We start from the raw sequence: 72089 nt of genomic DNA on the forward strand, positions 1-72089 counted from the left end.
AGAGTTAGAATTGTCCAAAAATGACAAGTTTAACAAAAATCGAGAATAGCCCAACTCAACCCGAAATAATATATATGTTAGGAATTGATTTTCCTTATCTTTGATTCAATAGATTAGTAAGGTTTATATACACAAAATATGGGCCTAAAATATACAAAGGCTATACAATGGCCCAAAGTTAATTACCCAAATACACATAAGGCCTAACACCCCCCCCCCCCCCCCCCCCCTCTCAAGTTGGAGCATGCAAGTCACAAATGCCCAACTTGTCTAGCAAATATCGGAATTGCTTCTTTCCCAATGCTTTAGTAAAGAAATCCGCAACTTGCTCATTCGTCTTGACATGAGAGGTACGTAGAATACCTTCTTGAATAGCGTCACAAACATAGTGACAATCAACCTCAATATGCTTAGTACGCTCGTGAAACACCGGATTTTGAGAAATATACAACGCCGATTGACTGTCACAAAATAGATTCATTGCCTTAGGATGCAGTACACCTAAGCTCCCCAACAAAGCCTTAAGCCATTTTAACTCCGTTGTAATCACCGTCATAGAACGATACTCCGCCTCCGCGGAAGACCTAGACACCGTATGTTGTTTTCTGGATTTCCAGGAGATCGGAGAACCACCAAGAAACACTAACCAACCCGTCAAGGAGTGTCTAGTAAGAGGACAACTAGCCCAGTCAGAATCACACCAACCTGTTAATTGCAGGTTGCAATCAGCACGCAAGAGAATGCCTTGGCCAGGACACCCTTTCAAATACCGAACACAACGTAGAGCGGCGTCCCAATGATGCTGCCGCGGATGTTGCATAAACTGTGCTAGAATATAAACTGTGTAAGCCAAGTCGGGTCTAGTAAAAGACAAATATATTAACCTGCCCACGAGTCTGCGGTATATCTCTGGATCCTGTAACAACTCACTCGAAGAAGTAGCAAGAGTATGGTTTTGTACAATAGGAAAGCCCGCCGGACGAGCCCCTAATAATCCAGTCTCTGTAATAATATCAAGGGCATATTTCCTTTGACAGAGAAAAATCCCTTCATTACTATGAGCAACCTCAATACCCAAAAAATACTTCAGCAAACCCAGATCCTTCATATGAAAACAGTCACGCAAATACTTCTTGAAATCAGAGATCGCAGAAGAATCATTGCTAGAAATTATCAAATCATCCACATAGACCAGAATGCTAAGATGGATACTATCACAGAGACAGTGTAAATAAAGAATAATCCGAGTATGACTGAGAAAATCCATACCTCTTCAGAGCACCTGCGAGCTAAGCAAACCAACATCTAGGAGCTTGTCGTAAACCATATAATGACTTCTGCAATCGACAAACAAGACCCGGATTTGTAGTATGAAATCCAGGAAGAGGTTTCATATACACTTCTTCATCAAGGTCACCATGTAGGAAGGCATTATGAACGTCCATCTGATCAAGCTCCCAATTCTTTGCAGCCGCGACTGCTAGAAAAGCGCGAACAGTCACCATCTTAGCCACTGGTGCAAAAGTCTCATTATAGTCAATTCCCTCAACCTGATGATTCCCAAAAATCACAAGACGAGCCTTCAAGCGCTCCACAGTACCATCCGAGTTGTGTTTTATGTTATAAACCCATTTGCACCCAAGTGCATTCTTATCGGGAGGTAATTCTGCCATGACCCATGTGGCATTGTCCTCCAACGCAGATATTTCTTTTTGCATCGCTTCTCTCCATCCGGCATGAGTCATGGCCTCCCTGAAATTACGAGGTTCCACCCCTGCATCTAAAGCTGCAAGAAATACACGGTGTCGCATAGAAAAATTGATACAATTCACAAAATGGGCTATAGGATAAGAAGTACCTGAGGAGCATGAAGGAGTAGATGAACTCGTAGATGGACTCGAAAGAGAGATAGTGTGTGCTACATAGTCGCGGTGCCAACCAGGTGGATGTCGGTCACGGTCACCACGAGCAAGAGTGGTAGAGGAGCTGCTGCCGTGATCAGCCTGTGAAGCAATCGGCACAGCAGAAGCAGGATGCGAGAAGGCAGCAGGAGCAGATGCAGCGTGATCCGCAGGTGGACTGCGGGCTGCTGGAGTAGATGTGGGAGGACTGCGATCCGAACTGCCATGGTCAATCGCAGCCTCTCCTACCTCGAGTACAGTCTCAAGATCATCCAAGAAATCCGTGTCAAGTCCAACATTATTGTCATTTAAATCAGCAACTTGCGAATTAGAATCAATCAAATCAGACGCGGGAGCAAAAGGAAATTCATTCTCAAAAAATTTGACATCCCGTGACACAAATATCTCCCCCGACTTTAAATCATACACCTTCCAACCTTTTTGACCATGAGGGTACCCAAGAAAAACAAATTTCCGACTTCTAGGTGCGAACTTATCCCCTTTAGACTTCTGATTATGCGCAAAGCAAAGACAACCAAAAACACGCATGACATCAAAATCTTGTGGTATCCCAAATAAAATTTCATAGGGTGTTTAATTAGCCAACAAGCGAGAAGGGGTACGATTAATCAAGTACACCGGCCCAAGAATACACTCACCCCAAAACCCAATAGGAAGATTGCCCTGAAAACGTAAGGCTCGGCCAACATTTAGTATATGTTGATGTTTACGCTCAACCCGCTCATTTTGTTGTGGGGTACCAACACAAGAACTTTGAAAAAGAATACCCTTTTCAGTAAAATAGGGAATCATGTGTTTAAATTCCGTGCCATTGTCACTTCTCACATATTTCACAGTCACATCAAATTGATTCTTAATCGTAGCAAAAAACGAGCAAAAAGAGGAGTATACATCAAATTGATTCTTAATCATGTGTTAAATTAGGCTGGACTTATTGTGAATGCCAGCATATTAACGGGGAGACATAAGTGCACACACTTCATAAGCCAAGGAGATATATACCATCCCAAAACCATATGGCAATGGCAAGAAGGTCTCCAATTCCTTATAAAGTGTGCACACCATCTTTTAATTTGTCGATGTGGGATAAACCATCCCAACACCCCCCTCACATGCGAACTCCGTCAAGTTCGCATGTGGGAGTAATCAATTAGGATAGGAACGCCATTTTTTCCGGACCTACCATTTTTAAATTTTTGATCGAACCATCGGCTCTGATACCATGTTATGAATTGATTTTCCTTATCTTTGATTTAATAGATTAGTAAGGTTTATATACACAAAATATGGGTCTAAAATGTACAAAGGCTATACAATGGCCCAAAGTTAATTACCCAAATACACATAAGGCCTAACAATATATATATATATATATATATATATATATATATATATATATATATATATATATATATATATATATATGTATATATGTATATATGTATATATGTATATATATATGTATATATGTATATATATATATTAGTTATTTACATATATTCAAAAACTAAAATTAACTTAATATATAATATTATATCTAAAACACATCTTAAGACTTGACTGAACACCTCTATTTCAATTAAAAGGATAAGATTCATTTGAAAATTACGAAAATTAAATTTTGTTTTTGGTGATTGCTTTTTTTTTTTTAATAAAATTGCATTAAGTGATAGTCATAATAAGTAATCTAGAGAAATTAATATGAATTCACGTGGTGGTTAATTAATTATTCCCATTTATGACCATGGACCATAAAGATTGAAACTCATCTCAAGTTGAGCCAACAAAAAAAGTTGACGAAGTTTCTTGGGTTCCCACTTTCCAGGGGCCAGGATCATCTTTTGCCTTTAATTAATTTTCTGAGGCGTGTACGTAAATATATTAATAAATTTATTTTATTTTTAAATGCACGTAATTTATGATCGAATTTAATCATAATTAATTTCATTTTTGGATTATATAGTAAGCAGAGTGAGGGAGATGACTAGGTGAAATTTAAAACCAAGACCGTACATAAGGAAGATGATTAAGGATAATAGCTGGATTTGAGTGAAAAGTCAGATTTGAATTCTAGAAAAAAATGACTCCGAGTACGTTAATATATTTTGACTCCAAATCGAGTCGCAGGTGGATCTCAGGAAAAATCAAACGAATCACAATTGATCCAATTTAAAAAAAATAATCAAAATTCATTCGAACATCTAAAATTTTGAATGCACAAATCTATTTATAATGAGTAGTCATAATCATTTACATATACTCAATAAATATTTTTATTTTAATGGCATTTGGCAAATAGCTAGTTCTCCGAAAGTCGATATTGTTATTAAAGTTATGTCATATTAAAATATATTATTATTTTAAAATGATGTCGTAATCTGACTCCGCAAAAGATCCAAAAATCTAAATCTAAGTAAAGTCGAATTTAATAATATTCCGATCTGAGCCAAAGATGGAGAAAAAAAACTCCAACTTTTATTCAGAGCACACAAAATTAAAGCATTAATAACTAGATCGACCCATTTTCATTCCTAAAAATATTAAGATTAATAATATCAACTTTAATAACTTCAAAGTTGCACCTAAACTTGCTAGAAACTGCAACATATATCTTATCTAGGTAAGATATCTTTAATTAGTATTAAGTAATAGTGCTAATACTATTAAAAGCCGTATGAAAATAAAAGAGACAAAGTAAACAACTTTACCTATTAAATTATTGGAAAAATGGCACATCTAATATTGAAAATGTATTGGCATTGAATGATTTATTATGAAAGTGAAACTATGTATGGTCTATTAGATATTGCTAAAAGAAAGAATTAGAGATTTTAGAATTGAATTAGTGCATTGAATAGTTTGCCAAAACTAAATGGGACAACTTAAAAGAATTGGAGGAAGTAGTTTTTAACCCATTTTTATCACATTTTTAATTGCTTATAAACATGATTCAATTTTGAGCTAGGATGGGTACAGGTATAGGATCCTACCCAATTTCTTTGGATCAGAGTCAAATTTTGAATTTATGGGCAGTTCTATATGCACGACTGCTTAGGGTCCCAAAAATTAGGAAACTCAAATTTATTTGCAGTTTTTACTTAATTTTTTACTTTTAATAGATTTTTTTGATTATGAGATGAATTTTGTGTAATTATTGTTGTTTTATGAACGAATATTCAAGCATAAATTATTTCATTTTTATAACATAATTATACATTTTAATATTAAATATTTTTACTATTAATGCAATTTTCTTTAATAATTCATAAAGGACATAAAGGCTCATTTCAAAGAAATTGCAAAAACGCCCCATTACTTTGTTCGCCCTGTTGAGTTCAATCAATGACTATGACTATTATTAATTGAATTTGAATTATTCGCTTTTGATAAATTAATTAAATTAATTGAATTGATTGAATTTATTTTTTCCTAAATTGTTACATTTTTTGTCTTATTGGTTGTATTTATATTGCTAATAGTTGGCATTCGATCTCAATCAGTCAATTTTTGATGTCTTACTTTTATAAAGATATAATTTTTTAAAATTATTTTAGACTAAAATATTTAATAAGAGCATGATATGTTATTTTTAAATAAATTACTTTCTCTATTCTTTTTTGTTAGTTCTAATTCCAACTTTCTGCATTTTTAAAAATTGTTCACACTTTGAATTTTTACTATTTTATGATAATTTTTAGATAATTAATTCCATATATATTTTGGTTACAAGAATAATTTTGCTAAGTATATATACTTTACATGATAACCAGTAATATTAACATCAATAAATTATTAAATCTATTAACTATTTAATTAATACACACTTACATTAAAAAATTTTAAAAATAATTCTACAAACATTAATTTCTCTAAATTCAACGTAGAAATCAGTTTAAAAATAAAGGAATTTTTTAAAAGATGTCATTCTTTACATCTCTTTAAGTACATTGTTATTATAAATGAGAACAAGCACGTAATTTATGACTGATTAGCTACCTTTGACTTTGAGTAATCAATTTGCTGCATTAAATCATGAACATAGTTTTCATAGCAGCATATATTTAAGGATTATAACATAATTTATTTGGGATTATAACATAATATATTTAAAGCTATAACAATATATATATTTGAGGTTATAACATAATATATATTAGGTTATAACAACATATATTTGTGATTATAACATATTATATTTGGGGTTATAACATAATATATAGTTCGGTATATAATTAATAGTCTGTGTTTGAGGGTATAGAATTTTTATAACACCAAATATATTATATTATAACCCCCAATATATGTTGTTATAACTCCATATATATTATAGTATTACTTCAAATATACATTGTTAGAATTCTAAATATATTATGTTATAACCACAAATATATGTTATTATAACCCCATATATATTATGTTATAACCTCAAATATATATATTGTTATAACTTCAAATATATTATGTTATAATCCAAAATAAATTATGTTATAAATCTCAAATATATGCCGGCATAACACCAAATATATTATGTTATAAACCCAAATAAATGTTATTATAACCCCAAATATATTATGTAACTTTTCACATTACACTTATACGCGCGCATTAGTTTTTTCTTTTAAACTAACATAATGAGCTGGGCTTTTGAAAACCGTCTTTAGAAAAGACGGTCTCAAGTAAGAATTTTTTTTTTTTATTTTGGAACGGGAGTATTAACTATTAGGTTGTTCAACTTCCAACGGAACTACCATCTGGAAGTCTTAGAGAAGAACAATTCGTAGATGCATTCTTGCAGTTACAAGAAATATTAGCACATCAAGAAATATCAACATCATGTACTTTTATAGAGTTCATTTTTTCTCATCCCCATAATTCTTCACGTTTTAATTCCTACCTTCACGTTTGATTTTAAAACAAGAAATATATATATATATATATATATATATATATATATATATATATATATATATATATATATATATATATATATATATATATATATATATATATATATATATATATTGTGTGTAGAATTAAATAAGAAGGATTTTAAAACAAGAAGAATGAAAAGGATTTTTGTTTGATTTTGTTTTGTTACTATATATACAAAAAATGATATTATGTTATAAATTAAGAACATTCTAAAAATATATGCCATAGTTACTATTCTGTGTAACATAGTTACTTTTACGATTATGTGTTTTGGCTCAATCGTGACCATAGATGTAGGAAGGAAGGAAGCATCAACTTGGATAAGGTTACCCGGAGGAGAAGCAAGCTAGGAAGGGAATCCACTTAGGTTTGAAACCCCTTGACCCTGGTGGGATTGGGAGAAGAAGAAATTAAGAGCACTGGATATGGTAAGGCTGAAGCAGATATCTATTGTTGGGTTGGGCTTAAAAAAGACTTTGTTATTTTGTTTAATCCACAGAGTCTAGAGAGCAAAGCTGAACCAAGTTGGCCACGTAATGAGGTTGAATGAGGTACTGGAACTGAGATTAGAGGTTAACCAAGTAGAGAGATCGAGGGAGAAGAAGTTATCTGGTAAACCAATGTAGAATAGGAGACAAAATTCTTTAGCTACAAAGCATTCCCTAAGACAATGGATAGAAGATTTCGCTAGGGAAGGGCAGAAAGAACAGTCAGAAAGCTGGGTAATAGAACGATGATAAAGGGTACTTCTCGTAGAAAGAGCATCTCAAGCTAATTGACAAAGAAAGATGGATATACTTTGAGGACATATGGTATCCCATACGAGATTCCAATTAAAGGATGGAGGAGGGAGATTTTTGGATTGGTGGAGGAGTATAAGTCTCGGGAGTTGAAAAACTTCCCTTTTGAGAAGTTGCAAACCATCAGATCAGAGCCTGATTTGGATAAAGGAATATAAGAGATATGGTTGATGAGCCAGGAAGGTAGCAGGTAGGAAATGCAAGACAAGTTCCACATGTTATTAGCTAAACGGTCTTTAAGGGAGAGGGGATGGTCTTCAGGGCGTAAAGGGCCAACAAGAATGGATATTAGGGAGCCAATTTGAGACCAATTATCAAACCAGAGGGAGAGGTTAGAGGACAAACTTATATTACAAGTAGCTGATTTTTCGAAGAGGCCCAAACTTTCCCCAGATTTTTCTATATATAGGACCCTCGATTAAAGGGTTGAAAGGAGGAGTCTCTTTTTTGGTATTTGGCCCGGAAGAAAGATGAAGCTAATGACCCTCCAGAATGTGACTTCCAGCAAAGCTTGAGAAGAGCAATTTGATTGGAAATAACATTTTGTCTATTACTTAGACCTCCCAGGTTTTTAGGGGCAAAAATGTACTTCCAAGTAACAAGGTGGGTTTTCTGGGGGAAGAGACGGGGGAGCCACAGAAAAAGTTTCTAATGATTTGGTCAATCCTTGAGCTTAGGGCTTTAGGGAAACTTATGCAAGATGAAGTGTATGGGGGAATGGTGTTAAGTACAAAGTTTATGAGCACAAGGCGAACAGCTTTGGAAAGAAGTTTTGATTTCCAGGATGCCAGGCGTTAAGAGATTTCACAGGTTATGACATTTAGAGAGGAGAGAGAAGGGCACTTATCAAGGAGAGGAAAGCCTAAATGAGAGCCAAGACAATCATAAAAGGGGATAAAGAGGAGGGAAAATATAGCATTCTAGGTTGCGGGAGGGGAATTTCTAGAGAAACAAAGGGTACATTTGTCGAGGTTAGCAACCAACCAGATTCTGAGCTGAAATCAAGGAGGACATCTTTAACAGCAGAGATGGTTTCAGTGTCCGCTAGTCCAAAGAGGAGAAGATCATCAGCGAACATAAGGTGGGAAATAGAGACTTTGTTTCCTTTCAGGGAGAAGGGTTTCCAAAGTCCTCTATCAACAACGGCCTCAATTTTCTCAGACAAGATTTCCATGCATATAATGAAGAGGTAGGAGAAATGGGATCGCCTTGTCGAATCTCTCTAGAGGGGAAGAAAGGGGAAGAAGGAGACCCATTAATTAGAATGGAAATGGAGGAGGAGGAAACACAACCCATGATAAGTTTACAGGATGACTCATCAAACCCATGGTGGAGGAGAGATTGTCTAATGAAGCTCCACTCGATACTGTTGTAGGCTTTTTTGAGATCAATCTTGAGAGCAAAAACGCTTTTCCGACCCTTTTTGACACGCATTGAATGAAGGATTTCAGAAGCAATTATATAATTATCCTCTGTCCCCCTTCCTGGAAGGAAGCTATTTTGTTAAGGACATATGAGAGAATTTAGCGCAAGACGAATCCTAGGCACCAAAATCTTTGAGATAATCTTGTACACTGAGTTACAAAGACTAATAGGATGAAATTGGCTAGGATTAGATGGGAGATTTGTTTTGGGGATAAGAGCAAGAAAGGTATAGTTGATTTCTGGGTTGATTTCCCCCTGAAGCAAGGTTTTTTGGACAAAAGAAACCAGGGAGGACTCAATGGGTAACCAATGTCTTTGATAGCAAAAGGCAATGGCACCCATCCGGGCCAGGGGATTATAAAGTTGGGAGGGAGAAAGCGGCTTTCTTGATTTTTGTAACACCCTCAGAATAGGTCGAACTTTTGAAAAAACCTTTAATGAAAAACATGAGCCAAAACCTACTCATGGGAGTATTACCGCCACATCTATTTCTAATAAAATAAATGTAAGGTTTAACGACTAAGAAATAACTTAATAACTTTAAATCCAACAAAGGGTCTTACAACATAAGAAAAGATTGAAACGCAATCTATGTTCATATAAAATTTAAACAACTTAAGGTAAATTTAAACTGAAATACGACTCTAATAAAAGCTATGTTTCTAGGTGATCCTCACTCCACAATTCTCACGCAATCAATAACCTGCAACATAAGAATGCAAGAAAAACAAGGGAAAAACTCCCAAAATCAGGAAATTGAGTAATTCCAACTACATCCCATAAAACGATTAAGTTTGAAAATGATTTAAGAAAATACAATATAATCAAATTGAAATAATTTTAGAAAATAATATATAGCTGAATTTAAAAAAAAACAATTTGTGAAAACAATATATATAATATCACATAAACCAATTTATTAATTTGATACTTAATAATGACAAACACATAATCAATTTTTAATTTGAAGGAACGAGAACGCCAGTAGCCCAAGGCTTTACCCTTATACCTACTTCATCAAGAGGTCGTCACCCAAAATAATTCAAGGCCAGCAGAATAGTCTCAGGGAACCCTAGTGTGCACACCCCTTCTACTTGGATTACAACAAATAGAAGGAAGACCAAACATCGTATCAAGTATCAGAAATAATAATACATGTCGGCAGCTATACTAACCAAACAGGAAAACCAGTTCATCACCCTTATACTTGGTTCACAACAAATATAAGAGCTTCATTTGCCTCGTGTTACACTTTATGTGATTTAATATATTTTAATAATTAGTCACGTGCACACAAACATATAATCAAACATACATTATACATTTTATTATATGATCATAGGTTTTCCCAAGAAAAATATATCTCAAGAATATTCAATTGCAATATTAATATCATAATATTTTTCTCCCAAATTCAATCGCAATTAAAATCATTATTAAAATAATAATATAACTTTCATCAAAATAATAATATTATAAGTATTTCTCTTTCAAATTAAACCGTATCTAATTGCGTTATTAAAATAATAATATAAATTTTATCAAAATAGTAATTATAAATTCAAGTTTGACAAAAATAATAGTAGATATAATTTAAGAATATATAAAACATAATATCATACAAAATAATGTCATATAAAATCATGCATTCTATTTAAACACATTAATTATCACTTAGCACATAATATTAACGGGATAGTCCTAATTAGATAGACATTGAGAATTACCTTGTCACGCGATCCTAGACAAACGTACGCTCCTAATATTCTTTGTCTACGAATTTGTTGTCTACATGATAAAATAATATATCTCAAATTAATACCCCGATCAACCCAATCGAAATAAATAAATTAAAAGACTCTCGATTTATATTTTATAATTTATTTAAAATGAAAAATTTTAAAGAATAGTAGTAATAGTTTTAAAAGAAAAGGATAAAGTTTAAATAATAAAAGGATTATAATATACACACACACACACACACACACACACACACACACACACACACACACACACACACACACACATATATATACATATACATATATATATACATATACATATATATATACATATATATATATACATATATATATATATATACATATATATATATATATACATATATATATATATATATATATATATACATATATATATATACATATATATATATATATATACATACATACATATATATATATATATATATATATATATATATATATATATATATATATATATATATATATATATAAAGGTGCTTTAGAAAACTTGGGAAATTTGGTACTGGTTACCAATACCCATGAAAAGAAATAGGGGAAAGAAGAGAGAGGAGGAGAAAGGGAGAGAGAGAGAAAGAGGGAGAAGGAAGAAGGTGCCGGCCGGCGGTGGCTCCGGTGGCTGCCGTCGCACGTCGGTGGTATCCCGGTGACCGCCGTATCGCCGGAAAATTAAGGTCATAAATACTTTTCTTTTTTTTTTCATTTTTCAAATAAAAGATGGGTGTTTTTCAATTAATAGCATAAATTTTTTTTGGGTTTTGAATAAAAAAAATTTCTAACAAATAGATGAAATTCATACCTTTAGTATCAAAATCTTGCCTTTTTTTGATTAAATTTTAAGCAATTGGAAGATGGAGGAAGTAGTTTGTAGGAGAAAAAAGAAGTGTGAGTAATAATGTGAATAAATTAAGGGTAATTGGTTTAATTTATAGTGGGTAAATGAGGTTAGTTATAAGATTTAGAGGGAGAAGTGGAAAGTTATTTGTTAATAGGGAGTTATTTTTTTTTTTAATTTCTGAAATTTGTTTTTATAGATTTATTATTACTATTGTATTTATCATTATTATTTTTCTTTTTTTTTTTGAAAAAAGCGGATGTTACAATTTTAGCAAGAGAATGGATGTGAGATATGAAGAGTGATGGGTTAAAGGAACTAGAAGTATGAAGTGGAGATGTAGAGAATTGAGAGGTAAAGAGGGAATAGAAGTACGAGCAAAAGATGGAAGAGATGTTAACGGGATCAAAAGTAGGGATGCCCTAGGCGTCTAGAATTGATTCAATCCTATTTCTTTTCCTTCTAAGGAGCACTGATTTGTAGAAGAAGGTTGTGTTACGATCACCACCTTGAGTCCAGGAGTCCCTAGCTCTAGTACGCCAAAACTCTTCCTCTTTGAGAAGGATGGAGTCTAGATCAGCTTATATAGATTTATAAAGACTCCATAGGTTACTGGAGTTAGGATGAGATTCCAAGGCCTTTTCAATATCAACAATCCTATTCCTAAGGGAATATTTCTCTTTGAAGATATTACCAAAGGAGTTATCTTATCAGCCCAAGATTCAATACGTTGCGTGAGGAATCGGAGGTTCGAAAGGAAAGAATCTGAGTTAGAGGACCAAACCTCACTAACAAGGGACCTAAAAGAAGGTTTAAGGTATCACATAGGTTCGAATTTAAAGCTCTTATTTGGAGGTTTAGGCCAAGGTGGGTTGAGATGGAGAAGGATAGGGGAGTGGTCAGAGTTGAGTTTAGGCAAGTTAAGAGTTTTGGCGTTAGGAAAAACTCTAAGAGAGAAGGGGAGGCTAGGGCTCGATCAAGACGTTGAAAGATCGGTGTATGTTTCCTCATGTTGGACCAAGTAAATCTAAGGCCATTACATCCCAAGACCGTCAAGTTGCAATCATCCCAAAAGTCCAAAAAAGCTCCCATTTTCCTAAAAGATGGCGTGATTCCACCAAGTTGCAATCTAAGGCCATTACATCCCAAGAACATAGATTTGTTTTATTTTAGTGAAATTAAGGGTGTACAGTCATTTTTATCCTTCTCATTTTCAACACCCTTCTCATTGGGTCCTGAGATTTGATAGGTCTGGAGCGAAACATTTAATATGGGCCCTCTAATTATTATATATACTACTATAGACTCTCTAACTATTAAATATTAAAGCGTTGTTTTTGTAATTTTTTAAAAGGCAGAGGCTTCTCTTGCCCCTTATAGGGTCGGCTCTTTCTTTAACTTTCGTCTTTTCTTTATTTTTTAAATAAGTAAATGGTTGATTCAATAATAAAATAATTAATTTCTTCCTTTATTTTAATTAGCTTGAATTTATATCTGTATGATTCATCTTTATAAGATCATAGTAATAGTTCCTAATTGCAACTTTTCTATATTTAACTGTAACTTGAGAATTCCTTTTTTTTTAGTAAACTTGAGAATTTCTTATTTAATTAAGTAAGATTTCTTGATTTAGCCTTTATTCGATCAATTAAGTACTATGACACATAAGATTTTGTTATTCAACGAAATGCTACCACATAAGCTTCTTTATTTATAGCTTGACATGTATAATTATACTCATACAACATAATGCATTTTCAGTGGGATATATTTATTAATAATATTTAATTTAAATGTCATTACTTTAAAATTTTAATGGTATATATAGTGAATTTTAGTGACATGATTAAATCCTTTAATAGCATATAAAAAAAACATATTAAAGTTTTTTGCAACATTAAATCTAGTAACATTTCTCATTAATGTCACTATAGACTATAGTGACAAGTATATGTCACTAAAGACTAAAAAAAGTATTACTAAATAACTTTATAATAAAATTTAAAGTATTTCACTAAAAATTAATTTTATTGTAATGACAATTTGTATGATAGTACTATTTTTAGGAAATATATAGTAGTTAATATAAATTGATGTTACATCTTGTCAAATTGGACTAAATGTATAGTTTTTAATGTTCATTTATAAAAAAAAAAATTTATGATGTTTATTTGTAAATATTAAAACTGAAACATGTGCTTTATAACCATAAAAAAAGCAAAAGGTAAATTGAACATAAAAAATATAATCTTGAATAGTCTCACTTATTTTCTATATATTGTGAATAATTTTTATTATGAATTATTTTTAAATATTTTAACCTTTGGTATATTTTTTGATGACAGTATTTTTGTCACATTTTAACCTACTACTGTAAGTGCTTATCACCAAAGAAGCCAGAGTAGAAGTACGAATAAGCATAAGGAAAAAGTGAGTATGATGACTAGTAGGTAGCTACAACAGTCGGTTAAAATATGATAAGGGATAAATTTTGCAAAACCATACAAAAGTTACATTATTTAGAATAATTAATATAGAGATTATTCACAAATGAACAATAAGTCAGATTATTAATATAATTTTAAAAAATGAAAGTATTGAAAAAATATTAAGGTGGTTGTTAACAACCCTTTAAAGTCTAAGCATCAATACAACTAATTCATTATTTGATGTCAAGTAGGTACGAGGTGGCCCTCTCCATTTAAGTTCACCACTATATACAACAATTCACATCACCCTCTTCTAACTATATATACATAAAGAAAAAAAAAAGAAAACTAAAAAAGGATATATATATATATATATATATATATATATATATATATATATATATCATAATAAGAAAAAATAAAGCTAATTAATAATGGCATGCTCTTTTGTATTCAAAAAACATTTTGTTTTATGTATATTTATTTTTCTTATCTTTTTTATGAAAGGAAAAGGAGATTCCCCAAAAAATAATAATAAGCATTTTGTGTTAGTGCATGGAGTAAACCATGGAGCATGGATTTGGTATAAAGTTAAGACCTTACTCCAGGCGGCCAACCACCGTGTGACGGTGTTAGACTTGGCCGCTTCAGGGATTAATCTTACAAGAATTGAGGATCTACGAACCTTGCGTGATTATTCTGAACCGTTGATTCATTTTATGGCATCTCTTGATGATGATGATCAAAAGGTCATTCTTGTAGGACATAGCTATGGAGGGTTAAATATAGCTCTTGCTATGGAAATGTTTCCTCAGAAGGTTAAAATGGCTATTTTTCTTTCGGCTATAATGCCTGATACAACTAATATTGCTTCCTTTACTCTTGATAAGGTAAATTTTATGCTTATGAATAATTCAATATATAAACTATCAAAATAATATATAGGATTATAGGGCTGAATAAAGTTTGGACTAAACTATAAATCAAATCGGACCAAACTGTAATTTAAGTATTTAGTCTAGTCTACGATCTACATGGTCTAGTCCGATTTATTTTTAAAAAAAATTTACGATTTTCAATCCAATCTAGGTTTTAAAATTATCAGACCAGACAGAATCGGAAAAGCGTAATTTATTTCGGTATGGTGAAAATCTTAAACAATAGACCATTAATAAGCTGGTAAGCCCAACTCTAATTTCTCATTCATTCTTCAAGACTAAATCAAGTTCTGATTTTTCTCATAATACAGTCTTACTTCATTCTTTCAGATACCTCACTTCATTCTTTAAGGGGGCCTCTCACTTCTCATTTTCAAGAGATGAATTATGTTAGTATGAAACATTATCTTTTAATGTGGTTATGATGAGTTATGAATTTTGGAGACTTAATTAAAAATTCAAAATATATATTACTCATAGTTAAAAAATGCATTTAAAAGAAAAAATTGTAGACCAGATCAGACTGGATAGTTGTAGAACGATCCAGTCTGATTTGGTGTTTTAATTGATCTGATCTGTTCTGAAAAATTTTTAGACCAAAATTTCTGGTCTGGTCTGAATTTTATGTCAAACCAGACCAGATCGAACCGTATACAGTCCTATTAAATTATATAAAAAGTTAAATATAGTTAGTATAATAAAAAAAACATTTTGTTCCAATATACTCTGTTACCTCAAGTCTATGTTAAGTCATGACCCATAATTTTTCTTAATTATCTGCATAGATTTAGCTTAGATTATTATCTTATCCATATATTTTTTACTTTCATGTAAAATATTACTTTTTTAACTACTTTTAAGTTTTAACTCAATTTACTTGACTTTACTCTATTTTGGGGTTATTTTCTTTGAACATAGGAAGTACCCTTGATAGGTGTGTGGACGCCAAATTCAAATTCCGCTTTTCTCGTACTATCACATCAATTACGCTAACTTCATTTGTATTAATTTTTAATTATTGAGACTTGTACGACACTCTTTTTAATATAAACATCAAATTCAGCTTTATTTATAAAGTGTCTTGTGAACGATTTACAAGTCTCTCTACTTCAACATTCTTGCAATGGGTTTTGTTTATCAAGGTTGTACATGCAAGACTCATCATTTTTGCACTTCGCCAATGTGACTTGTGAGAAAAAACTCACTGCAAGTTTAACATTGTTTGACCCTTGACCCTAGAGGTGTTCATTCAGGTAATCGGGTCAGTTTCGGACGGGTGTCATTCGGTTCAGTTATATTTCGGATCGGTTATTTTTCGGATGCGTGTTACGACGGGTCACACTCGGGTCGGGTCGGTTAGTCACGGTTCGGTTGACGATCGGTTATTTGAGCTATCGGGTTAGCATCGGTTCGGTGTTGGTTGAAGTTCGTGTCAAGCAGTCAATCGGTCTCGGACTGTCATCAGTTAATAATTAGTTCGATTTTACTGGGTACAGATCAGGTTTAGATATTATTTCCAGTAGAATTCGACTACGTATTACTAATTAATTACTATAGATCGAGTCAATATCAGATTAAGTTGTTAGAAATTTTTTGATTGATGATAAGATTCCCCTTAATTAGAGCAAAATCAGTTAGCGGTTTTATATCGGTTATAAAAATCAGTTGCAGTTCGGGTTCGATTTTAAGAATTTCGGTCATAAGATCGGGCGCAACTTCGGTTCGGATAATGTAGGTTCGATAAACCTAAAAAAAACATATTTTCGGGTCGATTAACTTTCGGTCTCTGTTCAGATTTTCGGGTCGGGTCACATTTGAACAGCTCTACTTGACACCCTAACAATAATAATATACATTTTATGTTATTGTACAGTTTAAACTTTAAAGACATGTTTAAAATATATGTTCGACAATTTATGTAAGAAAAATTGTGATTAATAATTTAAATTTTTGTCCATTGTTTTAAAATAAACTCAACTATTAATTAAGTCATATTCATACCATTGTGGGGACTTCCTTTTAATAATCCAAACTATGTTTTTAACTAAAAATTAAGAGTTTTTTGACGAAAAAAAAACAAAAATATGCAGTTTTAAACAAAAATTATCCTTATAGTATAGATTATTTTGAGAACTAAAAACGTAAAATTTATAATTAGATGTAAATGGACAAAAGTTTAACTTTTTGATATTAATTTTCCATTTATATAAATATATGGTATAGGAGACTTGTTTTTCATGAGCAAGGTAAACACTAAACATATAATAGAAATATTTCAGTAATGTAATATTACATTGTTATAAAAGGATTTGTTAGATTATCCTATGTATATATACATAGTATGTTTTAAGATATCAATTATCAGCTTAAACTTTTGGTACAATTAGTATTATAATACGATATTAAAAGTCAATCCAATAAAAAGTCATTTATTTATTTTGTGTTTGTTTTTTTTTTTTTTTTAAGTTCATATCTCATTTATTTTGTTAGTAAATGTGGCTAGAAAAGAAAATAAAGTTTTACTGACACAATTTCTTATTGATGATCGAAGTTCCTTGAAAGCCTAGACGAAAATTTTTTTTTGGACTCAAAGTTTGTGAGCTCAGGTGATCCAAATAACAATGACACAATACTGGTGCTTGGTCCCAAGTTCTTAGCGAAGACTTACAACTTGTCTCCCAGGGAGGTATACATAGCATTTTATCATAGCCCTAGCTAATTTCTTAGGAAAAACTAGTAATATTTTTAATTTTATTTATTTTTTATTAGTTAATTTTATTTGCAAGTCATACATATATCAAAAATTGTAACATTTTTTGAACTCATTACCCTCACAAGTTACAGACGTTAGAAAGACATATGAGTCCACTCATGATTTTACTCTAATCCCTATTCTATTTCAAAACAGATTTCTTTTTTTTTTTGTTTTTTTATATCGAGAACCATTAAATTGAAAACATGGAAACAAAGATAAAGAATAGGATTCATATTAAAAGATACTCTCAATGCTATGACCTAATAATATGTTACGCCCTGACAAACTAACAATTCATCACATAATCATCACGAAGGCCCACTCGTGTAGATAGATCAACAGGGCACTCACGAGCTCAGGCCACAAACATACGGGTGATGAGCGTTGACTTGCATACATGCTTGATGAAATTTACTCTTTTTAAAAATCATATGATATTAAAAAGATTACCCACCAAGTATTATATGCAAGTCCACAACTCACGACTTTAGTGACATGAGATCTTTCTCATATGTGAAGTGTTTCAGATACTTCCAGTCACATATAAGCCACATTATATCCAATAACCACATTCGGCTCTGATACCACGTTAAACTTTTAATTGCGTTGATTCCTTGATAATATATACCCCTATTTTTTATTTTTGCTGATTTAATTGGTTTTTAATGATCATTTATACTTCCTTGACATTGATTTTATGATGCTTTTGATTAATATAATTTGGTGAAATTTATAATGCAAGGATCTCGAGCTTGCTATGACATTAATAAGGCCAGCAAAGTTCTTCCTTGATGATCTGCGAAAGCCAGAGAAGAAGTTTACAGAAGAACGGTATGGATCAATCCCACGTGCTTATATTATTACCTCACAAGATCAACTTATTTCCAAAGATTTTCAAAAGTGGATTATCAACAATTATAAAGTTGAAGTGGTGAAGGAGTTAAAAAAAGCCGATCATTATTCAATGTTTAGCGTCCCTAAACAACTCTCTAATACTCTTTTGGAGATTGCCCATAAATAATTAATGCTCTTAAATCTTTTTAAAGTTTCTTACCTTTTATGTAAAATAAATAATATAAATAAAATAAAACTGTATTCGCTCTTTGTATGTAAATCCTACATACACGGTACAACATATATTTCAGTTGGATATAATAATATAATTATATAATAATTTAATGAGTAATAAAAGTATTTAAAGAATCATTTTTGTGTTAAAGTGAATTTCATAACTATGGAGATTTATTTATTAAGTTTATTGGTGAAATCTTTCAACAAACAATCAAAACATATACTAGAATAAATTCGAATACAAGATTTACCTAAGTAACTTATTTTTTTTTTTATAGATTTGGATGAGATTACTTTGTTAATTGCTGAAGGACAGCAATCGCTTCCTTGAGCTTTTTATTCATAAATTGAATTAAATTATTAAGGGAAATTCTATATAGTAGCATTGAACTTTTATGAAACTCCAGTGGTAGCACTTTTATAAGATTTTCCAACTTGGTAGCATCCAATTTATACCTTATCTAACTGTCATAGCATTTTTCATTAAATTCTTATCAATTTTTAATTTAATTCTTATCAATTTTTAATTTAATTCACCATTTTAACATTTCTACCCTTATTAAGTGTTGTTCTTGTCTTTATAATTTCCCTAAAAAAAATTTGAGAGCGTTACTGAATTAAATGGTGAACTAAATGTAAAATAGCGAATTAAACATTTTGAGAACATAAGAATGGTTTAGGGCAAATTAAAAAGATAAGAACCAACATAAAATAAGGGTAAAAACGTCAAAATGATGAATTAAACGAAAATTGACAAGAATTTAATGGAAAATGCTTCAACAGTTAGATTAGTCATAAACTGGATGCTACCTTATGGAAAAATCTTATAAAAGTGCTACCACTAGTGTTTGTAAAAGTTTGATACTACTATGTGAAATTTTCTAATTATTAAATGATATATTACTTTATATTCGATTATATTATTTTTATAGTTGAATCTTTATTATTGGAATATTTTTTTCACACATTATTTACCCAATACTTTATATCGCAAACTAACTATTGATATTTCTTTATTCTTGATTTCTAGTTTTGAATATCTAATCAGACACATACTTCTAGCCTAAATCCATTATCTTTTCTTCAACGAATTTATCTAGTCAAGAATACACAACTACATTCAAAATTCAAATTAAACAGTAATTTCATTCAATAAACTATTTCATACGTAATTCATAAATTCTAATCATAAATTCAAATTTCATATTCATATAAATTTATAATCAAATTACCCATTTATACTTGAACTCATAATCCTAATCGACACTCAAATTCATAGACTAAAATTAGTTCACCATTGGCTATTAATTCAATATGTATGTGTCCAAACCAGTAATACTAATTTAGGGCATGCTTAGATTGAGTGTAAATAATTAAGGTTGAAATAAAGTCAAACTAATGAAATAAAAGCACATAGAAATGCATTTGAAATAGTTGAGATAGTTGTGAAGAAGGTAAAATGAGCATAAAATAAAAATAATGAAGAAAAAAGAAGATGATTTCCCGTATCTAGGATAAATATTTACCCCACAAAATTAAGAGCTCCCTTCATTTTTCACTTTGCAATCATTCTTTCACCTCTAAAACAATTAAATTTCCCTAATTTTTCATTTATCAACTTCATTTTCTTACTTTGACTTTTTTTCACCCCTTAAATATTTACACTCAATCCAAGCATGCACTTAAGGATAAAATATTACTCCCTCTGTTCTTACAAAAAATTCTCATTAGCCATTTTAATGTGTTCCATTTGTTTTCCAAAAAGAATCTTTCTATTTATAATATAAATTTTGGGTAAAAAGAACTACAAATATTTAATAATGCTTTTGATTCTTTCTTGTATTCTTCTAACTTCGTTCAATAATATTTTTATATTTCTTATGGTCTTCAAATATTTCTCACTAACTATATAAAAATAATTTTTTAGTTTTGATCCCTATATTTTTTCCATCAACTTCCTTTAATATTCTTTAATGTTTATGGTCCCCATGTTTTGAGTATAATGTTGTGTAAGTTGTTATATTATGTTGGAGTGAATTTGAGGATGTCTTTAACTTGAGTGAACTCAAATCAAGGTGAAGATTGTTGATGTAATAGGTGACTTGAGTGCACCAATAAATTCTATGCATTAGAGAGTGCATAGAGATCTATGGAATCTCATGGGTGGATTAATGTGTGATTAAGTGTATGTCTTAAATTGGGTGTTTAAGTTGGTGATCAACGCATGTTGTAGATGGTGTGTTGATGGAGGCACTTAAAACATGAATATTATGATAATTAAAGCATGATGAGTGTAATAAGGAATTGCAAGAGGTTGTAGATGCCTTGAACGAGGCATCTAAGTAAAAACAATGTGCCTTGAACGAACAAAAGCAATTAGAGAAGTCAGTAGCTTCGGTGAAACAATGCGCAAACCAGCACATAAAAGGCTCAAACGAGCACCTGGCAGCAACAACACAGTGGGTAGTGCATTGGATCTGCTCGAACGAATAGGAGCAGGCTCAAACAAGCAAACCAATTCAGTTGGGCATAGGATGTTGTTTCGTCTATCTACATACTTGGAGCTGTTATGTTTTACCATTTATTCTTAGTCATCATTGCGTATTCCTATTAAATTTATAATTCCCTATAAATAGGGAGCTTATGTATCATTATAACATCATCCACAAAATACCCCAAGTCTAAACACAGTCATAATCTCTTCTCTATTGTAATTCTTCAATTTGAGTGTTCTTTGAGTAGCCAATATTGAGTAAACCTCATAAATCATTGTGTCATTTTTATTGCATTGTTATCTCTTACAAACATTGGTTTCATTGAAATTTTGTAATTTGTTCATCACAAGATTTTATACCCTCGATCTTGGTGATATTAAATTTTGAAACACGTAGTTTAAACTCTAATATAGCATCGATTTCAGTTGACGTCACTTATATTTTCACTTATCAAAATTTTTATAGTGTTATTTTTGTTTTGCATGATTAACATTTTTTATTGCTTATATAATCAAAATGACTATTTTAATTTATAATTATCCATGTGAGTTATACCATTAATTATTTAATATTTTTTTAAAATCTGAATAAAACTCATAAATCCTTTTACAAAAAGTTTTAATACTCTAAATTTCTTAATTCTTTTCGGATCCTGTATAGTATTCGCTTAGTGATAAATTTGTACCATTTTTTATCTCTCAGAAATTTCATAATAAGGGCTTTCTAGAGACTCCCAAGGCCCAATCCTCACATGAATTGCTAAGAATCCAATAAGCCCAACATTAATTCCTTCAAACGTGTCAATTGGACAAATACGCCCATAGTGACTAGGATGGATATCTCGTATCTGATAGCGACAAAAAATCTTATTTGACGAATTTAGGCTTTTTTTAGTATTTCGTTGTTAAGTATAGTTATGCTTTTTTCAATTTGTCTATTCAGCAAATAAATAGTAATTTTATTTACCAATATGTTTGGTCTTGGACCATTAATAATAATTTTTCTAACTTATAGCTACCAAAGGGCGAAGCTACCTGGGGGCGGGGGAAGTTCAGCTCCCTAATCGAAAATGCGATCTTTTGTATTTTTAGCTTTAGTTCTCTTGCTAATATATAATATATAGTTTAAAGAATATAAAAATATAACAAAAATTATTATAGCTCAATAGCAGGAATAACACATTTGTAAGGTGATCAAAATTCTTAAATTATTAATTTTTTTAATAATCAAATAAATTTTTTTATTATAATTTCACTATTCTTTATCTTTTATTTTTTCATTCATTTTTTTAGTGTGTGTTTAAATTTTCATATATATATATATATATATATATATATATATATATATATATATATATATATATATATATATATATATATATATATATATATATATATATATATATATATATATATATTTAAATTTTTTTTGAAAAGAGATAATTATAAGGATGTCTTAACTTTACTATATGTAATTTAAAAATTTTAATAGTTTAATTAATTTTTAAATAGTAAATAGTTCACCAATATATCGACTATTTGATCCCTAATTAAAAATCCTTGCTTCTTAATAGTAACTACTAAGCATGCAAGGACTAGTATACAAACACCCATTCTCAAATTAATAAGAAGTCTCTGTCATCTAAGTGCCTCTCCAAGCATGTTATCCTAATTTCTAATCACCAAAAATCAAAAACAAATAAAAAATATGGAAAACTGTAGCAAAAAACATTTTGTGTTTGTACATGGTGCATGCCATGGAGCATGGTGTTGGTACAAAGTTAAGCCCCTTCTCAAGGCGGCCGGCCACCGCGTAACGGCGGTTGACATGGCCGCCTCAGGGATCGAACTTAAAAAGATTCATGATCTTCAAACAATGCGTGATTACTCTGAGCCGTTGATTCAATTCATGAGATCTGTTCCTGATGATGAAAAGGTGATTCTTGTAGGACATAGTCTTGGTGGGTTTAATATAGCTGTGGCTATGGAAATCAGTGGCGGACCCAGGAATTTCAATTTGGGGGGGCAAAATACGAACGTCACGTCGTTCGAATAATTTGATCGTCGTCCGAATAATTTTTTTTTTAAAGAAAAATAGAAAATTACAAGAAAAATAGAAAATTACAATTTACAATATCAAATCCGATGTTAAAAGTTTTACAATCCAAATAATGAGTAAAAGTTTCTTAAATCATATTTGATCATTAAGAAAAAGTATTTGAAGTCAAACAATTAGTACGAATAATGTAACTAAAAATAGTCTTCAAACATCAAAATGCTAATTGTCAATTGTTGAAACAAACTGTGCTCAAAAGCTATCTAAAATGACCAAATAGTTTCGTAGTTCAGGGGGAGCTTAACATTTTTGTTCATCATCATCAAAATGATCAAGAAATATACACCACATAGTTAACACTGACTCAGTAAACCATCAAAACAATGTCTGACAAATGACTCTTCAAGGTGTATAAACAACTACCACGGGAGTCAAGGACACTCCAACGGTAGTATAGCAGCAGAACGCAACAGGTTCTTGTACAAGAATATAAAGATTATAAATAACCTACATCAGCTTTTGTGGCTCTTCCCAAATAACTAATATATTGATTAAAAGCTCAAAGAGACAGGCTGTCATCAAAACAACAGAATGATTTACTCCATATGTCAATGACCCTTCAAAAAATGTTGATAGGAGACTCAATAACTCCTTTTTACCACCTTAAATGATACAAAGCTATGCCCTTCCAACGCTAACATTATCTCGTGTGAACTAACTCTCCACTGTAAACATGCCTTTAGATCATTACACATGAACTGATTCAAACCTTCCCTTTGCTAATGTAATTTCCCGCACAAAGAATTCTTAGTACTGAGTATCATGAAACTGAATAAAATCACGGAATTCTACAAGACCTTAAGCTAACAGCCCACAATCAAAGTACAGCGACAATTCATCTAGCTTTGGGAGAATATCATACCTATTAAGTAACAACTTGCAACCAATGAGACAGCATCACAGTCACAGCAACTCCATCAATTAACATCAATTAACATTCAATCAACCAATGAGACAAAAAAAGAGCTTACAAACCCACAACTCCATCAACATCAAGAACAAGAACAAAATTCATGGAAGAAAACGAAAAAACAAGAAACAATACAGTAAATTATCTTGCAAATTAAACAAATTAACAATCACAATTACAAATTAACAATTAAATAAGTAATGGAAGCATGGAACATTGGAACTCACAATTGACGAAGTGTACTGTCGTGTACTCGTGTCTGTGAGAAGCGAGTAGGCTGTAGGCAGTAGCGAAGGCCGAAGAAGACTAGAAGAGGAAGAATTCAAGAAGACAAGAACTGAAGAACAGTCAGTTTGTGCTGTGACCGAGAGCGACGAAGGACGAAGTGACGAACGGTTTGTGGAAGACTGTGAGCGACGAACAGGCAGTGGCTGTGGCGACTGGCGAGTGGCGACGAAGAGGAAGAGGAAGGCTGTCGTTTGTGGGCTGTGGCGGTGCCGCGGTGGAGATTTCAGATTTGGGAGAGCCGGAGAGGGAGAGGAAGAGGAAGCCTGTGCAGTTTAGGGTTCGATAACTTTTTTTCGAAATGAGAAGGAACTCAGCAGACGTAGGCAGTAGGCTGCGGTTTTTAATTTTTTTTTTTTAAAGGTTATTAGCGACGGGATTTTTCGTCGCCAGGTGGTCGCTAAGTGGTCGCAAATTTTTTTTTTTTTTTTTTTTTAAATCTGATTTATTTTTTTCAAATTGGGGGTGCCACTGCCCCCCCTTGCCCCTAGCTGGGTCCGCCACTGATGGAAATGTTCCCTCATAAAATTGAAGTTGCTGTTTTTCTTGCCGCTTTTATGCCTGACAGTCGCCACACTCCTTCCTTTATCTTTGAAAAGGTATTGTTTTTTATCCCTTCCTTGTAGGTTGTAGTTGTAGGGTAAATCCGCGATAGTAGTATAGAGCGATCGTGTTGGGATATTTATCGCATATCGATGAATTAAAAATAATATAAATATTTTATAAGTTGTTAAAGTGCTTGTTTTCATCGATATTTTGATTCTGGAATGATATCTCTTTGGATTATAAAGTATGTACACCTCGTGTTTTACGTTTATATGCCGACATTCTCAAGAAATCAGTGCTAGAAAAATAAAATTTGAATTTGTTAAAAAATAACACTTACATTATCCCACATCGAGTAATTAGAGAGGTTGACTAACATATAAGTTTAATAGACTATTTTTTCCATTATTAATTGATTTAGGACGGAATCACATCAAATTTGTAAGCAATAAAATCTCCTTTTATGTGGGTCTTATATACAAGTCTAGTAATAGATATTTAAGAATTTGAGTTATTCTACCATTATTTTAAAATTAGTTAAAATTGAAATTTTGAAAATTTTGAGACTCAAACCTATATTCTCAAATTTTTTATTTATAATTTAATATATATTATAAGAGTGTGGAGTCTTTGTTCAAAAAAAAAATGGAAGTGATATTATATCATTTAGACTTTAGAGCAATATTTTTCTTCATAAGTCTTGTATATCCACTTTCTTTCTAATTTGTGTTTGTTACTAATAATATTGGAACTACTCTGGTGAGACTATTAAGAGATCGTTTTTTAATGGTATATACAGTGGTTTTAGTTATATATTTATTAGACCCTTTAACAGCTTAATAAAAAATTATACTAAAATCTTTTGCGATATAGTTACTAGTGACATTTTTCATAAATGTAACTATCGACTATAGTAACAATTACATATGTCACTAAAGACCAAATAAAGTATCATTAAATCGCTTTATAGGGGAACTTAAAATAATAACCAACAATTATTACGCTAAAAATATAAATCAGTGACATTTTTTAATGTCACTAAATCGTATATCGCGATTTTGTTGTAATCATCATAGAAAATTTTGATAAATCCATTTAGTTATTAAATTCCTATCAATTTTTAATCAATTTCAAATTTCTATTGTTTTTTTTTTACTTTTTTTAACCAAAAAACCATAAATATGAAACAAAAAACTGATTTTTAATTTTTATTAGTTGATTTGCAGAATCATCATGTCTTCAATAAGTTTGACAAAATTGTTATTTATTATAGGTCGTATCATATGAGTTTGAATAAAATAAAAACAATAAAAAACCACAATAATACCAAACCCACCCTTAGTTAATATCATATTTTCTATTTTATACGGGTTTTTAATTAAAAATAATCTAAAACGATTTTATACGGATATATTTTATATTTTATATACATAATTCTAAACCTTAGTTGTCTTCTATCTACACCCTTCATATTGCTAGATTTACTGCACTTTATATATAAAGATGTCCAATAAATATATACTTATACGATTTTACTTGCAAGTCTTGCCTATGACCTGTCTTCCAAGCACATATACATTATTTTTTCTGTTCTTTTAAGTTTGCACCATAAATTTAAAAATATAATACTTTTTAAATCTAATTATAATGCAAACTCGCAGTGGCAGGAGTAAGAAAGAATTGTGATGTGTTTTATTGGAATGTGAGTACAAGAGCAATAGTGTAATATAAGTAGAGTGGTACACACCCTATAATACAACAAAATCTATGATAGATTTTGATTTGGCTTTTGGTCTATTTTGGCAAATTATTAGTAGTCCAAAAGAAAAAAACACAAAATCAAGAATCATGCCATTATGTGCACTACGCAAAAATTTAACAACTTGTAACATTATTAGGAAGCTTTGGGCCCATATCACTTTCTTCTAGAAAACTACTGAGTATGCCCAAAACATGTACAATCAAAGTATTATTACGCATATCATGTTCATGTTCGTCTTTATCTTGTAAAGGGTCCAATCATGGGTGTTAGGTAGGATAAATATTTGTCTAGAGTTTATAACTACTGAGTTAGTTAATATCTCAATTTAGCAAAGTTATCGTAAAAGATATATAATACCGTCTGTATAATAATTAATTTATTTTATTTTTATATGTTAACTTTAGCATGCATTTTTTATTAAATACTTCTTTCGTTCCATTATATTTGTTATATTTGACATTTTACATAATCTAATGTGTTGTTTTGATTATTTATATATTGATTTATACACATTTAAACTAAAAAAATTAAAAGGATTATAATAGTATGAGATTAGACGATTTAAACAAGATATCTCTTGACTATATTTTTCCTAACACATTAGTTGCAATATATTAAATAAGCTGAATGATGAATAGTGTCAATAATTATTATTTAGCGAATATTTTAAAACGGAGGAAGTATTAGATTACATTTTTATTAATGAAGAAGTGTATGACGCATCTATATTTATAAAGAAAATTATAATATATAGGAGTCATTAATCTATTAATTTTCATTCAATCGCATATTAAAAACCAAAATCAATTCTCTATTTAGACTTGAAAGGGCCTATTTATTTTATTTTGTTAGTATCCAACAAATGACAAAAAAGGCAATTGGTGCAATTAATACTTCCTCCCTTCCTGCTCTGATATTACTCCTATAGTTTTTATTCATTTGTTTTATAATACTTGCCTATGTTAATATCTCATAAAGTAACTTATAAGTTGTTTTATCTACTCATGTATACTCTATTTCTACTCGGTACCTCACCAAGTCTAGCACTATTGTCATTATTTAAGGACAATAATAATATTTATTTTTCCGTATAGCTACATCTTCTTTTCTTTCTCGAGTCGCGGGATTCATTTGGCCGCACTCTTCTTTATGGGTATGATTTGCCGTCATCCTTCCTTCCCCAAACCCTGTCCATAGTTTTTTATGAGTGGGATACACTAGGTAGGATGATGATGATGATGATGAATATTTGACTATTAACCAATCAGTTTCTTAATGCTCGTGTTAAGCCGAAATAGTATAAGTATTATAAAACAAAGGTAGTACTTCGTGTTTATAAAAAAAAATAAAAGTCTTACTTTTAATTGATATTTTTATAATAACTTTTATCTTTATCTTTATTTAATTGATATATACTCCTAATTTTTATTTCCAACGGTAATAGGTATAATTAAAATTTCAATCAAGTGACAACAAATATATGTTATATCTTTAACTTGCATTCTAATCAAGTGACAACAAATATATGTTATATCTTTAACTTGCATTCTGTTGTTTTCATTTTTAATACAAACTTAAAAATCAAATAATTTTGATTTTGAATTTTTAGAATTATAAAAAGTTGATATTTAGACAAATCTATTAAAAATCCATATATTTTTTCTTATAGATTGATTAAAATTTATAGTCAAACTTTAACACTAAAATTTAAATTTTCTATTTGAGGAGAAAATAAAAAAGATAAAGGGAGTACTTTTTGTTATATTTGTCTTTCGTTAGTTTGCCTAATTTATATTTATGCGAGAGCATATCTTGTTTTAAAAAAAATAAATAAATAATTTTTTTAATTCCAAAAAATTGCTTTTTTTCATAGCTGTTTGGGGACATTATTTAGACAAGTATAGAAAATGATAATTCCATTACAAATACAGTCGCACAAAGTGTATGAATGTAATTATCAAAGGGGACACGATAAATTCAAATTTTTGTCTCAATTATTTAATACCATGTGTATAATCAAACAAAAAAATATCATTTTCTACGAAATTGTCAAGAGAAGTAATTTTTATTTTTCGAAAAACAAGAGAAGTAACATCCAATAAATTAGGACTCCCATTTACTTTTTGTGTCAAAAAAACTAGCTCTAAGAGCACTTTTAATAGTGATTAAAAAAGAATTTTCTCACTAATTTCTTTTTACACTTTTTCTTTTTATCACATTAAATTTTGCATAAAAATATAATTAATTTAATTTATCCCATTAATGAAAAAATAAAAAATTTCCTCATCACTTTCTCCCTCATACTTTTTTTTACTCTACCCCTTTTTTTTAACTTTTTTATTTGTTATTTTAAAATTTATTTTGGATAGTGGAGACCTTGTGTGAAAATCCCAAAATTTTCCGCTCGAGCACTCTCAGAGTGATGAGTAAAAAAGAAATTTCCTCACCAATCTCTCTCTACACTTTTCCTTTCTACCACATCAAATTTTATGTAAAAATTTTTACTAATCTAATTTATCCTATCAATGAGAAAACAAAAAAATTTCCTCACTACTTTTTCCCTCCTACTTTATTTACTCTACCTCTTCTTTTTAATTTGAAAATTTATTTTGAATTGGAGCCCTTGTGAGGGAGTCCCAAAAATTCTCACTCACTTTAAACTTTTTAGAAATATTTACATATTTTTTTTTGTGGATTTTTAATAATGAAAGTAAAAACCTCCTAAAAAAATTTTCACTCAAACAAAATCTCTACAATAATAAAAGTGGTCTAAGAATATAAATGTAGGAATATGTTTTTCCGGTACTTATTTTAAATTTGTGTTAATTTTGTCTCACTTAATTTTTCATCTTTTTTATTTGGTAATATTCTTTGACAAGTTTTACAAATTGGTATCATATCACAGCAAACGCCCGCATATATATATATATATATATATATATATATATATATATATATATATATATATATATATATATATTAAAGATTTGTCATTTCAAATTCTCACAATGAAGTGAAATATTGTCAATTACTTTTTAAAAACTAAATTTTAAAGACGTTAAAAGGAAATAATTTAAATTCAAATTTAAACACTAATTAAATATCAAGCCAAGACTATTTCACAATTAAGGTTCTCTGGCCCAAATCGAACTTAAAATTTAAAATTTATTGAACTTCGAGTTTGAATCTAGCTGTGCTTGAAAGTTTTGAGTCGACTTAATGCATATGTTGGTTTAGCATATTATTAGCGTATAAATATATATTATTTTAGAATATAAAATTATATACTTGTATGAAAATACAAACTAAAATGAAGGTTGAGGTAATTATGTTGGTATATTACTATAGTTTATGGCAAGAATTCAAGGACAGGAAGATTTTTGGTTGGACACAGAGTTTAAGGAGGGTGATGGTGATCCAAAGGAGACCCCCACGACCATGCTATTCGGTCTTAAATTCTTATCCAAACTCTATCATTTGTCTCCTTTAGAGGTAATGGAAATCTTAACACTTTATATTTCTTCATCAATTATTCATCAATTAAATCATCAAATAGTATATTTTCATGATATTAATTTTTTAAAATTTTTAATTTTATATAATTCAATATATAAATTATCAAAATAACACAATGAGTTATGTAAAAAGTCAAATATAATAAATATAATGAAATAACAACAATTCTTACTTAAAATCGTCTTTTCTAAAGACGGTTCTCAAAAGCCCAGCCCATTATATTGATTTTAAAAAAAAACTTGACGCACGCGTGTAAGTATAATGTGAAAAGTTATATAATATATTTGGAGTTATAACAACATTTATTTGGGGTTTTTATATACCGAACTACATATTATGTTATAACCACAAATATATGTTGTTATAACCTCATATATATTATGTTATAACCTCAAATATATATTGTTATAGCTTCAAATATATTATGTTATAATCCTAAATAAATTATGTTATAATCTTCAAATATATGCTGGTATAACACCAAATATATTATGTTATAACCCCAAATAAATGTTGTTATAACTCCAAATATATTATGTGACTTTTCACATTGCAATTACCCGTGCGCGTCAATTTTTTTTTAAATTAATATAATGAGTTGGGTTTTTGAGAACCGTTTTTAGAAAAGACGGTGTCTCGAAGAGAGACCCATGAAATAAAGGAAGTACTTTTCTTAGACAAGACAATATGAAGTGTATTTTTCTTAAAAAAATGGGAACTATTACATGAAAACTATGGTCATGATTTAATGCAGCAAATTGATTACTCATAGTCAAAGGTAGCTAATCAGTCATAAATTACGTGCTTGTTCTCATTTATAATAACAATGTACTTAAAGAGATGTAAAGAATGACATCTTTTAAAAAATTCCTTTATTTTTAAACTGATTTCTACGTTGAATTTAGAGAAATTAATGTTTGTAGAATTATTTTTAAAATTTTTTAATGTAAGTGTGTATTAATTAAATAGTTAATAGATTTAATAATTTATTGATGTTAATATTACTGGTTATCATGTAAAGTATATATACTTAGCAAAATTATTCTTGTAACCAAAATATATATGGAATTAATTATCTAAAAATTATCATAAAATAGTAAAAATTCAAAGTGTGAACAATTTTTAAAAATGCAGAAAGTTGGAATTAGAACTAACAAAAAAGAATACAGAAAGTAATTTATTTAAAAATAACATATCATGCTCTTATTAAATATTTTAGTCTAAAATAATTTTAAAAAATTATATCTTTATAAAAGTAAGACATCAAAAATTGACTGATTGAGATCAAATGCCAACTATTAGCAATATAAATACAACCAATAAGACAAAAAAATGTAACAATTTAGGAAAAAATAAATTCAATCAATTCAATTAATTTAATTAATTTATCAAAAGCGAATAATTCAAATGCATTTAATAATAGTCATAGTCATTGATTGAACTCAACAGGGCGAACAAAGATAATGGGGCGTTTTTTGCAATTTCTTTGAAATGAGCCTTTATGTACATTATGAATTATTAAAGAAAATTGTATTAATAGTAAAAATATTTAATATTAAAATGTATAATTATGTTATAAAAAATGAAATAATTTATGCTTGAATATTCGTTCATAAACAATAATAATTACACAAAATTCATCTCATAATCAAACAAATCTATTAAAAGCGAAAATTTAAGTAAAAACTGCAAATAAATTTGATTTTCCTAATTTTTGGAGCCCTAAGCAGTCGGGCATCTAGAACTGCCCATAAATTCAAAATTTGACTCTGATCCGAAGAAATTGGGTAGGATCCTATACCCGTACCCATCCTAGCTCAAAATTGAATCATGTTTATAAGCAATTACTAGGATCCATATTATTTACTAATGTGTTTATTACTTCCTTTGTTGAATGTAAAAAAGGATTTGGAGCTTGGAATTTCATTAATAAGACCATCTTCATTATTCCTTCATGATCTATGCAAGCCTGAAACAAAGCTTTCGGATGAGAAATATGGATCAGTAAGGCGTGTTTACGTAGTTTGTGAAGAAGATCAAGCAATATCACAAGCTTTTCAGCAATGGATGATCGAAAATGGAGGAGTTAAAGAAGTGAAGGAGCTTAAAGGTTCAGATCATATGCCTATGTTCTGCATGCCAAAACAGCTCTCTGATTGTCTTCTAGAGATAGTCACATAATCTACTACAACCATTATTTGATTTGGTGGGTCTTTATTGATGGAGATTTTGAGTTTGACATTTGGGTTTACTTTTATCATATGGGGTGTATAATAACTTTTCAATTATTTTGTGTTGAGTTTATTTTCAAGTTGGATTATTTATTGAATTTTATGAATGAGATCTTCAACTTTATGATGTTATTTTGGAGATATATTGTAATTCGGTTTATGTGTTTCATGATTATTACTTATTGTATTATAGTTGGTATCAAAGTCACTCTGCAACCTGATTAATTCGACAAGTTAATATATCTAACAGAGAATAAGACCTTAGAGATTAGTGAAGTTGTAAATTGACAACTTTAAAAATTAAATCTTTAGTTTGGGGTAGCTTTTTAACATAGGTGTTGTGTATGAACCTAAGCGGATATAATATGAATTAAGTAAATTAGGTTGGACCTAAGAAAAAATTGTAAACTTAAACATAATTGGGAGGAATTAGGGGTAATGAACCGTTTGACAAAAGCATGAAGTTACAATAAGAGATGTTGTGAAATCATATAGGTTATATGTGATTGTGATATTTCCGAGTAGATATAGAGATGCGTCATAGTTTCTAGTAGACCATTTTACTCGATTGTAAGGATTATATAATCCGTGTTAGTAGAAGGAGACAAACTAGAATGATTAAGAGACTCTAAAACGAGTAAGAGAAAAAAACTATTTGAGTTATAAAAAATTAGGAAAATTCTATATACTAACTCTAGGTATTGAGTTTTTCACGTGGTAATTAAAGTTTTTTGAAGTCCACATGGTAACCCTGAAGTGTACCCAATTAAACCTCTGTAACCTTTTTACTCAGAAAAATGTTTGGAAACCGTCTATTCGTAAGGGTTTCCATGTTAATGAATTCAAATATCAAAAATCATCCCAAAGATTACATTTTTCTTAATTTCCTAACCCTAATTCCCTAATTTCTCTAATTTACTAACCCCTAATTCCCTAGCCTAATTTGTTGGGATGAGTTATCCCACATCGATAAATTGAAAATGGTGTGCACGCTTTATAAGCTATTAGAGACCTTCTTCCCATTTCCATATGGTTTTGGGATGGTATATATCTCCTTGGCTCATGAAGTGTGTGCACTTGTGTCCCCCGTTAATATGCTGGCATTCACAATAATTCCAGCCTAATTTAACATAGTATCAGAGCCGATGGTTCGATCAATAATTTTAAAAAAAATGGTAGGTTCGAAAAGAATCCCTAATTGATTACTCCCACATGCGAACTTGACGGGGGTTCGCATGTGAGGGGGGGTTGGGATGAGTTATCCCACATCGATAAATTGAAAATGGTGTGCACACTTTATAAGCTATTAGAGACCTTCTTCCCATTGCCATATGGTTTTGGGAAGGTATATATCTCCTTGGCTTATGAAGTGTGTGCACTTGTGTCCCCCGTTAATATGCTGACATTCACAATAAGTCCAGCCTAATTTAACATAATTCCACAATTTTTTCAAAGTTTGACAACAATTTTCGAGCATTCAACTATTGATGGATGAATTTCGAAAGTTTCTGGGTCAATTTTGTTTAGTTTACCTAAGAATTTCGTTTGGTTTAGCAAGCAATAAAGATGAATAACTTTAATGTTGAGGAGTTTGAAAAAGTTTTGTCAAACTTTGAGAAATTAGGGGTGGAAAAATTAGAAAAATTGGGGAATTTGGGTTAAGAAATAGGAATTATGTAATCTTTAGGATGATTTTCAATGTTTGAATCTCAAAAATATGGCAACCCTTATTAATAGACTGTTTCCTAACGTTTTTTAGGTGAATATGTCATGAAGGTTTAATTGGATAAACCTTAGGATTACTGCGTGAATTTTAAAAAAAAAACTTTAACTACCACGTGAAAAACTCAATATCTCATGATTACCACGTGAAATTTCTAAAAAATTATTATAATATTTGAGACTATTACATTGAGAATGAAGCTATGATATTTAGAAACTATTTGACCTTGTATTTGATTGTTATATTTGAGTTGTTATATTTTAGGATTCCCTAGTGGAGAAGTTTATTAAATATAAATTAGTATATTCATATTTGTGAGAGTTTGCTTTAAAGGAATTATGCCAAGAAACTGTATTTGAATTATAATACGAGAAATGGCTAATATTATCCTATGTAATAATTTACTTGAGAACTTTGTAATTGTATTTATAGTATATTGTATTTTCCTTTTCTTTTCTTTTGGCCAAATAACATGAATTTTAGTTGTAGTAATAGATTAGTTTGTAACATATTGTATTAGTTAGATATTGGTGTAACCATTTGTGAAAAATTTGGCAGTCATCATTTTGATTGTCGTGAGGTAAAAATTATGCTATGTTTTGAAATTGTGATTTTATTTGAAAATTTAAAATTTACTCAAAGTTAGTATTTTGGCACATTTAAACAATTTAATTTTATACTTGAGTCAATTCTACCATTGTTTTAGTTAAAACAAGTGCCAAAACTCTAGTCATAGAGATAAGTTTGATCGCATTATCGCATATGTCATGCCTTGTATGTTGTAGAAGGAGAATGTGGATGTGTTGAGTTGTGGTGATTTAAGATTTGGATCACTATATGTGGTGATCAATGTGGAGCAAATAAAATGCATTGGACAAATAAAGGGAGACTTTGATCAAGGCATGAAGAGGTTCTACAAAGGCGTGGACCATACCTTAAACGAGACAAGGCATGGGGAAGGTTGCCTTGAACAAGGCAACAAGAAACAGCAAACAGAAAAGGTATAGCTGAAGCTGCTCATTCGAGCAAGAACAATGCTTGTTTGACCAGGCTTGTTAGAAGCAGGCAGTAACTAAAAACTCAGTTGCTCATTCGACCAAAAGTAGTGCTCGTTCGAGTATCCTGTTCAGAAAGGTCAACGGTCAGTTTTTTTGCATTTCATTTCTTTTGAAGGTTGCATTATATCTACGAGTTATTGATGCATTATTGTTGATTCTAGACTATTGTATGCTTTTTATTTAAAGGCTTATGACTTTATAGAATAAAAACACACACAATAAGTGGTAACGGCTAATACATAAAGAGGGCATAGGGAGAATACCAAGAGAGCTTTCTTCTTTTGGCACTAGTATTGGGTGATCTCCATTATTTGTGAGATCTTTGTCTTGCGAGTTTTTTCTCAAAAGGGAGGGTTATTTTTATTAAGTGTATTGTTGAATCATTAATAAAGTAAACATTGTTTGAAGGGGGAAGTATCCAAGATACCTCATTATATTGTGTGTTTTGTTTTCATTGATTTTTCTTTGTGTTTTGTTCTTGTTTCTTCCTCTTAAACACTTTCATTTCTATTTTAAAACTAATTGAAGTTAAGAATTTGAAAATGACTTATCAAACCTTGTTATTTTGAAATTTTTCGTTATGATTTCAAATTAAAACTATAATTTTTAAATGAATTACTTGTTTCCAAACATGTTCTTATGAATTTTAGTGAGAAATTGACTAGTTAAGAAATTATATCACGATTACATATCGAATAATAAAAGGGGATGAGGGATCTTAATTTTATTCATTTTATCATTTTTTTTAAGTACATGGTAGGCTGGGAGAAAGAAAAGCTATGGGTAAGGACAGCGAAAATCGAATATAAGACCTTGCCTAAAAAAAATGGTATATGCTCCAATTGTGACAAACTCAATTCTACATTTTATTAACTCTTTTACTAAGATGCATTTGGAGTAGGTTAATCAATTAATAAGTCGTAGTTTTAGACCACGTGAAGTATATCAACCCAATCACCATTAGTAACAGATACACTATTTTGGTTTGAGAGGTGACTTTGTAGAGAAATTTAGTAATCATAGTAGTTGTAACTACATGAGTGGATAGTGTTCGTTTTATAAAGGGATTGGCCATTCTGATTTTTATTATACGCTATATTATTAATTGAATTTCTTAATACACATTAAATTATTTTTTAACGATTGTGATTTAGAGCAAGAGATATTTGCTATGTTTTGAGGCGAATCATCGTTGAAATATTAGTTAATGTTAACCGAAAGAGAGATAGCCCTCAAGCTACGAAGCTTCTTCTCAACTACATACTTAGTGCAAACGAATACCTAAAATTTGGTTTTCCAACTACTCTTATGTGATATTATCTTCTCAATTTATGAAAGCATATTTTCGTGTATATTTGTAAAATGTTTTACAAGAGATATATCAACTTGTTTAACCTTTCGTAATTGACCATTTTTCTGTTATGAATTTAAATTGCAAATAATTTACGACGACAGTAGACTTGCGGGTCAAATAGTAAAGTGACATTATCTTCTAAAATCATTATTTTATTGCACTTTAATAATTTATTTCAAGTTAAGACTTTTGTTAGCATTAGATGAGTTGATAGCTTTTTGATAACCAAAAATATTTGTTTCGAGTTTAATATTTATGTTGAGATATTTATTGAGTTACAAATGAGATTTTCAATTTGATGATTTTGTTTTGGAGACATATTATATTAATATTTAGGTTTATACGTTTCATGCTTATTACCACTTTAGTCTAATTAGATAAATATAAAGAGATATGTTAGAGTAGACCACGAAACCATAATGGTTGGGGTCTGGTTAGCATTCACTCTAATACCTACTTCCAACGTTCTAAAAAATTAGTTGTTACACTGTCGTTTATCTCTATTAAGTTTTGTGACATTGAGAATGTTACACTGTCGTTTATCTCTACTAATTTGTGATTGAGTTTTAATCTATAAGTTAAAGCATAGTCAAGCAAAATTTTATTTGATTCGTCTCAACACAAAGATTATTATGATATAATTTTTTATTATACACAATTAGAGATATTCAAAAAATTAAATTAGTGCATTAAACTGCGTGACAAAGCAAACATTGTAAGTATTTTAAAATAGAGAAAGTACAAAACAATAAAAGAAAAAAGTTCACACATAATATTCAATTATAAGGAAAGATGTATTAGACTTTTTTTTTCAGCCACAAATATCAATTTGTTTTTCCATCTCAAGAGGTACAGTCAAAGTCTATTTTGGATTTGAGGTGCTTTATCGTTATTTTTATTAGAATTTAGAAAATTGACCTGAGCAACTCAAATAAAAAGAAAAAGAGATAAGTCACTTATAAGTTTAAAAGAAGTTTACTACTATAATCAATTGATAGTAGTAGCAATTACTACAAAAATTTATAAAGTGATATTTCTTCTCTTTCTCCGGTGAGTAACGATGAACACTTCAACAAATAGTTATGATTTATGAACCCACTATATAGTACTCAGCAAAAATTACCCCCACAAAAAATTAAGGCCTGTCTGGAAAGAAAGCTACTAGTCTGCACTCTCCACATTCGCCAATAAATGAATAATGCAATTTAGTAGAACATAACTTGCAAAGAAAGGAGAAACTATTAAGCAACACAAATGGAGGCTGAAAAGCAGGGGAAACACTTTGTTCTCGTTCATGGCATGTGCCAAGGAGCCTGGTGTTTGTATAAGCTCACGGCGTTGCTCAAGAAAGCCGGACATAAGGTGTAGACATGAATGCTTCTGGCATAAACCTGACGCCAATAGAAGAGGTTTGTACCTTTGAAGAGTACACCAAGCCTTTGCTGGATTTCATGACATCGTTGCCCAGCGATCAGAAGGTTGTTCTAGTTGGTCACAGCTTTGGCCGCATGAGCATTGCCCTCGCCATGGAGAAATTCCTGCAAAAGATCTCGGTTGGAGTTGTTCTCTCTGCCTTCATGCCTGACACCATACACAGACCATCATTTGTTCTGGAGAAGGTATAAAAAGAAAGTTTATTCAAAAACATACATATATTAGATTTACATATACTATGGAGATGTTTGGTAAATTTGGCATTAGTTGTTGGTTGTTTATTAGAGAAAAAGTGAGTCTACAAGCCAAAAGCTAACATAAAAAAACTAACTGGAGTCGCTTTGTATTTGGGTTTAAAAGCAAGCTTTGCAACTCTTGAAAGCCATTTACCACACTTTTTTGGTTGTTTGACCAACCAATAAACCAAAAGCCAACCAAAAAGCTAATGTTAAAGCCACCTACTAAACACCCCCAATATTAACATGCTAAATTCTACATGTGGTTATGCTTGACGTTTGCTGAGATGATTCCTGAAGGATACTGGTTGGACACTCAGTTCTTGACATACAGCTCAATGTCCTCAGAAGAGGCACTGATAGGAACATTAGTAGGACCCAAATTTTTGCAATTTCTTGCTGCCCTAACCCCGCCAGAGGTACGAATATCTAAAATAACAAACTTGATCATAGAAGTAACTATTTTCATGAATATGTAGTCTATAAAAACAAACTTGATCAATGAAGCTTCACACATTATCATACTTCTACACAATACAAATCCTATAATTCAGTGTGCACTTAAAAAGGATTCTGGCCTAGCTACAGAAACATCAACTATCAAGCTGGAATAAAAAAATATCTCTAAACATAAAACTATAAAACCATTTTGTTCAACTGTTGCAGGATTTTGAGCTTGCGATGACATTGCAACGACAGTCATCATTTTTTGTCACTGATCTGTCGAAGGCAAAAAAATTCTCCAACAAAAGCTATGGATCAGTGAGGCGAGTATTTATATAAGCAAGGAAGACAAAGGGTTTGATGAGAAATTCATACAATTGATGATTGAGAACAGTGGAGTACAAGAGGTCAGAGAGATTAGGGATTCGGATCACATGACACTGTTCAGCCAGTCACAACTATTATGTGATTGCCTCATCACAATGGTTTTGTTATAGCCTACAATTCCCGTTCTATTTAATATCATACACATGTGCTCATCATTTAAGGCCATTTTACGACTTGGCTTGAGCATAGATGTCTACAACAAGTTAACATAATCAACCTTAAAACTTATACAGCCCATCAGGTAGTCGGCATTAAATGTTTAATGAAAAGTTAGTGTGGTTTTAGTTGAAAAATCTTATGATATGTTCTCATTTTCTTCACAAAATTCACTCTAATGCATAACCATTTAGAAACGTGGTATTAGATGGTAATAGAAAATTATAAATAAACATTTTTATCGGCAAAGTTTCATCACGATGGGAAAAACATGATACATCTCATGCAAATTCACACTACAAATCATTCGTATTACCATTATATAGTACCAAGAACCAAACGAGCTGTAAGTTTACATGTTCTTGCTCTACAAAATAGTGCAAAGTATTCTACTCGAAGACTGCATATTAATAAGGGTTTGAACTGATTTTTGCCTAAGAGCAGAATAACATACACAACCAATTAATGGGTTACTAAGTACAAAAGACTTCTGATAAGTGAGAGCCAAGGACTTCAATTTAGGAAAAACTACAGCATACACATCAGAAGATTTTTACAGCCACAGTTCATCCACCCATCTCAATATGTAAATAGCTCACAACAGATCCCATTTTAAGCACCACTAGTAGCTAAAACAATAATTAGGTTACTTCGGTATATCATGTACAGAAAATAGCATGCTAAACACTGACCAACTTGGAACAAATGCCTCTATCCCCATATCTTAAAAAAGGGACAAAAACAAATAGTCCCTATTCAAACATAAATTTCAGAGACATCAATCCTGAGCCCTAAGGCAAACAGTAGAGCAAACAAAACCAGAGTACTTTGAGAGATGATACCCATCCAACATTTCCGAAAATTCAGATTAATTGCAGCTTAGAATACGAAAATTTGCAAGTCTAAAAAGGACTATGCCTGCAACGGACCCAAATTTTTTATCAACTTGTCTACCTTAATAAGACTAAAGTCTATACAACTTGATCTCAGAGCTCCTCAACAATAGGCAAAAGGTTCTGAGAGCCAATTTTACACCAACAAGAAGTGGTCATCATAATAGATTCCAAAACAAGAAAAAATTTAGTTTTGGATTCTACCAGAACACTATGAAAAGATCAAGTGTACAAAGACACACGCCAAATGAAACTAGAAACAATAAAGCAAATTATTAGATACAAGCCACTCGCAGGTGCAACTTATATATCCATTAGAAAAATTAAATTTAAACATCTCACTTTTACCTTGTCCGTCAAAATCTCACTTTTTGACTAATATATATAAAAATTCCACCTTAATATCATTTATTTATCTAAGTACTTTTCGGTTATTTTATTTGTTAAAATCGGTTCTTGTAACTCTTCATTGATGCGCATACGTCATGCAATGACAAGAATGAGTTTAGGTGCAACTATACAAGTTTAAATATGCCTCAAAAAGCGATCAAAAAGTACTTTAGATGAGTAAATGATATAAAGTTGAAATTTTTATTAATTAAAAGGGTAAATGTGGAATTTTAAAAATTTAAGGTTCCTATCTATTAGTACATTTTACCTATTTAAATAGTTTTTACCCATTAAATAGGTGATAATTGATTATTATATCTCTATTAATAGATTTATCGGTACGATTGAATTTGATTTAAATTTGTAAGACTTTTGCAAATTAAAAGCAATGTACCAAATCAATTGAATTGCAAGCATATATTTGAATCATAAAAATTGTACAATTCACATAGAAAAAATTGTTGATGCCATCACGATTGCATCCCGATGTAGGATGCGGCACCTCGTGGTGTTACGCAAATATGTCGCATTGCGAATTGCTTACTTGAAAAAAATCCATTTATCATAGTAATTCAAGTTTTCCCTTAACATATATTTAAAACATAGCATATAATAGATCTTTTAGAACCTAATACACATAAAAAAAAATAATGGCTAATACGTTAGAATAACAGTTTATAACAGTTGTGACTCCATAATTTGAATCACATATTACGTAAAGAGGTTTTGTAGTTCGGTAAGCTCAAAATTCGCTATAAAGTTTCTGTTATGTAACAATACAGCCACATTTTTATTCCATGACGATTCATCGATATAATCTCAATTTTAACAACCCTGACACATGTATCAAAAACAGCTAATGGTCCTTGAGTTTGAAATGAAAATTCTTTGACTTATAGATATCAGAGCTGAACTTTTGACAAAAGGGAGAAATGCTTTTTATATATGAATAATTGTAAATGTACTTCTAAGTTTAACGGTCATCATATCAAAGCCATCTTAAGTTATCTCCAAGCTCCAAGTTATCTTCATGGTAGGGAAAGGTAAAGAAAAACAACATCCTAGCAGGATTTGATCCCATGACTCTAGGGTCAACAAAGACATTCACCACAAGAAAAAATTAAAATTGGTATAAATGTGTGTGCAAGTTTTTTATCTAATCCTTTTTGGACAACTTGAAACGTACAAATGAAAACACACCTGTAATTGCACCAAGTATCCAGAACTCATACAATCATACTCGAGAGATCAAATGAAAACTGACCATCTTACTTGCATCTACCAAGGATAAAATCAATATAATTAATATTAACATCATATTATTGCAGGACTTTGAGCTAGTACTGACATTGCCAAAACCATCCTAATTATTTGCTGCTGACTTTTCAAAAGAAAAATGTCTCCTCCACAAACAGTTATAGGTCAGTGTAGTCAGTTTTACCTTAATCAAGGAAGAAAAGGTGGTTTGTGAAAAATTCACACGATGGATGATCAAGAGCAGTGAAGCGCATAAGGCCAGGGATGTCAAGTGTGCAGATCACACAATAAAGCTGAGCCAGCCACAACTACTATGTGATTGCCTTTTTAGAATAACTGGAATCTCAATAAAAATTCTACATGCTTTGCTCAACAAAATAATATAAATAGTCAAAAAGTTGTTACTTATCAAAGCACTAGAAAATTTTTATCCTTTTCCATAAAAATCTACTTGATGTTTGACATTTAAATAGTTAACATATAACTGACACAAAATATACGGTAAATAAGTGCATTATGGGTGCAAAACATGTTTTTGTTCATTAGATGTAACTTGGTCATGAAAAAACCCAAGACTGTAATAAATATGGATTGAACACCAAAAACACTTAATAAACGACTCCTATGTCCCAGATAGTTTGCCTCATTGTTAAATGGCACGGATATTAAGAAGTTGGGTATAGCAAGGTAATTAGAAATAAGAGAGAATATAGAGAAAAGGTGGTGGAATCATGTCCAAATATAGAAAAGGGGCAAATTCATTAAAACGGACTAAAATGCAAATAGGCCAAATTCATTGAGACGGAGGTGTATATCACTACATGCTATATAGACACGACCAGAAAAAAGGAAGTTTCCATCTAATTTGTCACCAATAATTAAGGTTAGTCTGTAAAACCAGCGATTTTGGAAAGTATAAGTCATTGCTATTGGCCAATATTCACACCGAGGTATGCTTTGCGGCAATGATTCCTCACTTTCTCCTACAATGCTATATCATGTCATAAAAAAGAAAGTAAATAACTCAAAAGAGACCCTAATTTTTGTCAAAATCAACATAACTTAGTGCTTACTAAAGCAAATTATTTTAATAATAATTTATTCAATAGGATGCTAACTAAAAAATAATTCTGAATAATGCATTTATTCCACTTACAGATGTTGGTACGCCATGGCTCCTTCAGTGATTTTGAAACTTTGCATCTCACAGCAATCCCAAGGCAAACAGCAAGCACAACATAAGGCTTCCAGAGTACCTCGCTAATATAGCAAAATAGCTGACTCTTCTATGATGTAACGAATACACAAAATATTTTGAGCATCTATTTCTTGCAGAGTCTATACATTTGCACTTCGAGAAAGGGGCCATGTCTTAAAAAAGGCTTGGATTTTTTTTTTTCAACCAGAGTCTATACAAGTTCACAGAGCTCCTCAAACCTCGTCAAACTGCAAGTCATCGAAAGTCCCATTGCAAAGCTCTTAAATTTATCTTTCACTTTATAGACTCTATCAAGAATTAAGCAACATTATTGGATCCACATCCATCTTATGAATAGAACGAGCTTACAAGGATACATGCCAGTAAAACAAAAAAATGAAGAAAAAATTATCAATAGATAATAATCATACTCATTTGTGCAATTGAGATCTAATATAACTTTAGTATCAAGGCATACTGCATTAAGTGGCACAATTAATTAAGTAATACTTGACTAAATGGAGAAACACAGATTAAAAGGGCTGAGACAGAGAGGAGCAGTTTATGACAACACCAACATGAATATACAGACAATCGCACAGCAGTTAATTGGGAGAAATTATTAAGCTAACATACCGTCTTATAAGAACTTTTGGATTATAAGGAAACAAATTCCTCCTATGAAGCTTTCCCAAGGCAATTTTTAGAGAAACCAAGCATGCTTTAACACTCTCAAATGGCAGGCATCTGATCCCGAGAAACTCCCCCTCCAGATCACAATCCCTCTGTTTCTCAGATGACAGTACGTTCTGTGTTTGCAATGAGGTATCTGTACACTCATCAGAAGAATCATCAGGACATTTCCTCCTCTTGCAACACCTTTGACAATCATTTTGGCAAACAAGACTTTTTCTGGTAGAGTATTCAACAAACAACTCCCATGAATTGCATACATTACGCAAGCACCTGAAAAGAGAATCTCATTTTAAAATATTGAAGTCAACTTTAATCTGTTTAGAGCAAACCACATACCTATTTGATACCTGCAATTCTCTTGACATATGACATGTCTTGCACCAACAAAATGAAACTGGAAGTGGACAATACATCTCACGCGTATACATTCATTTTTAAGGAAAAATGATTACAGATATCAAAAAACATAATCTAGAGTCACAAATATTTAGAATCGTGATACAAAATTTTGTACTAAAGCATAAAATCATCTCTCAGTTGTAATTACTTACTTTAGAAGATATTCAGCACATTTTCCTCCTATATCTTTTGATATAAGATAATCCAGAAGCAATTGATGATCATATTGTAACTGCAAATAACAAAGAAGACATTTTATTCTTAAGATATTAAGGCTCCAGGAAAAATTTATTGCTCTGCCTCTTTATATCATGTTCGGAAAACCAAATCTGAAGTTACTATGAACAGTAAAATGATACAGCGAACAAAGGCTTATATAATATATTTTTAACCACTTGTGTGCAACATACTTACTTCTGCGAGAAATACATGAAATAGAAGCAACGGATTAAAAAGGTTGGAAACATGAAAAAGAATGTCCTCTTCAGTTTCACGACAAGTCCTATCCTGTTTGGAAAACCTGACACAAACAAGAACGTATATAGGTAAATAGTTCAAAGAATACAGTAGCAAATGGATTGCAAACTAAAATAAACATAATGCAAGACGGAATGATAAACACTTACAGTCTTTCAGCCCATGAAGGTATAATAAACATCTGCAAAAGAACTTCAAACAACATGTCATCCTGTCACACAAGAGACAACAGAGGAACAAGGCATAAGATTAGACCACTAGAACCAGTTCAACGAACAAAATGATGATCCAAACAAAATGGCGTTAACAATTATCCAAAGGGATAGTGAGCACTTAAAAGAATTTGTCTTAGTGATACATTGGTTGCAGCCATGAAATATAAACATATAACAGCATGTAACATTTTGGAGAGTTGCCACTATGTTGAATCCTGTTATATAACGTTGCATGAGTTTTCACGGTCAAAACAACGCGTTGATCATCACATGACGTGTAACGCCCGATATATCATTGTTACAACGTTATTTGTCGCAAAGAGGTTATTGAAAAATGTCTTCTGACATTTTCCTAAATTGTAAAAAAAATTGATATGACATATCGTTAAAATTTCTTTTATACCCATCAACCATAGACATAGTTACTGATAATTCTAATCATTAAACAAAATAATTAACTAAGAAGTTAATCAATTATCCACCATAAGTACTTCACATAGAGAAATTATAACTATGGGCATATTATTGCATAATAATAAAACTCCACTAACAAAAATAAGTTCAAAACTCTCCTTATGTAATTTTTCCGAAAATTCACGCTGCATGGCTGTACATTCGCGTTATTATTCTATTATAGTCGTTTTCTACAATACCGCAACTGTTTACACAAAACCATTTGGCGATCGTGTTTTTTCCATTGTAGCACAAGTTCCTTTCCATGAACCCAGCCTTCTCCAATGCAAGGCCTCCAATAAATTATGTATGGATTACATAGGGACTTAATTTTTTAAATACAATTATTATAAAATACCAACAAACAAAAATTGAATTACAACAGCCTATTGGAAAAGAGCTTGTTTACTTTTAAAAAGAATCAGTTAACAAACGTTCAACTTGAAAACAGATGTAATGTGCGAGATATAACATTCTAACACTTTATGGGAACATCTAATTTGCGTTCATCCAACACTGAAACTATTACTTTGCGTCCATCCAAAACTGAAGCGCAAGATGCATACCTCACCAAATTGCTTTCATAGGAACAACTAATAGCTAACCTAAATGCATACATAGTTACTCTTGGTATTGGAACATCTCAGTCTAGGGAAAGCAGATGAGTACTGCAAACAGAAAATCAACTTAATACTACTAGAAGCGTCAAAAAAGCAAATACTAATGATGAAACACGGGTAAATGGACATATATATATATATATATATATATATATATATATATATATATATATATATATATATATATATATATATATATATATATATATATATATATATATATATATATATATACGTACGTACGTACGTACGTACGTACGTAGGTATGTATGTATGTATGTATGTATGTATGTATGTATGTATGTATGTATATATATATATATATATATATATATATATATATATATATATAAACATAAAAGTGCACATCTGTCATTAAAAGTCTGAAGATAGTCCACGAAAGAATAAACCTCTTGCATATAAAATCTGATGAAGGATGAAGCGAATTTGATGCACTTTTCCAGATCTATCTCATTTTGTAAACACATGTCGGAAGGAGTATCACTCTGAACCTGAACCCACTCATGAAACTGAAGTAGCCCCTTCTTTTCTGCAAAACAATCTTTGGCCATGACCAAAGTGGAATCAATGGAAGAGGTCGGCCATGCACAAGTACATTTAATGTCATCAATATTTCTGATGCTAATCAAGCTCAGAGAGCATCTTAGGAAAAGAAACACCGCCTTCCTTTGTAAATGGCTTGAAGGAAGATGAAAGACATCCTGGTCCTGAAGACACAACAAAAAAGGAGAACCTTCCAAAGTATTATTCTGACCGATCTCAAGCTGAGAAATAGGACTTGAGAGTAAATCTTGATAGTATTCATGAAGAAGTTGCAACCAATTGCTTAGACGCGAACAATCAAGTTGTATATGAAAGCTGAGTTTTACCATCAACATCTGTTCAAGATAAGAAACCATTAAAGAAGCAGCTAGAAAGAAAAAGTTAGTCTCAAGGATCATGAATAGAACACAGGCATGAAGCAACGTCATGGGAATCAGAACACAAAAAACGCAGTAAAAATAAAGAGGATAACACAAAGCCCAACCCTGAAGCCTGCGGATGAAACTAACCAAGAAAATAAGATCCCTAAGACAACTTTCCAATTGAGAGTCACACCACAGAAACCTCGAATAGCAAATTAAAATAATCAAAGGTTAGTAAAACCCAACCTACTCTTAAACCCAAAGTATCTAACGTTTTCAATTACTTATTCTTGTTTAAGAAGAAAACAAAAGAAAAAAAATAGTATACTATGAAGCACGAAAATACCTGTAACAAAATAATGAGAAAGTGACTCTCAAAAAAATCAACGATGATAGTAAAGTCAAAGAGAGAAAATAGGGACAAAGGGTTAGCTTTGTAAGTATTGCAAAAAAAAAAAAAAAGAGAACAACTCAAATCATACCAAAACTTTGTGTCGGAAATATGGAAGGATATGATTCCACTCTTCACAAATGCACCAATCTAGCATTCTTGGAACAAGCTTACAGGCATTGCTTAAAATAGCAGATTGACGGTGAGAACCAACACCTTCTGCCACCCCAATAAGACCAACCACAGAACAGAGTAGCTGAAAAAAATTCCCAAAGAAGAGAATTTTTGCTTCTGCCTCTGCTGAAGGACCTCCAAGCTTTGCACTGTAGTCACAGTGAATCCCATTTACTAAATCCCAAGAAACTTTTTCCAGGCAGTTACTCAAATTATTAACTAATACACCCACAAAAGCATCATCTTCATCCTTCAAATGTTTTACAATCCCCCGTAAAACTTGTATAATTCCAGCTATACCATTCCAAGTCGAAGTATATGAAATGAGAATCAAATTTGTTAGAATAGATTTCGAGACATCAGCTTCCATTATCAAAGAATTTGGGGGATGTTGAAGAATATTTCCCATCGCAAACTTAAAGCAAACACATAACAAATGGATGAATCTGCCCCAGATGTCTCCCTATAATTAATGAACGTTATATTGCAGAAGAGTAACAAATTACTAAGATGTTAAACCCAAACCATTGACAAAATTCCAAAAGCATACATAGGCTAGAAGAAACTCTGAGATGGCTAGAAATATTTTTCCCGCTGTATGACAAATATATTGATTCCTAGCATTTAGCAACACAATCTGTCAAAGAAAATTTAAATCTATCAAAGAAAGCAATATCTTAAAGTCACATTCTAATTAAAAATTTACAACCTAACAATTTTTCCACATAAAAATCACTATTTTCGTTGAATTACATAGAGGGTCGGATGAAGTACGAAGATAAAAGTCCATAGCGGATGACAGCTTCTCCCTTGTTCCGAAAATTGTAATCATATTGTCAAACCATCATATTGAAGATTTAGCATAAATGAATATACCAACAGAGCTTTTCATGTCCCTATCATCATCTCACACAAACTCATTTCAGAGAGGGGTTCGAAGTACATGAGAGCTGAGACTGTTAACATCAAGACTTCTGACAAAGTAGGATCACTGAAATAAAATTCCTATACGCTAACTATAACTTTCAGTTGGAGAGAGTGAATAATAAGCTGAGTAGAGATGTTACGCCACATGATTGCATAATAAAGCTGCTAATTAAGTTAAATTTTAGGCTTCCATTAAAGAGTATTACAAGACAATGTAAAAACAATTGAGTTGGACATTACAAAATTGATCCGGTGAACACTAGGGACAACAGATATTGAAAAAAGGACTATGAACTAATAAATTGCTAAAATTGTAAATAGTGTACTTTTCAAATGTCTTTCGTCAATTTGCAAATTCATACAGTTATCACCTAGACTTCCTCAAACTCAACTAAACCTAAAAAACGTGTACTCCTCTAATCATAATATGAACTCTGACTTTGCATCGAGATATTGAATGCAAAAATCCACTTAATAACAGAAAATGTTAACAATGTTAGAAACTTAGGTTTAGCATCTAATAATGTATATATTGTTATTGATTTGCAAACCAAAATCTGCTATTAATCTACGCATCTTCTAATTAAAATAGGCATGTCTTAAGTGAAATGCAAAAGTTGCCATCTTTTAGATCTATATCCAAAAAAAGAACGCAAGAAACTTATTTCAATAAACATATTGTAATAATTATAATGGTGTGTAAATCGGAGAAAAATAGGTACCAAATTTGCAACAATCTTATTCAAATAATCATTAGCTTCAGTTCCAAATTCATAGCTTTGTTGTTCTTCATTCGTCCATGGGCGAATTTGGATTAAAATCTGGAAAAATTAGGATTATAAATGAAGTAGACGCAAAACAAAAAAATGAAAATGATGCAAGAATAAAGTAAAGTAGACAGAATGTACCTGAGAAAGAGAAATCAAAAGTTCCTTCTCTTTTTCTTTCGTTAGCGAAATTAGCTCAAATTCCTGCAACATCAGAAAAAGGAAGAATTTACAGAAAGCAAAATTTACCGATGAAGATAAATTACGAAAATTGAAGTCTAAAGAACCCTAGAAATTGAAATTATACTGTGAAAGGATGAGGGAGAGAATTTTGGATGAGAAAGGAAAGGCGCGAAAGGTAAGCTTCTTCGTCGGTGCTGCAATTGTTCGACATTGAATGGAGGATTTCTTCAGTTTGCATAGCAGTCGCCTGTAACAATTGATACTCGGCACAATCACCACAACTGCGCGCGCTTAGTTGTTTATAGTTGAAATTTTGTCTTTGAGTTTCTCGGCATATTAATTTGTATTTTTTTTTTATTTGTTAAGTATTAATTGAGAGAATATACATAAAATACAAAAGTTTATAAAGAGAAAAAGTAGTATGTTTAATTGCACAATTATTGCATTATGAAAAAAAAAAATTTGGAAAAATTTGCACAAAATAATTTCATCTATCACTTATTTTTTTAATAATTCCAACTATCACTACAGTTTGTTCATAACATACCCCTTCCTCTTATTATCGGTTACAACCGTTTAAAATTATACTATTGGTATTTTCTTGCCCCATCCTTCTATTTAAATGTCTTTTTATCTTTCCCATCACTTCTCCCACTTTTGATGAACCTTAAAACGCAAAAAAATTAAATTCAAAATTCAAAATTTTGCTTTCTCTTCCAAATTCGAACATCATCTTTTCTAAGTTTTCTCTCATCCTTGCCATTTGCATTACACTCTCATCACTGTTTACCCTTTTCAATCCAACCTCAAATTACATGCAAGCCGGATTCATAAAAAATAAAGAGTGTTCATATTTAACTTCAAACTTATTCACTGCTAAATCATCTAATCAAACCAAAAAATCAGGCCTGGGTCAATTGATATGGTACAACATTGACCGCCAACATAATCTAAGCCATTATTTGTCCACTTAAATTTACCCCCAAACCATAACTTAGCAGTGAACTTATCAAGTGCACAATCCTAAACCAAAAAAGGAAAAAAAAATACAAAAAACAATCAAAAATAACAAAATAACAAAAAATTAACCTAATTGCAAACAAACTAAGACAGGGAAAAACGAAAATACCATTGAAGAACCTCAATCCAACAGCTTCAAATGATCTTTTGTGCTTTGATTGATCTTTCGTGCTTTGAAAGATTGGATTTTTAGGGTTAGAAATTTGATTTGGGGGATCAGATTTGAGACTAGAGCTGTTCAAATGTGACCCGACCCGGAAATCCAACCGGAACCGAAAGTTATTCGACCCAAAAATGCATATCTTTTTTACATTTATTGAACCGACATTTCCCGAACTGAAGTTGCACCTGAACCGATTGACAACCGAAAATGGAAAACTGAATTCAAACTGCAACTGATTTTTATAACCGACATGTAACCGTTAACCGAAATTATCCGAACCTAATAGTGATCAAACCAAGTCATATTTGACCCGTATCATGCTTGAAACCGAACTCAACCCGGCTATAACCAACTTAACCCGAACCAATTTTTAATCGAAGTGTTGTAAACCTGAACCAAATTCTAACATAGAAGTATGATCAACTCATATTCAATCATCTTATTAGTTAATCTAATAAAGTGATAGGTATTTCATAAATTAAATTAGAAAATACATGGTTTTATATATTTAGAGTAAATAATCAATTATTAATGTCTAACAAACTATTTTTAATCAAATTGGATGAAAAATGATAAAACTTTAATTTTAATTTACAGTCAAATAAGTGAAAGTAACAAATTAATAATTACTAATTGATTTGCATTTCAACTATTTCCCTTAAGTACAAAGAATATTGTCATGAATTAAAAAATGACTAGCAACTTAATGTGACATTGACTCGATCGATAGTAATTAGTAACTCGTAGCCGAATTCTACTTGAAAAAAGATACCCGGATCCGATCTGTACCTAATAAAACTGAACAAATTGTTAACCGATAACAACCCGAAACGGATTGACACTCGACTCGAACTTCAACCGACACCGAATTGATGCAAATCCGATAGCTCAAATAACTGATCTTCAACCGAACCGTGACTAACCGACCGGACCCAAATGTGACCCGCCGTAACACGCATCTTATTAATAATCGATCCGAAATTCAATCGTACTGAATGACACCCTTCAAAAACCAACCCAATCACCCAAATGAACACCTCTATTTGAGACTATAGAAGAAAGTAGGTGTGAAATTATGAAGGGAATCAATGGGGAAAGTTCCCGAGTACATGAATTGAAGACTATAACAGAACAAAAAAAAGGAACAAGATATTAAAAACATTTTTACCTGTTGTAACCGGTAATAAGAGGGAGGGGTATGCTATGAACAAACTATGCTGATAGTTGGGATTATTTAAAATAAGTGATAGTTGGGATTATATCTGGCCAATGAGTGATAGTCAAAATTATTTTGAGAAAATTTTCCAATTTTTCATTAAAATGTTAATAGAGAAGCTTATAAATGGCAAAAAAATTATATTCTCTCCGTTTCATAATGGGTCTTCTCATTTAGAATATTCCATTTTGGAGAGAGAAATTTGATTCAGATTTTAACACATATATAAATGATAAAATATATTCATGTGAGATTTCGTTAGATTCGTCATAATGTAAACTTTTGTACTATATATGTTTTTTTATGATGCGTATTTAAAGATATTAAAACTCAAAATTTACTTTAAAAACTGTGTAAAAAGTAAATGAGAAGAACAAAAAGACAGAGAAAGTAACGTATTGTCTTTGTATTTCATATTTTAAAAAAGTTTGAATTTGAATATTTCAGCTATTTATCAAAGATTGTAATTTTTAAAACAATTCTAACAAGCTTGCAAAGTGATATAAAAAATTGTCATGTTAATTGTGTCCTAATTTTGTAGTAAGAGTTAAATTTTTATGCAAAGTTATTACATAACTTATTTTTGCATATATAAGTGGGAAAAAGTTATAAATTACACTTTCTTTATTTTTATTTGTTTATCACATTTATTTTTTGCGCATATCTCAATACAAACTTGAAAGTCACATAATTTCAATTGTTAGTTTTAAAAATTCTAAAAACTTGATAATTAGAAAATATATATTGAGACAAATCTAACAAGATTCCACATTAATATGTTTTTTTTATATAAATCAATAAGAAATTAAAGTTAAAGTTTAATACTAAAATATGTAAGTTTTATTTGAAAAAAACATTTAAAAATGAAGAGAATATATTTATTATTATATTTTAATGGAATGATATAATTTAATAATTTTGCTAAATATGAGCAAATGTCTATCTCTTAGAATTTCTAACAAGTGGCAGCACGTTGTTAGCTGGAAACTTCACACATGGCAAGTGCTGACAGTTGATCTCCAACAAATCACCAAATAAATAAAATTACAATTATCACATAATTTAATAATTTTACTAAAAAGTTATAAATTGTATCGATTGTTATATTCTAATAAATATATTATAATGTAATAGTTATGATGTGTTGCACCTTTCCATCTACTTTTTATATTCCACATTTGTGTGTAATTATTATAACAATTCCACCATTAGTATTTGTTTTCAAAAATTCGATCTTTGTATTATTTGATCTTTTAAAGGGCATCCCTCAATTACTAACCTAAATAGCCGATTAACTAACCGCTATTTTAAAAAAAGGAAAATTATATGATAAATGCAATTATTTACACTTATTTATATTATTTTATATTCCTTAATAATGGTCGTTGTTAGTACTTTCGTACTTATTTTGAAGATTTATGTTATATTATTCATTTTGGTTATTCATGTTGATTTTGGGTGGTTTTGATTGTTTTAGGCATAATTCTTATGGTTTTAATGATGACGGAATTTACTAAGGGGATTTTAGCTCGGTTGAAGATGTTTTACAAAGAAAATGAACAAAAGAGTAGAAGAGTGTTTATAATGCAAAGTTTTAAAGTGAAAATTAATACATGTCTACTTTTTTTGTCGTAATTTTTGGTAGGAAGATTGCATTAATGCAAGGTTTACGGCGTTGAAAACTAGACTTCAAGACCTTTCCAACGGTATATTATATGTCCAGTTCCGACAACCGAGCAAGAAATGGCAGTTGTTTAAAGATCGCCAGTCAGCAGAAAAGCGACGAGTCATCGCCACAAGCTACGACTCGTCTCTTTGTTTCTGAAGTCGTGTTTTGCCTACGGTTTTCTCATTAATTTTTAGGTTAATTTCTTAATTAGTATAAATAAGCCCTTAATGACTTTTTAGGGTTTCTCTCTCGCTCTCTCTTCCTCTTCTTCCTCTCTTTCTTCCTTCCTCTAGACTTTGTACTCCTTTCCAATAGTTTTACTCTTAATTTTCATCGTTTAATTTAGTTTTTCATTAAGTCTACCATTAATCTTACTTTGAGCATTATAAGTTTTCTTTGGTATTTAATTTTCTTTGTCTTTAATTCCTTGTATTAGTTTTAATCTTCCTTTAGTGAATTTTAATTATTGTTATTAATCATCTTTCAATAAAAACTAGTTTTGTCCTTCATTTATTGTTCTTTGAATTATTTGTTATGTTCTTTGGTATTTAATTATTGCTTCTCTTGAGATTTTCATTATTTTCATATTTATTCATGTCTAGTATCATCCTAAGGTTTGTGTTTATTGCTTTCACCATGATTAATGAGTAGATCCATTTTCTAGAGTTAGAGTTTGAATCTATAAGTCAAGTATAATTTGATTATTGAAAGTGTCTATGAAACTAGGATTAAAGTGGTTGAATTGTGCTAATAACCCTAAATTAAAAATGCTTTGTCGGACTAGTCAATAAAACTAACGTGTGAGATTAGGATCGACTTTGCTTTAAGATAAATTTTAGTTAAATTCTTATAAATTCGTTCAATAAAACTAGCGTGTGAGAATTGAATTAGTAGGGTCTAAATCTAATGGTTAATCAATAGAGCGAGAGTTTGAGATTAACAAGATCATGTTTAACCACGTAATTTATCCGACATTTCATAGACACTAATGATAATTTGATCAAATAAGATTTTATGGGATTTTCGACACCCTATATCTCTTCATCATATAGTTTAATCCATATTTCTTATTGCATTTGTAGTTTGACAGTTAAACAGCTAACTAAACATTTTTCGAAATTAGCAATTTTCTTATCCTAACTTTCTTGTATTCGACCCGCGACTACACATACACCGCGCGCATGCGGTTAAATAAAATTTGCACATCATTATAATAACAAACCCTAGATCATTTAAATTGATATATATAGTCTTCATCTTCCTTAACTTTCTAATTTTCCATTTAAACATTTTTTTTCTCTTCGACCTAGCTTAGCTATGAATTCTCAAGCAAAATCTAAGTGATTCTTCTTCTACTTGCTCACACTCGATTTCTTGCTTACCACTACCACCCAAGCCATCAATACAAGGAATTGAATATCAAACTTAAACTTGCTTTTAGCTTGGTTGGGGATGTATCATAAGGCTCATCAAAATATCAAATACACCTCTGATTTTTATTAGTTGCTATATATAGTGATATTTCTCCTCAGAAAATATCACAATCTGTAGCAATTAATAAAAACCAGAGGTATACATGCTCTTCAACTTCAACCTAGATAATATGTATATCTATGCTATTGCCATTTTTTGGGCAATTTACCATGTAGCCATTGGCTTGCTTGCTCAGTTGCTCAGGCACATACATTATACACGATTACACGGTATTAGTAATTCGGATCGCCGAGTCAGGTCACTCGAGTTTTTGCAAAAAACACATGTTGTACAATCAAACACATTGTTACCTTAGAATTGCAACCAACTCTATCAACAATTGAAGCATGAAAGTCGCCTCACAAGCTCATCTAAGAACCTTCAAACTCGTCGTAAAGCTATTTGAAAAACTTAAATCCGTTACACAACAAATGTTGAATGAATATCAGCAAACAAGAATACCCCCAAAACATTTTGACAAATTGGCAACAAAATCAACCAACTTCCACCGACCATCTTCCCGTACAACAGATTGCTACAATTGAGTAAGGGAGTAGAGTAATTCCGTAATCTACATTGACATACCTAATACCGAAGTGTTTATTCTACAAATTACTCCTCAACGGGCTTTACATCATCAATCATTAGAAGCAACCACATTTAAATATGCAAATGCAATAATTGGTCAGTATTTTTCTGCAATCGGGCCTCGAGGATAATTCAGAACATCAGGATCCCGCGATGATTGAAGAATGATAATTTGATATTTCTTGAATTATTAAGTTCCGTGCTATCGCCGACTTGTGCGAGACCTTGGCCTAGCTCTCTGATAACATAGAATAAAGGGAGTGAGAAACGGAGGGGAGAGCAACGGACATCAACTTACCGGGTTAAAAAAAAGGATAACAGTTATATTTGAAGGTTTGAAGTCAATTCTAAGCAGATGGAAAGAGTTGTTCTTATAGAATTGTCCCAGCATATTTCTGAATGTTTTGTTGGGTTGTTTAATGGTTGTCAAAAGAAATTCCATCATAATTTCAAACTACAAACTTCGTTTAATTTCTTGCTATAACTCGAAAAGAGGATACGAAGCCGGAGACAGGGAAGGAGAGGAAGGGAACAATGCAAGGCCGCAAGGGTTAGAGCTCGGCAAAAGAAATGACATAAACGACTAAAGACGACATTAGATAGATCCACTTACGTTAGTAGCATTAAAGCTTGAACCTGATCCTAATGCAGCACCTGTTAACACAGTAAAAGCAGAAATCATAAAGTGAATAACAAAAGCCAACAAAGATTCCTTACAATGATAATTATTAGAGTCCATGCATAACCACTTCCAAATAGCAAGTAATTCTTTAGGCGTCAAGTACCTGAACCAAAAGGTGTCGAGAAGAGAGAGCCCCCAGCAGGCGTAGAAGCTGGCGTACTACCACCAAACAACGAGGGTGTTGAAGCTGAAGCAAACAATGATGGAGTCGAAGAAGAAAAAGGGGATGACTGGGAAGCGGTAGGTGCAGTAAAAAGACTAGATCCTGCAACCGAGGAAGGGGTTGAAAACAAGGATGACGAGGAAGGAGTCGAAAACAGAGATGACGAGGAAGTATTTGCAGAAGTAGCTAAGAGATTTGGAAACCCCATTCCAGTTGAAGATGAAGTTGGTGCTCCAGAAGTAGGTGCGATACTAGCTACCCCAGGAGTCGCTGAGCTAGCAAACAACCCAGCAACCTGAGTTGTAGGTTGAGGTGCAGCTGGTAAATGCAAAGTTGGGTGTACTCTTTTTGCAGCCGCTTCTTGTCTGGCTATTTCACGCCGGTCCGCCTCTAAAAATGGATCACCGGCATCCCCACGACGTCGCTGGTCATTCAGGTATGCTGTTCTCATGGATTCAATATACTGATGAATGCTTTCCACCTGGAATAATTTAGCATAGAATTCATCATGCTGTTCACAAGCTAGAAAAAAGATGAAAACTGGATATAGCAAAAAGGAAACTGATAGGATAACTAAGGCAGGCAGGATCAAATGTTGAAAGCATTCAGCACTACACCAGCAAATAAAAAGCTTTGTCGTTTTCACCTATAGCAATAAAACAATAAAAGCACTCTCATCTAAACTTAAAATAGATGTTGCATGAACTTGGAGTACCTTTCCTAACTCGATTTCCTTTAATTTACTTTATAAAATAAAAAGAAAAATGCCAAAGTCTAATTGACATAATAGTATATTCTCGTGGAACAACGGTGTACACCACTCAATTCAACACTTCACAGCCAGTCGCCTGAGCAATGGAGGGGCACTGTAAATAAATCCCAAGGCAAAGTAAATGCATCCCAAGGAACTTTAAAAAATGTACACTAGGTGCCTCCATGAAATTTCCTAAACAAGTATGAAATGAAATGATGGGAAGTTGTAGGCTGTGAGTAAAAACTTGGGTATTCAACATTGACATGTTCATACTCTTCCCAGAGTAAATATTTTATATTGTATAATGTTGAGTCAATATAACTAGCAAAAATTAGACAACGTCAAATACATAAACTACACAAGAACCAACTTGTTATGAAGAGATAGCACTGAGGCCCAGTGGTACAAATTGAAATATTCGGCAGAGAATATGATGCAAGTCAGCCAAAAGCAGGAGAAACACAACAAGAGGTGACAGATTCTATTACCTTAGCAGCCACGTGCACAAAAAACTCATGTACATTAGACAGAACTTTAGGAAGAGACTGCAAAACCGATGAGTTGAAATTAATGGAATTCCGATCAAAATCAGAGAGCAGAAGCTGTTCTAATTCTTCAATCCATTGGCGGCATTCCCCAAGGTACTTCTCAAATCTGGAAACTGTTTGCTGCATAAATGGAGATGGTTTTTTTGGAATCCCACTGTAGAAATCAATAACTGCCACCATAGAGTTGGCAGCAGCTTGACCCGCGCTACCAGGACCTGTTGTTGCACCTGGTGTTTGAGATTGAGCGGTAAGATTTGAAGCAGTCCCAGACTTTTGATGAAGAAATCTAGGTCTAAGCATCATAAAAGAACGAATGGCAATCTCCGCATTCCTTAACATTTCCTTTACAACAGCCATCAACTCCTGCAGAGTTGCTTTTTGTCTTTCCACAGATGTACTGATTCCGCCGAGCTCCTATCAGAGCATCAAGGTTTTCTTTCAATATTCTTTTATTTAGAAAATGGAACTATAGATTTACGTAAAAGCATATATAACTCATTTCGCTCCGGACAAATAATAAAAGCCATAATCTACGCTAAAGGTTAACCACTTTTTGAACTTGTATTTGAAGGGAAGTAAGGAGCGCTATGAGAGTTAATAGGTAACTCAAAATTGAAATTATTAATATTGAGCTAGCTATTAACTACTCATTGACACTAAAGGAACCCAAAGTATCAAACCATTGGTGCTTCATACATACATTGTGTAAATTGTAATTATGAACACGGTGAATTGGACATGGCAACTTAACCTCTAAGCTCAACACATAATTAGATACTTAAGATACAAGGCAGTACAAGAGGCGAGGAGAGGCACGACTTGTGTATGTTACCTTCTATTTTTTCTTTTTTTAAGCTTCAGGTACTAAAAAACTTACCTTTGCTTGATACACTAGGTTAACCTTAAAGAAATAGTTGATTTTTAGAGCTTAGAAGAGAAAAAAAGGACTTTTCTTGCCCTAGGCCCTAGCCAAAGTTTATAAACATAGCAGTCAAAGCATCGTTCTTCTCTTTCACAAGTGTGCCGCCATTCTTAACTAGGTATACTTCTTGCCTTTCATTCTTCCTTATTTCTTCTTTGTTCTATTTTCTCTCTTTCCTCTGTTTCCTTTCTGATATTGATTGCTTCTCTCTAATTCTATTTCTTTTTTTTCTCTCATTTCTTCTTATTTTATTTTATAATGCTTGGATTTCTTTTTTCATTTTATTTTTGTTTACTTTTTTTCTTTTTATACTTCAACTGCTATATTTTATAATTATTAATTTAATCACTAATTTGTTTACAAATTAGTCAAAAGAACCTTGATAAAAATATGGAGCATTTGATGTGTAACTATTTTAATAACTTAATTTTTCTACCCATTTTGTTAGAGCGATCAAGTCTTAACATAGAGTTTTTTTTGTTTGTGCTAACATTTGACTTTGTATGAGCTTGCCTTGACATCAAATGTATAATGATTTACCGCTTAAACAATGATTACATCAACTCTGGTTGCATCTTTATATCCTTTGGATACTGCAAGCTTAGTTTTAAAAAGCACGAGGCGCACCGAGCGCTAAAGCCCTTAGAGTCTAGGCGCAAAGCACATGGGGAAGGCACGAGATTTTTGTATTCGAAGTGCACTTTTTTGCTACAGCTTAAAAATCAATTTTTAAAACATATATCATACTTCAAACAACATGATATTCATATTTCAGTATCAACAAGCTTGAAAACATTTATTATTCTTGCAGTAAACACCACTATAGCACAAACTATTATAGTTAGAATATGAAGAATACCAAAAATTATTTTCTTCTTCGAATTCCTTTGATTTTTCTTAAAGAAGCAACGGTTATTCAAACTTCATATTCAAGTAAATTTAAGTTTCGAGTTTTACTTCTTTTTCGAACAAACAAGCATAAGTTAATTACCAAACCCAACAACGAAGCGCATCGAGCGCAAAAGGCGTGAAGTGCATCGAGGTGCCCCAAGCGCACGCTTCGCCTTTACAGTTGAGCCTAAGCTCAATGCGCAAAGCAAGAGAATATGGTCAACTCAAAACTATATTATCTAATGACTTTATGTGCTAAAGTAACGTTTATCTAACTTGTATGTTGTAATAATATGAATATCATGTTTTGAGTATTAAATATGTTTTAAAATTGATTTTGGACCCTTTCAGCAAATTGCGCACCTTGTATATGAAAAGCCCACGTCTTCGCCTTGCACCTCAGAAAAAAAGACCTTTTACGCCTTGGTGCACCTCGCGCCTCTTAAAACTAAGCTTGTACCCACGATATACTACTTTATAAAAAAATATTATTTATTATATAGTTGTTAATTAGTTTCTAGGAAAATAAAAATTTCCCAAATCATCTAACTCTTTTAAAGGTAAAAGTGATCCCAACTCTTACTCTTCTCTAAAATTGAATGATTACTAATTTCACTAGACATATAACTAAAAAAATGAATAACTCTCACTCAACTATGTCGCTCTTTCACTTTACACACCTTCTTCTCCACAAAATTTTATTCCCACTATGGCTAGTTGCACAACCCACCTCTGACTAGCCCTCCACCAACTTCAACAACCCCAACACCTAAGTTCTCCATTGGCTTCAAGTACTTCAACTTTTTCATCATTGCAAGCTATACCTTCACCTCCTACTTAAGCTCCCAAATCTCTTAGTAGTGAAGCTCTTACTTATTCACCAATCAATTCTCAAGATTAGGTATTGAAATAATTATTATTTTAAGAATTTGTTGATTTTACATATAAGAAGTTAAGATTTGAGAAGTGTTCTTTTGTATATTTTAGGTTTAAAAGCCTACTATGAACTAACAAGTGCATTTGTGTACTAACAAGTGCATGAGATTCACCATTGCCTTGATTAACAAATTTGTGTATTGTTAACAACAAAATATGACATTAATAATCTATAGTTTGTTCTATAACTTAATGGACATATTGATGAGGATGCGACTGCTATAAGATATGGATGATGAATGTAATGAGCAACGCAAGGTGTATGAAGCATGTAATACTTATTCAGTTTACAAAATTGAATAAGAAAATTGAGATGATTTAAAACACATACACACATGAGTAAACGGGATTGAGAATAGTACCATCATGGTCAATGAATAGGTTGTGTGCACAACAATTTTAGGTGAATATGGGTATGCAACATAGTATAAAAATGCAATAACGGTCGCGATCGCACACATTCGCCCATTTTTTCATCTCTATTGCCTAGTTATGAGGCTTTGAATGTAAGAGAACTCACCGTCTTGCTAATATAACAAACTTGGAAACTATTCCTCTCTTTTTTATGAACATTGTAAATAAGCATGTCCTCCTCAACTCAGTTTAGATTAAAGTCTATCAAGTTCAATGTGCATTCATCCATCAACATCACAACTAATTTAAGTTCAATAGATATTCTTAGTCCATCGTTTCACAATTTGATAAAATAATAGACTCAGTTCATGCGCCTCAAACACTTTCACTACTTAATAAGTTCAATTCAGCACTACTAAGTTGAGTTGGGAAGAAAAAAGGCTTAAAAGTTCACCTTCACATCTAGAAATATACGAGCCTAATAAAATGACAAGACACAACACAACTCTGAGCTTCATGGTATATATAGAATCATATTACACTGGTAAAAAAAAAATTAAGTAAAGAAATAACCTGAAGAATACGGCTAGCATCGAGCTCAAAAGTATTATTTGCAACAGAAGAATCAAACAGACGGCTACATTGATCTAATCTCTGACTCTCATCTCTATACTCCAGTACTCTCTCCCTGTGCAAATTGGAATTCCCACAAAAACCAAAATACAAACTTAAGAAAAAACAACCGAAATTACAACAACAATAACAACAACCCATTATTTCAATGCCATCAAGTTGGGTTTAGGCTCGATTTTGCAACTTTTAGACTTGTAAATACAACAAATAGTTTGTTTACCATTGACACTTTTGAAACTTTACATAAATAAAACTGCATTAATTTAATGTCATTATAATATAGTCCATTATACATAATAAAAAACCAAGATAGAGACTTCAATCAATTTGCAAATAAATAGGGAAAAGAAAGAAACGTTACTCAATTTGCAAAAGTACTTTCTGGGAATCAGGATGTAGATCTGACCATTTAGTGCTGTAACTTGCTGGAGTTTTCTCGTTTGTAAACAGAAACAATTGTTGTTGCTGTTGTTGTTGCAATTGTTGCTGTTGTTGCTGCTGTTGTTGAAACTGTAATTGTTGTTGTTGTTGTTGAGTTTGTTGCAAGAATGGATTCGATTGTGGTTGAGATTGAGTTTGGAATGAAAATGGAGATTGTTGTTGTTGTTGTTGGGGAGTAGAGAACAGATTGAAAGAAGACATTGTCAAATCTTAGACTGTAGAAGATAGAGAATCAATTGCATTTGATAAATTGGTGAAAAATGGATTAAATACTTCTATTAATTTGGCGCAATTCTGAATTTTGGGAAATTTTGGGAGGAATTTGAAAAACCTTGGTTTTTGGTTTTTCTGGGTTAAACCCTAATTTGAAGAAACCTTCGATTTGAATTTCTGTTGTTCTTTTGTGGTTTTAGGAGATTTGGGCCCGGTTAACGAGCCATATTTGGGCCGATTAATGCTAAATCATGTATTGCACACTTCACAAAAACTTGTACACAAATTGTTGTGAGAGACGGTCTTTTCGAGAGATGCATTAAATATATGAGCTAAATAGTTCAATTAATACAAATTAAAAAAAAAAAGAATGTGGGTTTCTTGTTTTGAGGTTGTCTTTTTGAGTGACGATCTCTCACAAGAGTAGCTGAAATTTGTATGCAATGGTTGCACACAAAAACTTGCGAGGGACGGTCTCATATTGAGACTGTCCAAAAGCTAAAAAATGAAAAATAAAAATTGTCGGCCTTTTAGAAATTAAAATATAAAAATTCAAATTTGACCTTAAAGGTCTCACTTTTGATCTTAAGGTAGCAATTTCAACTTAAAGTAAATTTTAAATAAATCAATTAAAATAAAAAATTTTAATTTTGACCTAAAAGTCATCAATTTTAACATTAAACAGATCAATTTCTACCTAAATATGGTTTTTTCACAATTGCATAACGTAGGTAATAATACGATAGTATTCTATGGATGAATTTCAAACAACAATGAATGGGCAATAACACTATCAATAATAGTGTTAAAACATTGCATGGTACAAATACTCTTCTTCGATGCAACATGATAGTTCTAATGGAACATAAGAATACTTGTATTCTTTAATCATCGATAAATAATAGAGGTATTGCGCCTTCCCCATAATTTTTATACGTAATGAACTTGGAAATAAAGTTTTAAGTGTAGTGTTTGCTTACTCTGCATGTGAAGGGGGAAAAGTGTCAATCTCGAGTTATGTTTGTCAATTGATTCAATGAATGCTCTTGAAAATGATCAAGAGTTTATAGTTCTTTTGTTATAAAAAATTTTAATTTTTGATCTAAAAGTGATTAATTTAGACCTTAAAGTGATCCATTATAATCAGTTATAACATATAAAAAAAGAAAATTTGATATTAATAATTCAATGGATAATCCCAACTTTGGGTTTTTTTTAATAAATCAACCTTTTCCCTTAGTTTGTTGTCAGTATACTAATAGGGTGTGTCGATAGCAACCTAAGGGTAAAGGTTGAATTATTATAAAATAAAAGATTATGCTGCTAGCAAACTAAGAGCAAAGATAGGATTTAAAAAAAATCCAAAGGTGATATTATTCACGACGGATGGGTGAAATGTTAGATTATTAATAGTAATTTTTCCAAAAAAAAAACAATTTTGACCCTATAGGCCTTAAATAGAACAATTACTAATCGCATATTGAGAAAAACTATAATTGAGCTGATTGGGCTATCCGTCTCATATTGAGACCGTTGCTCGCAAGAGATGCTGATGGTTGCGTGGGTGCAACCGCCCATATATCGTATATGGGCCAAATACTCTGCTGTCCGTTTTTCAAATTTTTTTAATACTTTTGTACTAAATTTAAGACCTACTAAATTCAATACTTGAATGGAAAAATCTAAGAATTAAAAGACCAATTCAAGATTTACGTATATTTGATTTAAATTCTTGAATTGGTATTATGATTTTTTTTAAAACAAATTCCAATTTAAAGACTTAAAAGACCAGATCAAAGAATTAAAAAGACCAATTCCAACAATGTCTTAGATTTGGCTCTTAAGTCTCAAATTTAGATTGAAAAAAAATTTTAGATAAAAAATAAAAAAAATAAAAAAAAAATCCTAGTTGAGCCTTTGTTGAGGTTAATACTTGAAATTGGCCATTTAAATATTGAAATTGATATTTTAAGTCTTCAAATGGACATGATTTTTTGTTTTGATCGCATAGAAATGGGGTCTCACAGAACATTTGTTGTACAAACTTAAAAGTATTAAAGTCATCATTCTCGTTAGTTACTAATTTCTATTTAAATCTTATTTTGTAGGGAAAATATAGTGTTGTTATCGTGTGTTTTATAAGAAATGAAAATAATATTTTTTTTGATTTTTTTATTAATGGTATCATTGTAATAATACAATATGTGTAGTCATTAGACAATGCATTGTATTGCAATTTTCTAATACTTTTTTAAACAATGTGTTTTAGGGTTTCAATAAACTTATAATTTTCTACTTCAATTATTTATACCTTATTTATATTTATGATCATTTATATATTTTAATTATATATTAATTAGTTGTGATTTACAAAACAACTAACAAATTATAATTATTTCAATAGACTTTAATTAAATGTATCATTTGGTTTTTCACACTTTTCAATGCACTATTTTGATCTTAAATACCTCTAATTTTGCTTGGTTAAAAGTTGATAAAAATAAAATATACATGAGATTAAACAAGATTACATTTGACTATGTTTTAAAATAAATACAAATTAAAAGTAATTGGTAGATAATATTAAAAAAAAAAAGATATTTAATGAGAATAAGAAAAATGACAATTTAAAAATATTGAAAATACACATTATTTTCTTTCTCTTCTTACCAAGTAGTTGTGATTTGTTGGGAGGATTTGCATGATTGCATGTGCTTAGACTAAAGTGAAGAAAATAAAAGTATTAAGATGTGTTCTTGAATTTCATAGCTAACACCCAACATTGAATCATTACAATGGTTGAGATCATTTCTAATTTCTAATTTCTAATACTCCCTACTATTCACCTAAGGTGTCCCATTTACTTTTAAAACAGTATTCATCTATCACTCTGGTTGAGATCATATGGGATCTTATTTGATTCGTTTTGATGTAAACATTATTAATATCAACTTTTTATAATTTTTAATTATACATAACTCGATATATTAAGGATTAAATAAGTGCATTGGATAGAGTGCGTAAAGTAAATGGGACACTTAAGATGTATAGGAGGGATTACCATTCATCTTGAGTTGGTGTATCATATAAAATTGACATAATAATGTGACCACTAAAGTCTAAATACTAAGACAATTTGATTTTGAGTTATAGACCAAAGGCATTGACATAGTTTTGCATTGACTTGAATTTAGGCTCAATTTCTACCCAAAATTCTAAGGATTTTTAGTCTGTAATTCATTCAAATTATTTTCTTTTATGACTTTGATTAATCCTCTTAAAAGTCAAACATAAGAAAAAATCCCAAAAAATATGCTCTCATACTTGAAAAGTAAATAACTTAGCAATTTATATTATGGAAATGAACAAAAGGAATTTAATCTTTTAAAACGAGTGCACCGAATACTCGTTCAAGCACACGAAGACAATCCACAGAGTTTGGTCGCACAAGTCACAAAGTCCCAATTAGTTGTATAAATTTTACGTCATAGTTCCACATAAAATAGTTGTGGGCTATTTAAGTAATTGTTTCTTATGGTTAATCATTGTTGTACATTATAGTTGTTACATAATTAATTGTTTAATTAGTTATATAAATTTTAACAATTCAGTAAAAGTAGTGGTTATTTTAGCTTTAGAATATTGGCAGTTGGCTTTTTTAGTTGGCTTGTTTGACCAGCTAGAAATATTAGTTGTTTTTGTTGGCTTTTAAGTTAGCTAAAAAAGTTAACTATTTGTGGAGATGTTTGGTAAATTTAAGTATTGACCGTTGACTGTTTATTAGAAGAAAAATAAGCCAACCAAAAAAGCTAGTTGGTGCAGCTTTTTCATTTTGGCTTAAAAGCCAGTTTTTCAGCTACATAAAAGCCATTTATCAAACACGTTTTTTGGCTATTTGACCAATTAACAAGCCAAAAACCAAAAACCAACTAAAAAGCTAAGAACCAAACACCCCCAGTTCTATCAGCCCTTTTGATAGGCATTATTAAATGGTGGAGATGTTAATGAAACTTCAATGTAATAGAAAATCTTTTGACAAGTTTGATGATGATGATTGTTCTACTTTAATCATGAACAATCATCTTATTTCACAAAATTTATTCCAAATTATCTTCATTTGAAGATGTAATGTTAGATTGTTGATGAAAAATTTTAAACAAAAAATTTTTTTTGTTATTAACTTTTCATTACCATGAGAATAACATAATGTATTTTATAAAAATTTACACTATAAATTATTTTCATTACTATCATTTAGTATCAATAATAACTAAATGGAATATATATAGTAATATAGAGTACAACACTTGGAAAACAACTAACTGCACCATTAAACATTGCTATTATACCGAGTAATACTTAATTCTTTTGTTAAAAAAATATTTTAGTCTCGTCAAAATACGAATACCTAGTGTAAACTTCTACGTATAATACGGCCAAAAGGCAGAAACATTACATTTAGTAGAATGTCATTAAAAGAAGAATGTAGTTCTAGAAGAACCAAGTGGAAGATTTATACTTAATTTATTGAGTACACTGAAAAGGGAATGCAACTTAATTTCCGAATGAGACATATAAAAACAAGGGACAAATAGATTGATTAAACAGTACCAATTAATTATTTGTTACCACTTCATTCGTCCCAATTTGTCTCCCTCATTATTCATTCAATTCAATCTAAAGTCTAAAGTCTAAACTAACCTAAACAGTATTGTACTTGCAATATATCTCTTCATTCCTTAAAAGAAATTCTTATTTAACATTTTCTTCTATTTATATTTATAAATTTTAGATAAAAATAATCTTATTTATTCTCATTTTAAATTTTAATAGTGCTTATAGTTCCTACGTATCTTTTACTAATTTCATTTTAATATTTTTATATTCTTTATAATCTTCACATGTTTCCCACTAACTTTATAAAACTTTTTTTGTTAGTTTTGGTACCCATATTTTTTCCGCGCATTTTCTTTTAATATTTTTTAAATGTTTATAGTCTTTGTTTTTTCTTCAGCAAATTTTTTAGTTTTTTGATAAAATAATATATTCACTATCTAAAAAATCTAATTTTTTTAATTCTCGTAAACAATCATTGTGAAAATTTCATTAAAAAAGTTTTGCACAAAAATTAAGAAATTTATTTTGTTAATGGAGAGGTGTGAAATTGAGTGAAGTATGTGGTAAGACAAAATATAGAGGCAAAATGGACATTTACATAATTAGTTTTTGCTAAAAATAATAATACAGTAAGTAATTTAAAACGATTATATAAGAAAAGTGCAGCAATTAATAACGTAACGGAGAAAGTATTTTCTCCGTTTCTAAGAAATTGTCATGATTAAATATTGCATAAAGATAATGAGATTCTTTGAATCGTTAAGATGATATAAATAGAGTTGAAATGTTTAGATGAGAATGAAAAAAATAGGGACATTTCTATAAATAAAAAACTAAAAGAAAGTAGAGAGATTGAGTAAAAAAAATAAAAGAACACTCCTACTCGTATATTAGTGTTCCAATTAAAAAACATATAATTAAAGACGCAGAATGTTATTCTCTAAAAAGTGTATTGAAATTTGAATGTATATACTTTGTACTAACAATGTTATCTCAATCATAAATTGGGAACTTTTATTACAACAATTGTAAGAGTTACTTCTAATTTATAAGGACCATACATCAAATTTTCTTATTTTAAACAAAAATTGAGTAATTGTTATAAATAATACTTCTATAATGGAAGTATAATGAAAATAAATGTAAGAAAAGCTAAATTTTGATATTAAAAAAAAAAAAAAAAAAAAAAAAGATATTATTATTCCACATTCATATTAATTTCATTAAGCAAGGATTTAGAGCCCATTCATGGAACAACATAAGCAAATAAAGCATAAGAAGATACAACAACCAAAACTGAATTACACATGATAATACTTGTATGATCTTAAGCTGTTCATGGCAGGTCAATTATAAACCCAATTTAAACATACCAATTACCATACTTCTTATAATTTAACCTACCCTAATTTACCACCATCAAAATTACAGCTAGACCCACCTTCACATTACACTAGTATAAATAAAAGATAAAATATTTTTCATTTTTCTTTTAATTTCATTTTTTTTAAAGGAAAATGAAAATAAAAATATGAAAATTTCTCACTTGAGACCATTGCCTGAGGTGGAAATAGCAAGTTCAGGTAAAGCAGTGAAGCAATCAGCACCAACAAACCCAACTACTTCACCACTCTCCATTTGCCACGTGTCACTCCTACTTCCTCCACTTTGAATTCCGCCGCGATGACCGCCTTCCACGTCACCATTACCAGAACCACAGTTTTCATACGGGCCAACATCATGATGAGGGAAAGCCCACACTCCACGTCCAAGCTCAAACCCAACATCATCAAGCCCTAACCCGAGTCCAAACCCACCTAAAGCTAAAATCCCTGATGTGGGCCCACCACCACCACCACTCAATAACGACGTAAACCCACCATTACCCCCAATCGAAGGGAGAGAAACAAACAATTGGGATTCGGTTTGGGTTTGGGCTTGGGCCTGAGTAAGTGGTATGGGTTCAAGAATCGACCCGATAGAAGAAGTCGACGTGGCAGAAGAAGCAGAAGATGTACGAGAGCGTTTAGCGGTTTTGCGAGATCCACCACCAATGGGGATATCACGGAGGGTCCCACCGTGAGTCCAGTAACGACGGCAAGCCTTACAAAAGTGACGTGGCTGTGAAAAATTATAGTTATTATAGTAACAGAATTTGGTGTTAAGTGAAGTACAGCGTGGACATGGAAGTGGGTCCTGTTGTTCAACCGGTGGTAGTGGGGCCCCCATTTGTTGTGCCCTTACAACCGCCCTTCTTTCCGCCGCTTCTGTCGGCATTACGGTCTGTTTGGTTTTAAATAGAGAATGTTTTTCCGGTTTTTTTTTGGTTGAGAGTTGAGAGTAAGAGAGTATTGGGTGCTAGTGTAGGGAAGAGAATGAGAATTTTTGTGTGTTTATGTTTAAGGTTGTGTTTGGTTGAGGGGATATAAAAGGAAGGGGGGGGGGGGGGGGGGGGGGGAGGGATGGGTGTACTGGTGAGAAGAGGCAGAGCATGCAGAAGAAGGGAGATGGATTATATGGCAAACAGTGAAAATCATGAACCAGCTTTTTCAGTTTTTATTCAGTTGATTGTTTAGAGGAGAATTGAGGGTTTCTCTTAAGAGGTGAGACATAATAAGTTAATGCTAAAGAGTGGATAAGGACTTAACAATACAAGGACTTGTATTAGTTTAGTTGTATACTTTCTCCTTATAAAAATTAAATTATTCATTCATTGCTCTTAACTCGTGATTAGTTTTTTATTTATAATTTAAAATATAGTTAAATAAGATATTTTTTAATTCGTTTCATTGCAACGATTATTAATATTAAATTTTTATAATTTTTTATTATACACAAATAGAGATATTAAGAATTAAATTAGTGCATTGAATTGCGTGAAAAAAAATGCAAGTAAAATGAAATGGAAGAGGCATTATTATGGGATGTTTTGGCAAATGGTTGATAGATACCTTATTACAATAATTGATTTGCTTAACTGATTTTATTAACTAGGTAATCAGCTGATTTTGAACTCATTGCTATGAATAGCTTATTCAAAACAACTTCATAACAATAAGTTGTTTAAATCAACTTGTTTACCGAACATTATTATTGGTTGGTTTGACCACCCTACTTTTTATTTCTATTAAAATAAACTATAATTGTTCAATAAGTTATTTTGTCAAACATTACAATACTACTTTCTTCGTCCCAATATTATATTTACTTTTTTTAAAATGTTTTATTTACATATAAATGTGATTTCTGTATTAAATATAAATAAATATTAATAGAAAACACTAAACGTTAAAATAATATTTATGTGAATCTTTATATTGATAAAATATTAATGAAGATAGATGATTAAAAATATTCCTATGAATTTTTAAAATTTGATTTAAAAACAAGCTTTTTGCTGGTATCAAAGCTATTGATTTGCCAAGTAATTCAATTGTTTGATTAAATTTTATATTGTTATCATAACATTAACACAATTTTTTGTGTTTGGTTGGACTAAAAGAGGTCTTTTATTTGAGATTTCACATGATAGTATAAGTATTAGTATCATATTAGTTGCAACTTGCAAATTGCAAGGAGGTGGTAGTTGTTATCTATTTCTCTTCCCCGTTTAATATACTTATATACTTTTTCTGTTTTATATTAGTTGCACAAAACTAATTTTTGCACTATTTATTATTTTATGATAATTTATATATTTCAGCTATTAAGCAAGAAAAAAAAACATATCATGTGGAATCTTGTTTTCTTCGTCTAGTAACACATTTTTATAATATCAACTTTTTATAATTTTTAGTGATGTATAGCTTTAAAAGTTAATGATTCGACAAACACATTGAATTGCGTAAAATTGTATTTAGTATAAGTATTTTGGAACGGAAGAAGTACTTATAGTTATTCTAACAATTCTACTACTCTTTTGGGACTTTTTTTTTTTTTATCAATTTTCATGTAGTCCAATTTGGGTATTTGTTGCATTTTTTGATACAATTAGTACACTGTGTATGATCAAAAAATAAATTGAGCGAAGAAGGGTAATTAGTTTGTTTGTTTGTTTAGACTTTGAACTGTAGATGTGGGTCAATAGGGTAAGAAATCTTTTGGTCAGATATTAAGATTGGACTTGATTTATGTGGGGCATTTTGTTGTTTTTCATGTCAAGGACAGTGTTCAGTTAATGTTATTCCCTTTGATTTTTAGGATATTGTTTGAAGTTGTCTTTAAGTAGTTTGGAAATTTAGCATTATCTCCATCAATCTTGATAATACTCTTTTTAGTGTCCATGGTTTTTTTTTTTTTTTTTCATCTTTTCACTAGGTTGAAGATAAATAAAGGGGTTGAAAGTGTTTAATTATTAGACTAATTTGTCAAGTTAAGGTCTTTTATACTCCATCCGAATCAATTTAGTTGTCCCATTTCCTTATTTGGTAAAGTCTTTTTAGTTGTTCCATTTCTATTTTTGTCAATCTTTTTTTACCTAAATATCCTTAGTTCACTCAAGTAATTACGAATATATCCTCATATACCTTACTTACCCAACTACCCTTCACTACTTACCCTTTCTAATGGACCCCACACCATTCTTAATAACTGTGCCCAAGCAAATGGGACATCTAAATTGGTTCAGAGGGAGTATTTTATACTAAGAAAAAACACATAGTTGAGCAAACCCAAATAGGGGTACTATTGACATGTGGGTTTGTGCTATTGTACAAGCCCTTAATTAACAGATGAATCAGATTATTTATCAAATAGTTATAAAGTCTCATTCACAAATAAATTGAGTAATCCCATCTCATAGTCTCACACTTTCACATAGTAGAACCAATTTATAGGTCAAGGATGACTAGAAGAATGAAAATTAAACAGCAAGATCCTTAGAAAAGCTTAAAAGAATGGACAACTCAATTTGCCAAATTATTAAAACATCTCCATCTTCTTTTTAACTCAAATTGTCAAGTTTTTGGAAGGATACCATTAAAAATGAATTAGACACCATTATTTCTTACTCTATTAATTTTTAATAGGTCCAAAAGTCATACACAATAAATGGATCTTTAAAAAAATATAAAACCTAATAGAACCGTAAAAAGGTTTAAGGTGAGAATATTAAAGGGTTCACCCAAAGTTAAAGGTTTTTATTATATTGACACTTATTCTCATGACTAGAGTTTTCACGGTTAGAACTCCTCTTGCTCTTGCTATAATTTATGATCTGGTTATAATTCAGATGGATGTTATGGTGATTTAGAGAAGGAGATTAATATGTACCATATCTAAAGTTTTGTTGTTATAGG

General features: G+C 31.1%; 5 protein-coding genes and 1 pseudogene across 11 annotated transcripts; 3 read left to right on the forward strand and 3 right to left on the reverse strand.

Moving 5' to 3' along the window:
* The first annotated feature begins 14374 nt into the window (after window positions 1–14374).
* LOC130820389 (salicylic acid-binding protein 2-like) lies at window positions 14375–18929 on the forward strand. Its single transcript, XM_057685740.1, has 3 exons — window positions 14375–15017; window positions 17617–17751; window positions 18563–18929. The coding sequence occupies exons 1-3, from the start codon at window positions 14562–14564 to the stop codon at window positions 18839–18841; spliced, it is 870 nt and encodes a 289-aa protein (XP_057541723.1). The 5' UTR covers window positions 14375–14561; the 3' UTR covers window positions 18842–18929.
* A 4028-nt stretch (window positions 18930–22957) lies between these two features.
* LOC130820391 (methylesterase 1-like) lies at window positions 22958–32948 on the forward strand. Of its 2 annotated transcripts, XM_057685741.1 has the most exons (4): window positions 22962–23369; window positions 25203–25295; window positions 30353–30496; window positions 32426–32941. In XM_057685741.1, exons 1-4 carry the CDS (start codon window positions 23094–23096, stop codon window positions 32699–32701), a joined length of 789 nt encoding a protein of 262 aa, XP_057541724.1. In that variant the 5' UTR covers window positions 22962–23093; the 3' UTR covers window positions 32702–32941. The 2 variants fall into 2 exon arrangements, with proteins under 2 accessions (XP_057541725.1, XP_057541724.1); XM_057685742.1 differs by lacking the exon at window positions 30353–30496 and having other exon boundaries at window positions 22958–23369; window positions 32426–32948.
* Window positions 32949–38140: 5192 nt separating this feature from the next.
* On the forward strand, window positions 38141–39356 carry LOC130820393 (methylesterase 1-like; annotated as a pseudogene).
* Window positions 38327–49842, reverse strand: LOC130820392 (uncharacterized). 5 transcript variants are annotated; one of them, XR_009045184.1, is made up of 12 exons: window positions 49634–49842; window positions 49468–49530; window positions 49282–49380; window positions 48183–48269; window positions 47550–48095; window positions 46552–47040; window positions 45003–45064; window positions 44791–44896; window positions 44529–44608; window positions 43918–44247; window positions 43240–43589; window positions 38327–38467 (listed from the first exon to the last, which is right to left on the reverse strand). XR_009045184.1 is itself a non-coding variant. In XM_057685743.1 (11 exons), the coding sequence occupies exons 1-11, from the start codon at window positions 49745–49747 to the stop codon at window positions 43493–43495; spliced, it is 2073 nt and encodes a 690-aa protein (XP_057541726.1). In that variant the 5' UTR covers window positions 49748–49842; the 3' UTR covers window positions 39643–43492. The 5 variants fall into 5 exon arrangements, 1 of the variants encoding a protein (XP_057541726.1); XR_009045186.1 differs by having other exon boundaries at window positions 43240–43529; window positions 49634–49835; XR_009045185.1 differs by having other exon boundaries at window positions 38356–38496.
* Window positions 49843–55137: 5295 nt separating this feature from the next.
* LOC130820394 (nuclear pore complex protein NUP58) lies at window positions 55138–62344 on the reverse strand. Of its 2 annotated transcripts, none has more exons than XM_057685746.1 (6): window positions 61928–62335; window positions 61462–61576; window positions 57726–58199; window positions 56424–56964; window positions 56252–56292; window positions 55138–55876 (listed from the first exon to the last, which is right to left on the reverse strand). In XM_057685746.1, exons 1-6 carry the CDS (start codon window positions 62161–62163, stop codon window positions 55841–55843), a joined length of 1443 nt encoding a protein of 480 aa, XP_057541729.1. In that variant the 5' UTR covers window positions 62164–62335; the 3' UTR covers window positions 55138–55840. The 2 variants fall into 2 exon arrangements, with proteins under 2 accessions (XP_057541729.1, XP_057541728.1); XM_057685745.1 differs by having other exon boundaries at window positions 55146–55876; window positions 61883–62344.
* A 5650-nt stretch (window positions 62345–67994) lies between these two features.
* LOC130820395 (dof zinc finger protein DOF3.4) lies at window positions 67995–69226 on the reverse strand. Its single transcript, XM_057685747.1, has one exon. The coding sequence runs from the start codon at window positions 69067–69069 to the stop codon at window positions 68335–68337; it is 735 nt and encodes a 244-aa protein (XP_057541730.1). The 5' UTR covers window positions 69070–69226; the 3' UTR covers window positions 67995–68334.
* Between the last annotated feature and the right edge of the window lie 2863 nt (window positions 69227–72089).

The sequence above is a fragment of the Amaranthus tricolor genome, chromosome 8, assembly GCF_026212465.1.
Source record: "Amaranthus tricolor cultivar Red isolate AtriRed21 chromosome 8, ASM2621246v1, whole genome shotgun sequence".
In the NCBI taxonomy this organism is placed as follows: Eukaryota; Viridiplantae; Streptophyta; class Magnoliopsida; order Caryophyllales; family Amaranthaceae; genus Amaranthus; species Amaranthus tricolor.

What these genes read in the sequence shown, in the direction of transcription:
- LOC130820395 (XM_057685747.1), bottom strand. Translation starts at nt 69,069, where the DNA reads ATGCCGACAGAAGCGGCGGAAAGAAGGGCGGTTGTAAGGGCACAACAA.
- LOC130820392 (XM_057685743.1), bottom strand. Translation starts at nt 49,747, where the DNA reads ATGCAAACTGAAGAAATCCTCCATTCAATGTCGAACAATTGCAGCACC. An exon ending in TCAGATTTTATATGCAAGAG is followed by an intron (nt 45,065 to 46,551) that starts GTTTATTCTTTC and finishes CTTGTGTGACAG; the next exon opens with GATGACATGTTGTTTGAAGT. An exon ending in CCTTCATGGGCTGAAAGACT is followed by an intron (nt 44,897 to 45,002) that starts GTAAGTGTTTAT and finishes TGTTTGTGTCAG; the next exon opens with GTTTTCCAAACAGGATAGGA.
- LOC130820394 (XM_057685745.1), bottom strand. Translation starts at nt 62,163, where the DNA reads ATGTCTTCTTTCAATCTGTTCTCTACTCCCCAACAACAACAACAACAA. An exon ending in TTGTGCACGTGGCTGCTAAG is followed by an intron (nt 56,965 to 57,725) that starts GTAATAGAATCT and finishes AAATTATTCCAG; the next exon opens with GTGGAAAGCATTCATCAGTA. An exon ending in CTCGACACCTTTTGGTTCAG is followed by an intron (nt 56,293 to 56,423) that starts GTACTTGACGCC and finishes CTGTGTTAACAG; the next exon opens with GTGCTGCATTAGGATCAGGT.
- LOC130820389 (XM_057685740.1), top strand. Translation starts at nt 14,562, where the DNA reads ATGGCATGCTCTTTTGTATTCAAAAAACATTTTGTTTTATGTATATTT. An exon ending in CTTCCTTTACTCTTGATAAG is followed by an intron (nt 15,018 to 17,616) that starts GTAAATTTTATG and finishes TGATGATCGAAG; the next exon opens with TTCCTTGAAAGCCTAGACGA. An exon ending in ACAACTTGTCTCCCAGGGAG is followed by an intron (nt 17,752 to 18,562) that starts GTATACATAGCA and finishes TTATAATGCAAG; the next exon opens with GATCTCGAGCTTGCTATGAC.
- LOC130820391 (XM_057685741.1), top strand. Translation starts at nt 23,094, where the DNA reads ATGGAAAACTGTAGCAAAAAACATTTTGTGTTTGTACATGGTGCATGC. An exon ending in CTTCCTTTATCTTTGAAAAG is followed by an intron (nt 25,296 to 30,352) that starts GTATTGTTTTTT and finishes ATATTACTATAG; the next exon opens with TTTATGGCAAGAATTCAAGG. An exon ending in ATCATTTGTCTCCTTTAGAG is followed by an intron (nt 30,497 to 32,425) that starts GTAATGGAAATC and finishes AATGTAAAAAAG; the next exon opens with GATTTGGAGCTTGGAATTTC.